Source organism: Erpetoichthys calabaricus, chromosome 4, assembly GCF_900747795.2.
Source record: "Erpetoichthys calabaricus chromosome 4, fErpCal1.3, whole genome shotgun sequence".
NCBI lineage: Eukaryota > Metazoa > Chordata > Cladistia > Polypteriformes > Polypteridae > Erpetoichthys > Erpetoichthys calabaricus.
Genome location: NC_041397.2, coordinates 54,406,019 through 54,466,966, shown reverse-complemented (window position 1 = coordinate 54,466,966; position 60,948 = coordinate 54,406,019). Strand labels below are relative to the sequence as shown.

Here is a 60,948-nt window from a genome sequence, read left to right as displayed (position 1 = left end):
CATTTTAAAAAGATGTACAGATCTAAAAAAAGTGCACACAATTGAAAAGGACACAGAGGCTGAACTTTTAATTGGTGCAGTAGAGGCCAGAAATAAAAAGGATGAATGGAAAGTCAATGTTACAATCTCAGATGATCATCTGGGGCCTCATGCATAACGTCGTGCATAGAATTCACACTATAACATGGCATAAGGAGAAAAGCGGAAATGTGCTTACGCACAAAAAAATCCAGATGCATAAATCTGTGCGAACGCCAGCTTCCACGTTCTTCCACTATATAAATCCCGGTCAGTGTGAAACGTAACGCATGTGCATGCGCCTGCTGTCCCGCTCGGTCTCCTCCCAGAATTATGCCTCTTTCAATATGCAAATCAATATAAATAGCCCTTAAGCTCAGTGTTCTGTGAAAAGACAATGGCAAAAGCACAAAGGGAAATAGAAGAATTTCAGTGAAGATTTCTGTTCATGCGGGCTGCGTGTTTGACATGCCTGCTTTAAATAATGGAGTGGGAGCTGTATTTTTACAGGATGATGCACCAGTAGCTTATGCATCAAAGGTAAGATGAAAATAAAACAATATGCACAAACTGAAAAAGAAATGTTGGCAGCTGTTTTTGGTCTAGAGCGCTTTCACCAATTTGTGTATGGAAAAGATGCTGAGGTTGAAACTGATCATAAACTGTTGGCCTCTCAGTACTGCACCACCTACAATCCAACGTTTGCTTTTGTATCTGCAGAAATACCAAGTGAAAGTCAGATATACACCTGGAAATGAAAGACACAATGCAGATACCTTGTCAAAAGCATTCTTGCCAGTTAGGAAAACAAAGCAAACCAGAGAACCTGAAGATGTTGTTAGGAAATTTACTAGTAGCATCTAACAATCTTAATGCAATTAAACAAGCAACACAAAAAGACACACACGTACTTGAGAAAAGTACAGCAAATTATACAGAGTGGATGGCCAACAAAATAAAATGCAGTTCCATTTGAAATATGGCAGTGCAGTGGTGCCTCGTATTTTGCATGATTCTAAGTTAGAAAATTCCAGAGTTCGAATGCTAAATTCGAGAGAAATTTGATCTGGAGTTCGAACGATGCTTCTATGTTTGAACTGTGCATGCAGTGAAAAAACACAGCAACAGATAGAGCTTATGCAGCAAACTTAAATGTCATCTATTGTGCGCCCAAGGCGTCTCTCACTCTTACTGTGAAAGCATCTCTTACATTACACTTTTGTGTTTTCAGTGCTTTTTCACTTTATCTTTGGTGTGTTAGGTATTAGGTATTATATATATATATCTGTTAACCATTGCATCCACACAGTACAACGCCACTCATCACTAAGGTACAGTAAATTTCACTTTATTATACAGTATTTATGTATTTTATTTATTGTTTTCATGTTTAAATTAATTATTTGGGGCATTTAATTGTGTTATTTTTTATCTTACATTATGTGTATTTGCTGTTTAAGTTTATTGAAAATTGTTTAGGGTCTGGGAAAAGATTCATTCACTTTTCATTATTTCTAGTCGGGAAAGTTGATTTGGATTCCAAACAAATCAGATTTCAAATGACCTCCTCAAACGAATTAAGTTTCAAATTTCAGGCACCACTGTATTGGAACTTTCATTAAGAGATCCATGAAAGTTAAGAATTCTCTTTAAAGGAGAGAAAATAATTATTCTAGCAGTTCTTAAAGATGAAATTCTAAAATGCATACATGAGCATCATTTGGTTATTGAGCAGGTGAGGTTATGTCCTGGCCGCTCCAGCCACATGGGGTCCAAGAGAGGCCATGGAAAACAATAGGAGTTGACTTCTTTAATTTTAACAATAATGACTATCTAGTAATGATACAGTAGATTACTTCTCAGAAAACTCTGAAACTGTTCTCTTAAGCCGCGATACAAGAAGTACTATAATCACAAAACACCTGAAATCAAACTTTGCTGACCATGGCATTCCTGAAAAGATAATAATGGAGAATTGTCCACAGTTCTCAAGTATAGAGTTTAAGAAGTTTGCACAAGATTTGAAATTTAAGCATACTACCTCCAGTCCACTTTATCCGTAGTCCAACAGAATGGTGGAACACACAATACAAACTTTGAAGCTGCTAATGAAAAAAGCCAAAGCAAACAATAAAGAGACATACATGGCACAATTAGATTTGTGGAACATGCCCCTAGATTGCATTGGATTGTCACCAGCAGAACTCCTGATGGGAAGAATGTTGAGGACAAAACTTCCCAGTTACTGATTCCATAAGCTGTCTGTCAGCAATGGTGTACAAGATGAGCTAAAAAAGAAACAAGAGAAACAAAAAAAAATAAAGTACTTTGACCGTAGTGCATGTTCCTTGCTCGGTTTGGAGCCAGTAGAGATGGTGCGCATGCAGCAAGAAGAAGGATGGAATCCTGCCATTGATAAAGAGGTTGCAGAACAGTCCAGATCATACATTTTGGAAACACCAAGTGGTCAACAGTACAGAAGAAATAGAAAACGTATTAGGAAGAAAAATTAACAATTTAGTCCAGCAACAGAAACAATTGAAAACCGTCAAGCAATAAACAATAACCCTGAGTCATCTAATGCTCTAAAAGAAACTAACGACACAGAGATTCTACCACCTATAACTCATAAATCACAAAATAAAACTTCAAGTGGAAGAAAAAACATCAAGATCCAGGGATGAGTGAAAGAATGAAAAAAAAAATCCTGTATACGTAAACTGTGGGGACGATAAATATTTTTTTTATGTTCATAGGTAAACATAAACTTGTTTTTATGATAATTGTTATAAAAAAAAACTGGGATGTCATAATTGAACTAGAAAGCATTGTCAGTGTTACAAGGAACAATAAAGTTGATTCATAGGCAACAGCTGTGTGGTTCACTAGATAAACAAGACAAAGAGCACTTCCAAAGAGAGGCTGTGCCAGACACAGGAGAAGAACTATAGTATGGGAGAAGAAATATATAAAAACTGGAATATGAAGACTGAGTCACTGTACTGTGTAACACATCTATCTTTTAAAACATGAAAAAAACCTTTTCACGTACCCTCTGGACCTCATCAGTCCTTTATAATAGCATTATAAGCCATGTGTCACTATACAGGTACATTCTAGCTGGTGGTATATAGCTAGACCAACTAGTTTATTTTTCCAAATGACATTAGCTTTCTTACTCTGAAGTATGCTCTTCAGCCAATGAACACTTTTCATAAGAACAAATGCCTAGGTTTTCTGATCCCTGTTACATTCATTCTGAAAAGTTACATCAACCAGGGATGACTCACCCAAATATGAGCTGGCATTACAATCACCAGTGACAGGGGCACCTGTATAAATGGCAAGCCTGCAAAGTCGCATGCTTTTCCAACTAGTGCGGCAAAAGGCAAGAAGTCCTTTTAAGGATAGCGAGCAACATCAAAGAGCCATGTAAAGAGCTGGGGATCCATTGTGGCACTCAGCACCGACACTACAATACATTTACAAACAAACTATAACAACTAATCAAGAAAGAGAAAATTCAGCTTCAGGTGTACTTGCCGAGCTGTGCTGTAAAGCAGCAGTTCACAGTGACCTCTCATACTGGGTGTCTGTGCAAAGGCTAATATGGCCAATCCCCTGTCACTTTATTAGTCTTTAGCTCTTCGGCTCCTCTACCCACTCCCAGAGAAAAGAAAAAAAAAAAGGACCACGATGAGCTACTATAAAGTGGCATCACTCAGGAATCTCACGCACCTTCTGTTGCAAATAAGACTGCTTGACAGCTTTTTTGTGGGGAGTGGAAGATTAAAAATAAAATGTTATGGATGCAGTTTGTCACTTTGAGGAAATTTCTGCGAATGTTTGGAGCCAGTCATCGATTTTTGTTTGTCGATGTTGTGGCCAGGCAACCACTGATGGATGATATCATCAACCATCACCTCAGCCCCCTACTGTGAACAGAAAAGAATTAATGAAAATGTAATACTTGGGTTCTCAGAGAAGAAATACAGCAGAAATGTGGATTGAAAGGAAGTGATTATGGAGTTTAACAAATAAAAAGCAATGTCTAGCTTTGTGTCCACATTTCATAAACAACAACATCATCACTGTCTCTCACCATTCTTTTCTGTGTCCTATTATCAATGGCATTTCTTTTTTTTTTTTCAGTGTAGTTGGGCATCTGACTTATTACAGCACTACGAGTACTTTTTTGATTTAATTCATACTTTTGTTTGCATTTTTGTTTTCATCTTCCACCATTTTGTACTCAGCCATATAGTTTTTGGTTGCCATGCTGGTTACTATCACATGATCTGCATTGCACTACATTGGATGTCACTACTAGCTGCCTTTATTATCTTAGTCAAGTCAGAAAGAATACAGTATATAGCTTGTTTTACGTTGATTTATGTGAGAAACTATTGCTTTGTGTGTGTTTCAGAAAGCAGCCAGCAGCCGCTCGCTGCTACTGCAGTAGAGCACAGGGCAATGCACGCGGCAACAGACGTATGAAAGTTGGAGCATTTAGCATTTTTTATTTGCTTCATCTAAGAATCGGTTATTACATTTTTTTTATTAAATAATTTTGTAACAATGAGTCACATTCAAAAGTAATAGCAATAACAGAATGCAATTACATGTGTCAGTTGAGGACATTAAATACGTGCAATGTAGTTAACGGAGCACAAAGAGGCTTGTGGTGGCTCAGTAGCTTTCATACACAGCAAATAGCATTGACTGGTGTGTATTAGTGGAGGAGGGTCTCTGACTAACTGTTTATCAATTTTCTTAAACATAACAGTTTTGAAAGTATTCAATATAGTAGTATCCAAAAATTAGCAACAGAAAAATATCTATTCATATAAAATGACCAATACTAGTATAAAATCAAAATTAATATTACCCTGTGAAATGAGAAAAGGAACTGAAATAAAGTTCTTCAACTATTAGTTAAAACACAGTAATGAATTACAATTACATAAGTAAGAACTTGGAAAAGAACCAATTCATTGTGTTACAGGAATATGAATGGTACATGATAGGCAAACAGATCGGGGCTTGCTGTGATTGTTCTTGTATATGTGGGACTGAAAGATCAGAGCTATGCACCAGAGATCAGGGGCTTACGCCACTGAAGCCTCCCACTTCCTGATGCCGCTGTCCATTGTCACACTCTTCTTATGTTTGTATCAGTTCAGGCAGCTGCCCTGTTCCTGTGTTAATTAGTTCAAACAACATTTAGCTGCAGCTTGATAATGTTGGTCCTTTACAATAATAATCTGCAGATAATACTGCTCAATCATTTCAGTCTTATATATGCCTACATAATTTCTCTCCCCTTCTATTCATTTTCAGAGAAGTGACTTTTTTTCGTACTTTTATTAGTTAACTTACCTATGCAGTACAAGAAGGTGCTTCTCTGTGAGCTGTTTGCACGTGTGTGCCATGCCCGCAGCATTTAACTCACTTGTATTGGGCATCCAAGCAGCTGACAGACAAGTAAAAGAGGAAAATATACAAAATATACAAGTTCAAGCAACTGCTCTCAAGGTGAGATTGGAACAGAAAACCCATTCCTAGTTAAAGTCGCACAGAATGTTTCTCCATTTTATGATGGACGCCAATGCTTTTCAATAGGAAATATTGAACTTTTTAAACTTAATACGGTGGCATCTATTTAAGATTCAACTGTCTTGATAGATTTCTTTAAAAATTACGGTTACTCCATTGGTCATGCTCTCTTTCTCTGGGGTGGGGGTTGATTTGTTTTCAATCCTATTTTTTGTAAAAATGTATCTATTTGTATGGAATGAGTACAATAAAATCAATAAAATTAAAAAAAAAAAAATGAAGCTTGCCTTTAAAAAAATTGGTCTACGGAGTGTGGAGGGGGGGGGTGAGTTGTTTCATGCAGACAGACAGACATGGCTTTTCACAATAGCTGATTTGCACATTATATGTTTGATACTGATATCCTCTTTAATAAAACCACTGTGTGCGTCCAGTGTCCGTGTGTGTATCTTCTGGTGAAGTGCGCATGCGCGGGGCATGGTGCGATATTTCAAAGCAGATGTTTCAAAGGCCGCCTGATGCATCACACAAGACAGAGAGGGCAGGACCTATAAAATATCGCGCGGCCGATCCAATCGGATTTCGGTAAATGAGGTAAGACCTAAAACATAAAACACGAAAAATCCAATCGGGTACTGAGACGCAGAGACCAGCTTCCCCGTTGTTGTGCAAGAGTGTAAAATATGAAAAATCCAATCGGGTACTGAGACGCGGAGACCAGGTTCCCCATTATTGTGCGAGTGTTCACTCTGAGGATGTCAGATTTGCGATTAAGAAGCTTGGCCCGGGAAAGTGTAAAGTGTCAGTCGTTGAAGGGTTTTTCCTAAATACAGTATACAAATTTTCATGATATTACAATACAATGACTTTTAAAAGTAGATTTATTTTCGCGTACATTAAATCAGTTGCTGGGGAGAATCTGCTGATTGCCCACTGTTGTGACGGAAAATTAAACGCATATTACGGACAGCAAAGCCAGTATTACTGTCAGAGAAAATTACAGGCATTTTACGGAAAAAATTTAATGAGGTAAAAGGTCCCTTGCCATTTAATATACAGTAGACTGTTCCTACTAATGTTTATGGACTACTTTTCTAGAGCCCGTTATTGTAACGGGCTTAATGTCTAGTTAATAAATATAAGAACATTAATAATCATCATTTGTGCAAGTCTAACAGACTTTGCTGCTTTCTACTGGATAAAAGTAAATAATGCATTCTAACCCACTGTGTTCAGTGTTTAGCCTTCTACCCCTTGATAATCAACTTTTGTCAATATTTGCTGTCTATTCTTTATTCCGATTTCTGTCGACGCCTGTCTTGAAAGAGTTCATTTGTTACCTCTAGATAATCTGCTCCAGAGACATCCCTTTTCCCCCAAACATTAACAATTGTCATATGATGACACCAGTTTATCCACCCTAGTTTGTCAGTCACCATTGTGAGTGACATCTTCCTCCACTCTGTGCTTTCCTGCTGCCTGTTTTCAATTTGGACTCTTTGCATTTCACTCTACTCTTGCTTCACACCTTTTTTTACTTACATTCACGTCTAGCTTTACATTTATCCTCCAGTGCTTTTTGCCTTATATTGTGGTAGCTTAATGGAGTGCACCAATGTGCAAAAACACTTGATTAGCAAAAATTAGGTTACAATGGCTGATACTTTCAGGCTCAAGCCTCAGCAATGATTCCTATAAGACAGAATTCCCTTGAAATGTAGTAATTATACTGTACAGATGCCCTTCTGGAAAGTTGTCTTTTGGGGATAAATTGTAACACTGTCAAAATGGTGTGCAATATGTTTTAGCACTTTGTGTATCATCTGACCTCTGTCCTTATCAAAAGTCATGCTTATTATTTCATCATACATCTGTCTTTTAATAAGATTAGTCTGCTTTTAAACAGTAAGTACAATGTCCAGTTAAAGAAAAAACCTGAAGAAAATACAGACATAAATTGAACTGCTTCCTATTTTTTTGTAAGAGCTGTTGCCACTCCAACGTCAACAGCTAAAAGAGAAAGAAAAGCTGCATATCAGGTCTTGATCGTCTTGCCACAAAGCTAACCAAAGGTCTCTCTGACAGACCAGCTGATTTCAGCAATTTCCTGTACACAAGCAAACATATTAATAGCTTAAAGGGCAGAACTAGTATACCGTCCTAGAACGGCTCAAAGCAAAAGTCAAACTACAGCCAGTCAAGTAGATAGATAGATAGATAGATAGATAGATAGATAGATAGATAGATAGATAGATAGATAGATAGATAGATAGATATGGATAATCCTTGTTACCATGGAAGCATTTCCAAAAAGGCATGTGAAGATTTACTTTCAAAAAAAGGGAAGGATGGCTGCTATCTTATACGTGACAGTGAAACAATTGCTGGAGCACTTTGTCTTTGTGTATTGTGAGTATGAATAATTGATTTTGTAAGCATTGCTAAACCCTAAAAAGAAATATTTCACAGAAAACTACAGAGAAAAAAGAATAGGTATATCATTGATTAATAAATTAAAAAGTAATTTAATGGAGTTACTTTTTAATGTTTGTTCCTTTAATGTATTTCATGTATTTATTTAGTTTTTGTTCCATTTGATATTTATATTACATGCAAAAAGGATTTTTCAGATATCAACCATGAATTAAAACAATATTCCATAACATGCTGTATATGTGATCATTTATTTTATTTACATTATTTATTGTTTAAATGTGATGTCTTTAAGAAAAAGAAATGAATGCAAAAATGACAACACATTTTACACATACTATCTATTCATCAGTTGGTCAGTTTTCATTTTGTATATTGTCTATTGTAATGAGTTACCCACCAGGCACTTTGCAAATCATACAAAATCATAATACAAAAAAACAAAAAAGGTAACACTATATAATAAAGATTACTTAAAATGAAAGAGGAAGACAGTGAAACTTTAAGACACTTTTGATTTTAAAGGATTTGGCCCTTTAATTCTTTTTGGATATTACTTCTAAGACCTGAAAGCGCACTTTTACTTAGCTTAGTGTGCAATAAAAATCACACAATCCTGTAGTATCTGGTTCAAGGGAAGAGCAAACCCCAGACAAGGTATTGTTCTATCATGGGGTCACAAGCCCACATTGACATACTGCGTTCTTAAAAATAAAAGGTGCCAGAGTGGTTCTTCGGAGTGATGCCATAGACGAACTATTCTTGGTTCCCAAAACATCTATCCACATGAACGTTCCAGAAAGAACCTTTACTTATATCCATACCAGGTTCCATACAGTAAATAGAGGGTAACAGATTTGGGAAATCTGATGATTTGAAAGGACTCTGCATACAATGACACAAGCTATGTCCAGGTTTTCTTAACCTGTTAGTATCTTGCTAGGCAGCCTACTGTACATTAAAGATTTCAAGTTTCTTCTACATACTAGCAATTTTTTCAAAGCACAAAGAACCAACTTCATATGCAAAGAACCCTTCCTACAATGAAACGGTGCTTTGTCAAGCAATGGTACTATGAGAAACCACATAACCCAGTAAAGAATCATTAGAGAACCAGTATTTTTAAGAGTGGGAGACACTTTTGGGTTACAAATTTGCATAGCACACATCTCCATCGTGTTATGAGAACATTAAAGAACCTAATGGTCACACACACAGAGGAAGAGCCACGTTCACATAGATAGTGACTGGACTCAGATCCAAACCCAGTTCCCGGGGCCTGTGGCGCAGTAGCATTTCAACTCCCAACTCTGTCACTCTGTGTGTCCATTTTGCATATCCTTTGTCTTTCATGGTTTTTCTCCAGGTCCTCCAGTTTCCTCTTGGATGTACAGGTTAGGCATATTTTTCACTCTAAACATACTGAATATAGGCAAGTGTGGTTATGTCCTGTGAGGGAGATGTATTGTACAGTATATACTGCATATATATATTTACATTTACTTATCTGGCTGATGCCTTTATCCAAGGCAATTTACATCATTTATGATACAATTGGTTACATTTCTTTTTGGTTTTCCAATTGGAGCAAAGGCAGGTCAAGTAACTTGCTCAGGGTCACACAGTGTCAGTAGCGGGATCTGAACCCACAACCTCAGGGTTTGAAGACCCAAGCCTTAACAACTATGCCACACTGCCTGCTCTATAGTCATATAAACATAACTTTTATGTGTAACTTCTATAACTACATTTTCTATTTCTTTAATGTCAAAACATGCCTTTATCTCCTATTCTACAATTGTTAGACTATTCCATTTTATTTTTGATAAAACCGCTAATTATTACCCTTATATTATAATTCAACCTCAATAAAACCAATTGAGTTTTACGTAAACGGACCACTTAACAAACAATAATTTCCGATTGTGTTTTAAGAAGTCAAGCAACCTACACTCATAATGGCTAACACTCTAGTACTACATGATAGTGTTTTATAATCTCAGTCATCAATCCATGTCCTGTTATTGTAATGGGAGTCAAATTCAGCACTGAGTTTTATGACGTAGGACACTTCATGTGCCACGTTCTGACCACAATGCAGTTATATGACTCTCTTGGAATCATTTCCTTATAAAACAGAAAGATCCTGGCTTCTTTATCATAAGAACCTGAAGTATAAAGCATTATCTTTGTAATTTGTGTGTTAGAGAGTTCTCAACATATTTTTCTTAATATTCATTATGACAAGCCAAGACATTTAAAACATTTTTTCAAAATATATTCTATACCGTGTTGTAAATATCGCAGCCACTTTTGTCTGTCTGTGCAAACCTGAATTTGCTTTGACCAATTCAGGTGAAAACAAAATCAGAGCCTACCCTGGCAGAAGAACAGGCCTTGCATGGCATGTCAGACTATCTCAACACACACTGTTTAACACAATGGGGCTGTTTAGAGACACCACCTACTCACACAAACACACATCTTTGGGAGGACACATGGAAATTCCATAATGGCAGTAACCGGACTGGCAACAGAATTCAGGCCCCTGTAGCAGCAACTTATAAACGGCAACACTTTGTCATACACAAAAATCAAATAATGGAAAAAATGAATAAGTAATTTAATAGAATCAGTATAACAAAAATAAACTGTAATCATTAATGGTTAATGGACTTGTATGGGTAAAACATCATTCTTTCACTTACCATTTGCCTCAAAGATCATGTTATTGCTTTTATCTGAATGTATTTAGAATTATATATAAAAATAAGGGCGGCATGGTGGTGCAGTTGGTAGTGCTGCTACCTCGCAGTTAGGAGACCCAGGTTCGCTTCCCGGTCCTCCCTGCGTGGATTTTGCATGTCCTTCCCGTGTCTGCGTGGGTTTCCTCCGGGTACTCCAGTTTCCTCCCACAGTCCAAAGATATTCAGGTTAGGTGCATTGGTGAGTCTAAATTGTCCCTAGTGTGTGCTTGGTGTGTGTGTGTGCGCACCCTGCCTGGGGTTTGTTTTCTGCCTTGTGCCCCTGTGTTGGCTGGGATTGGCTCCAGCAGACCCCCGTGACCCTGTAGTTAGGATATAGTGGGTTGGATAATGGATATAGACATAATTTGTGTGAATAATCATTTCCTTATAACATAAAAACAGAGAAATGTGTGTGTGTTTGTGCACCATGCCTAACATTGAATCTAATCTTTCATAGACAGTAACACTAGACAATAAGCTCTGTGGCTGACTGGCATTCTGGAAGAGTAACAAGCAGTCATTTGTGTTTCTGTGAACTTTGGTCATAAAGATAATGTTTCACAGACTATGATAAAAAGTGATTTAAAAAAAGCAGAGATAAAAGTGCATTTTCTTTATCAAAAAGACAGCATGTTGCACACAAGTTTGAATAGTTGCTGTATTATAGTTGCCTGACATCACACATTTTGGAAGTCTTAGAGAACTACATCTCTACAGGTGATATTTATGTTTTTTAGTTAAATAATATAAAATATTCCATATTTGTGAATAACTTTTATTGTATTTGTTTTTTCAGCATGCACAGAGTTGTATATACTTACCGTATTCTCCAGAACCACTCTGGATATTATACTTTGCAAGTAAGTTTCTGTTTTTTTGCTTTCTCGTATTAATTTGGGAGTGGAGAAGTCAGCTTTACATCACTTGATGACCTGACTTGGACACAACACATCTTACAAGATTGAAGAATGTCTTCACTTGCTCAGATATGAGGTGAAAGGCCTGCTGTCTCCATCTGTGCTCACCAACTTCTATAGGTGAAGCTGAATATGTCCACACTGACTGCATTGCATCTTCATATGGCATCTGCTCAGTCCAGGACTGCAAAGCACTAGAGGATGGTGAAGTCAATAAATAACGGCACTGGCATACGGCTCCCATCTTGTTCATGACTAGCAGTCTTATTAAAGACCTCAGCCATTCTGCACGGCTACCTTCACCCTCCACCAGTCTAGTAAATGGCACAGGACCACTAACCCTCATATCAATAGAGTCAGGAACAGTTTTTATCTGCAGGTCACAAAGTTACTCAGCAGCCACTCACACTGACAGCTTTATAAGTGTTTGATGGACATATTGATACGTCTAAGAAAACTCCTACACTGCAGACATTTGTGTGTGTTGTGTTGCTGTTGTCTACTGTCACTGTTCTGAGGGGACACACAAGTAAGAATTCCAATGTACTACGTACACATGCTGATAAACTTGAACTTGACCTTAAAGGTGCATTATTAATGAATGCTCATTTTTATGTGTAGTAATAAATACATTGTTTGCATCATAATGTAAGGCATGCTCTAGCAGCCTAATTTTGAAGGGTTTTACATTTGAAACTGCAGAACATAACACTATGTTTTCCTTACTTTACTAGTGTTTAATTTCAAATAAATATTTTATCAATATTATCATAACATTTATTATACCTTATTTTTACAGATTCCGAGTTTCACATTTTACTTACATGACAGTATAACAAATGTACTCATTTCTGAAAAACAGTGAAATAATACATTTACATAAGTATATTATAATGTTAAAGACTTATGGTAACCTCACAATTTTACTTTGAGTCATTTGCATTGTTTGCTAAATATCACACATTGCAACTTCCAATATCGCTGTCATCCTGCTCTCATACAGCACCATGACACAATAAAATAATGATTTTGCCTAAACTGTAGATTATTTATAATATATTGTAGGTAAATTTTGAAATTAGTGTGCCATCTCTTCAAACCTACAGTTTCACACAGCAGCCCTTGCAACCTATTCCATGTGAAAAGAGGGGCTGTTGTGTGGCAGAAGTAGATGGTGGTCACTTTTCCCTTATTAACATCCACAAATGGCAAAGTAAATCAGTGAAACATTGAAAAGATATGTTACAGTATTCGAGGCAGGTGCTCAATATGGACTACTCTTCAACATGAAGAAAAAACTGCACGCTTTATTTCGCTGGTACTGGCTTAAACCTTGAATCCCTTTGCTGTTAGATAATCACCGTGCTTCCATTGTTTGGACTCTGGATCATATCCAAGATTCATTTCCAGTTATGAAAACACCTCTTTGTTTTCACCCAGCCTGAATTCATTAGCTTAAGATTCCCTTTGAAACATTGATTTGGTGACACTTCATTTCTAGATTCAACATTCTGAGCATCCACCTTGCACAGATAGAACGGTGGATTCAGCTGATTCAAAACTTGCCTTGTCTAATTTAATGTCACTTTCAGTTTTCCATTACGATTCCACAGTGGCAACATTCTGTTGTCAACGTTTGATGCTTACCTGACCCTGAATTGTCTTCAAGAGACGTCCTGCCTCAACAGAAGTCTGCACCCCATCTTTAAAATACTACATATGAAGGATAGTAGTCCTGCAACATACTTAATGTTTGTGTTGGCTTCCGTGTTGACCAAACTAAACACTATTAACCACAAATAACAGAAACTTGAAATTCATGTTTTAGCACACGTACATGGCCACTTGCCGCGGCCACAAAAATACATACAAGACAGCTTGCAAAATTAGCACCATAGAATACCCCTTTCAGGTTCAGGCTCAAGATTTTTTGATCATCTTTTATATGTGTATGTATAGTGCTGGATGGCTTGTAAATGTTATAGTCGGTGGTACAGTAAGTTGATCACTGCATGTTACAGAACTCTGACCAAGAAAAGCTGTGAGAGTACAGAGGAAGAATTAAAAATAGAACAGTTTAATGTGAGATAAAAGGTCTTTATACTCTATTAGAAGTGTACATTTAAATAATTACACTTTATATGCTACAGAACATGTCATTTCACTTTAAGTGACATACTGTATGTTATTTTTTTGTCAAAACCATAACTGTTCTCTGAGTGTTTTTAACTTTGTATAAAGTAAACTAAATGAATAAATAAAGTAAGACATGGGAGTGCATTGATGAGATTCAGACATATCACATTTTATTTAATTCCCTACTATGTTATTTCTGATTTTCATTTTACCATCTACTGTTTAACACTTCTTAAAGCAAAACAATCAAGTGTTTAAAAAACTGAATTTCATTGATCTCTACCTTTAACTAATGCAAAAATAAAGAGACTTTTTGGGGGGAAATCAAATATTCTCTTCTTCATTGATATTTCCATTGCTGTTAGCAAAACACACATTACACCAAATGCAATAAGCAGTACTGTTCATTATAAACATTACTTATTTTTGTTTTACTTTATAGTACTGAAATGCATTTTTGTTAGTATAAAACTCACTTTTGAGAAGTAGCAATGTTGTCCATTATTAAACGTTTGTGGATGTGGTGAGAGAGGACATGCAGACGATGGGTGTAAGAAAGCAAGATGTAAAGGACAGGAAGATATGGAACAAGATGATCCACTGTGGCAACCCCTAACGGCAGAGGCTGAAAGAAGAAGAAGAATTAAAATGTTTCCTGCATCAGCTAAACATTGAACACATTTTTTAAAGTGTGTTTAATTTAAGAAATACTTCATGGCCTGAGATTCCAAGAGTTTTAATGCTAAATGTTTACCAAAAGCAAAGCAAGACAAAAATGAGAACATCTTTTAAAACTGCTAACTCAGACCGTATACTGTGCTAAAAATACACCAGTTGTCTGCACAAGCTGTGTTTGGTCAAAAATGTGATCTGAAAAGACAGAAGTTGCATATTAAAAACAAATCATTTAAACATTCTTATATTTTTTTCCCTAGACATGTTCTGGTTTGGAGGAGAAATTCTTTAAAAATCTGAAAGAAATGATTTCTTATTATGAAAAACCCCACAGAGGTCTTGTCATTCACCTGCGCTATCCCATAAAAAGAAAGAAAACAAAATTAATTAAACCTGAACCCGAGAAGGAGCCTGAATATGGTAAGGAGGGAAAATAAATACTTCTTGTTAATTAGAATTTCAAAGCTGGTTGTTTCTTGCAAATTTGAAGGCTGTGGCCTCAGCACCTCTGCTTGTTATACAGTATACAGAATATCTTGGTCTCAATTGTCTCTACAGTGAGAAAATGTAACGACAAAGCTTTAAGTACTTGGTTAAAGAAAAGATTAAAAAGTAAAAGAAAACCCAAAGAAAAGACTTTTTATTTTGCTTTTTATATATGAAGCATTCTGGTAGTAGAACAATAATTCATAGTGCTTAGTCATAGATCTCACTAAAAGATACTTTTATCTAAAGGCAAAAGCTTATGCATTATTTTTTTATCAAGAACTTATCTTTTTGCAAATGAATTGCACAATATTTCAGTAAACTTGTGCAAGTTCACAAATTATGTCTATGATCTGTGTGAAACGGCAAGTAGGGATTTAATACTTTCACTACATCTCAGCTCTGTATTCCAGTCTTTTAGGTCGTTTGGTGTGTCTGAAGAAAATAGCTAATTATAAAATATGAGATTAGATGAGATATACATATTTTAAAACACGTTTCCTGCAACCTTGAGATGTATTAAGATGAACTGCAAAGTTCAGAGTCACTCTTGTATGTCTACCACAGGCAGCAATAAAATAACAACAGCACACAATAAATGAAAGATCAGCTGATATAGTAGTATTGTCATGTGTATGGATGGCTTGCATGTCTTTGGCACCACGATAAGCAAGAATGTATTAAAATAAAGAACACTTTTTTATTAATAGAAGATGCAAATAATATTGTGCAAAATTATTCTGTATGTGGGAAAGAGGACTGAAGTGAAGCTTAAAGAATGAAACTAAACAGAATAATGATGGCTTAGTGATATCTTTAAACACTGGCACAGCCTAGATTATTATATATAAGATAGATAGATAGATAGATAGATAGATAGATAGATAGATAGATAGATAGATAGATAGATAGATAGATAGAAAATTATCTGCCCCCAAGGAGATATTAAAATTTTACAGAGGTTCAAGAAAAGCACATAAATAATAAATACTCAACAGATGCACAGATAAAATTGTCATTATGATTATGGTATTATGGTGTTAGTGAATGCATAATAATACAGTATATCATGAATAATATTATCAATAAAAAAAATATTCAACATCCCTGGATTGAGTTAAGCAGCTTTAATAATAATAATAATAATAATATATGGATTTAAATGTCAATTGTCATCTCTCACTTCTGCTGCATTTCGTATTAATCATTAAAACACCAACATTTACTTTATAGTCTAAGAATATTATAGTCCAGGGGTACTCAAACTCAGTCTTGGGGACCCCCTGTGGCTGCAGGTTTTTGTTCCAACCAGATTCATAATCAGCGACAACACCAGAAAAGCCCAGCAGCATGATTTTTACATTTATAAGACATTTAGAAACATTTCTGCTTTTGCTATAGATTTAAATGCTGAACTGTCTTTTGTTGATTTCATTATATTTTGCCCTTTCTCTGTGCAGTTTTCTGCCTTCATTGTATCTTATTAATGACAATTAAAAACGAGCAGAGCAAACAACACTGAATAATCAAAGGCTGTAAGTACTTTAGCATCAGACCCACTAATTAGGAAATAAAAGATTAATTTAACAATTAGAACACTTAGAAAAGTAGAATGAAAATCAAGATAAAAATGTTGTTAAAAAGACAAAAAATACATTATTCCCATATAACTGCTTGGTAAATTTGAATATATATATACTGTATATATATATATATTTTTTTTTTTTACCAAACTTACTTTTCTAATTTCTATATTGTTCCCAAAACACACACCTTGGGAAATAACAGTACACTCAATTAGCCCAGGAGTCCAATTAAAAACAGAAGCTGCTTGGAACAAAAACCTGCAGCCACAGGGGGTCCTCAGGACTGAATTTGAGAAGCACTGGTGTAGTCCGTTCATCCATCCATTCTTAAACTCATTTAATCCAGGTCAGGTCAGTTTATTAATGAATATGTTTACAAATATATACATTTTTGCACATGTTTTGAGGTGTGTCTCCTGTAAAACTGTTTTAATACTTGGTACCTTATTTGATCAGGACTCTTGCAAAAGAAAAAAAAAATTGAAATTTTGACTAATATTAAATAGAGAACAGTGTGTTAAGTCACTCATTTTCAAACCTGCTTAGTCCTTCAGTAGACACAAGACAAGAAACCGTGCACTCTTTGATAGACTCTCTCACATAAACGCCTACACAGGCCAATTTAGAGTTGCTAGTTAATATGCGCAGTGGGTAGCGCTGCTGCCTCGCAGTTGGGAGACCTGGGGACCTGGGTTCGCTTCCCGGGTCCTCCCTGCATGGAGTTTGCATGTTCTCCCCGTGTCTGCGTGGGTTTCCTCCAGGTGCTCCGGTTTCCTCCCACAGTCCAAAGACATGCTGGTTAGGTGGATTGGCGATTCTACATTGGCCCTAGTGTGTGCTTGGTGTGTGGGTGTGTTTGTGTGTGTCCTGCAGTGGGTTGGCACCCTGCCTGGGATTGTTTCCTGCCTTGTGCCCTGTGTTGGCTGGGATTGGCTCCAGCAGACCCCCGTGACCCTGTGTTCGGATTCAGCGGGTTGGAAAATGGATGGATGGATGGATAGTTAATATGCACCTCTTTGGGTCTTTGCAAGGAAAACTGGAGTACCTGATGGAAAACCAATGCTAACACAGAGAGAATACGCAAGACTTAAACATAATGCAACCCAGGGCACTGGATCTGTGAAACAATAGCGCTAACCACAGACCTACTCTGTCACCCTGCGCGTTCCTGTGTGTGTATGTGTATATACAGTGTACCGTATATATACACACACGCACACACTACATTGGCTCCATTATACCAGCAGCAATACGCCTCTATAATGCCTCACTGTGATTGCCAGTCAGAAGTTTTCATTCTTTTTAACTTTCTTCCCTTTTAGTCATTCTGGTGTGTGTGGATTTATTTATCTATCTATTTAATAAGCTCTTTTGTAAAAAGTCAAATTTCCCCGAGGACAAATAAAGTTCTATCTAACCATAGAAAGTAGCAAATATCAGCATGTTTAAGTAGGCAATAAATCCTATCTATCCATCCATCCACAGTCAGTGTGTGTGTGTGTTTTTCTGTTTAAATTGCATGGTTTCCTAGATTCAAGTTGCACTTCTGGTCGTAGCTGGTGTGCAGTTTTCATGTACTCTCTATGCCCGTGTGGGGTTTTCCAGGTACTCCAGTGTTCTTCTCACATTCCAGACAGGGGCCAGTTCCTGGCTGACCCATGTGGGTGTGAAGTAGATGGGCACTTGAGGGAACAGACATCTCATGTAGAGCCGCTTCTTGCCTCAGGCTTAGCACTACAGTGAATTAGACTAAACAGGCCTGAAAATGTTACATTGTTGCATGGTGTTTTTCTGTTCCTGTTTAACTAATATAATGTGTGTTTTAGTTTTATGTCGGTTTGTTTTATTTTCTAACTATATTTTAATTTGTAATTAGTGAATAGTGTGCTTAATTGAAACTGAAAGAAAAAACAAACTATTAGGAGACAAACTAAGTAAATGATATTTAAGTAAATTTTATCACTTAGAGTAGTGGATTTGAAACTCAGTCCTGGGGACCTCCATTGGCAGCAAGTTTTTGTTCCACCCAACTTCTCTTTTTGTTTGGACTCGTAGCCTAATTAAGAAAGCTGTTATTTCCCACTTTCTAAGGTTATATAGAACTTTATTTGTCCCTGGGGAAATCTGGCTTTTTGCATAAGCTCTTTAAATAAATACATACATACAAACATAAATAAATAAATAAAACACACACTTTGGTCTGAATACAAACTGGAATGACTAGAAAGCAAGAAAATTAAAAAGGAAGAAAACTTCTGACTTGGCTGTCAAAGTGAGCCATTATGCAGACATATTGCTGTTGATATAAAGGAGTCCCAGTAACGTTTCTTGACACACTTCTGCTTAATACTTTGTTGTCTGAAAGTCCTCAGTGTTAGTGTGTCAGAGAGAGGATGTGCAACTCTGTTCATAATGGCACTCAGTTTTTTTTTAATTCTTTCCTTTGCTACGACCTTCAGGGTGTGTTTAGTGTGTCCTATAACTGAGCTTGCCCTTTTAATTAGCTTGTCAATTCGGTGGGCCTCTCTTGAAGTGATGTTACCAGCCCAGCACATAGAAAAAGGCACTGGTTATCACAGAGTTGTAGAAGATGTGATGGATGTCACCTCCCTCATTAAAGGAACAGAGCCTCCTAAGGAATAAGAGCCTGCTCTGCCCTTTCTATATAGTTTCTCTGTGTTCCGTGACCAGTCTAATCTACCATTAATGTGGATCCCCAAGTACTTGTAGGAGTGGACCACCACTACATCCACTCCTTGAATAGTGAGCAGATATAGAGGCCCTTTGGTGCCCTGGAGATGACTCTGGGCCTGCCATCTCCAAGATGGCCTGGGAATGCCTTGGGATCCCACAGTATGAGCTGCAAAGTGAGGCTGGGGAAAGGAACACTTCACTGCAAATACTGCAGCTCCTGTGACACAGTCTCAGATAAGTAGTGAAAATTGGGATGAGGAATTGGGATGATTTAGATTTTTAACTTAACTTTAACTCTGTTTGTTGTTAGTTATCATATTTAGGATAAAATAATGGAAAAAATACATACAAACGATTATTCATGGTTGTTTACCCAAGTGTCTGTTCTGCTTGTTGTTAGTTGTCACAATTAAGATACAATAAGGGAGCAAACTACATGGAAAAAATAGGAAAACAACAGGAGATTTAAGCATTTAAAGCAACCAAACAAATACTTCTAAATACCTTATATAATAAATTTAAAATTCTTGACGATGTGTTTTTTTGAATGCAGAATAAGAGGGAAAAAAAGACCAGCTAAAAAATGAGACCAATTACAGGTGGCTCACTGACTGTGAAAGGGGTTGGAACAAAAATTTGAAGCCACAAAGGGTCTCCAGGACCGAGTCTGACCACCCCATGATAGACTATTGCCCTATTCCTGAGGTTAAACTAGAATTTTTAAGGTGGGGGAACTTTTGAATGTGACTATGACACACACCGTACAGCTGAACAGCTACAAGAGTGTTGCATTGGAAGAGTTTTGGACAAAAGCAGCTCCTTTCTCTACATGCCAAATGATGAGCACATTTGTGGTTTCACAGATCTGACCTGTGTGGTTGCTCTGGACGGTTTTACTGCTAGTGCTGCTGCTCTTCTGGACTGTGCTACTGCAATACTGCTGGGACAATTCTTAATCTTAGTTCCTGAGCTGCTCAGTCTAAAAGCAAACTTAAGTTTATATCAGATAGTAATATACAAAATTACATTCTTAATATAATTACAGAAAGTAGTAAAAAATGTACAAAATGTAGATGGTGACTTTTTGTTATTCTTTGTTTATATTCATTTTAGAAAGGTGTAACATACAAAATCAATCCATAAATACCTCTGAAAATAACCACTCAGTAATTTCTTCTTTGTACCTACTCCACTATCCATCTCTGTAAAACACAACGAGTTGGAATGATCAGTGCTGGTGTGAATCAATTTAACAGACAAAAAGATTGCTCAATTACCACACCACAGTACTCATAACAAACAAGCTCTGGGGCTAACAAGGTCTAAATGCACGTATTTTTATATACGGACTGGAACAAAAGGACAAGACACATGACGTTTTCTTCAGGTTAGTGGTGAGGGCCGAGCTAGCGCTGTCTGATTTTATCGCAAGCCTTTTTTTTCTGTCGTGGCTAAAATGTGTGTGATTCAGGTATCGTTTAACCCACTTACCCATTTTACAAATAAAATCCATAACACTGCCATATTAACTTTCCCAGCAATGCTAACAGAATAGTAGTCTTCAATTTAGAAATGCAGCGTGAGCCGTTTTCAAATGACTCACCTTCCTTGCTCATTTGGCAAACTGTTAGCCATAAGTTCCGCTTTTTGTTTCATACACAACTGAAACTTAACTAAGTACACTATGTTCTACTACTACTACGGAAAACTATTGTGTGTTCTGACGAAGCTGAAACATGATTGGCTCTTTTTCTCTGGCTCGGCACGCAGCCAGTACGTGGAAGTAGCCAATAAGATTGTGGCTACTGAAAACAGATGGTCAAATCCATAGACATGCTGTATATAGATAGACGCCGCATTCACTACGTTGCCCAGTAGTGATGGGAACTCCGGCTCTTTTGGATCGGCTCCCTTTAAAGAGCCGGCTCTTACGGCTCCCGAATGGCTCTTCGTTTAGTATCACTTGAATGCTTATATTTTAGCCTAATTAAGCAATTATGAATGGTTTGTGTATAAGCAATTTCTTATTCATTGTTTTCAGACATTACGTATTTTATGCATTTTTTCATTACAATAAATACACAGTTACTTTTGTTTAACATTTTAATAAAAGCTTTAAATGAACAACTTAACACAAAATCACAGCAAACACCACAGCAATGGCCAAACTCAACAACAACACAACACTATGACTCTTTGAATAAAAGTTTTTAGGCCAGGTTGGCATTCAGAAATGCCAGATTCCACAGCTTAGATGGGCTGATGCGATTTCTCCTCTCCGTGATTATTTGTCCTGTTTTTGAGAAGACTCTTTCTGAGGGGACCGATGTAGCGACAATGCAAATTATTCCTACCATTGCCTTAACCAGGCGTGGGTAGACTGCAGCCTTGGCCTCCCACCAGCTCAGTGGGTCTTCAGCTCTTTGGATGAGGGGCTCCTCAATATAGGACCTCAACTCCAGCATAGCATCAGCTGTGGGATTTCACCTTGCAGTGTCTCCTGTTGCTCTTTCGTCAAAGAGCCTCCACACAGCAGAAGCTTGTGGTTCCTGTGAACATGCCCCTGCTCCAATTTCTTCCTCTTGGCCCTCTGATGGAGGAGCTGACAGGCTGCTGGGGTTGCATCTTGCTGCTGCTGCACTTATTCTTTGAAATGCCTCATCCACAGCTCTTGTTATTAAATGCTACTTTTTTTTCCAGAGCAGTTGTTTCTGAAAGCACAGTGTTGTACTCCATCCTCAGATATATAGTTATGGAATAACTGTTTGGGACAAAGTTTTTCTGCTAGGGAGAACATACATGAGGTTTGAGGCCTGTACAAAAGTTGTAAATCCTCTGTCCTCCACAATGGAAAATGGTTAAAAGTCGCTAGCTATCATTTTAGCCAGCTACTCATCTACACTTGTTTGTTTGGCGTCATTTGTTTTGCAATACATGTGCTTATTTTGGTTTGAACTGAAGACCGTGTTATACCTGCAGTTTTCGGTAAGACAGTGGATGCTGCAGCAGAAGTAATTGGCTCTTTCCAGGCTCAGTGGATGGCAGGAGAGAGGGCACGCTCTCCTCCAGTTGCACGGATGGGTGGGTGGTTCTTATATGTCTGTGCAGGTTTGTTGTTGATCCTGCTCTAACGGATATTTTCATATTACAAATTCTGCACTTAGCTTTGCAGTCTCCAATATCACTGAAATGCAGCCAGATGCTGCTTCTTTTTCGGCTTTCACTCAATTCTTCACTCTTCTTTTTTTCTTCACGATGCGCTTGCATTTAAATCTGGCTCCTCGTCTGTCGCAGCGACAGCCAGGTACACAGACCGTACCTGGCCTGTACCAACACTCGCTTTCTTCGCTGCCCCCCTTTCTTCTTTCACATAATGGTACGATCCTAGTCCGATGTGTAGTTCGTGAACGAGCCGGCATTATGAGCCAATGTTCTGTGTGACCATATAAATAAAGTCCCGCCCCTGCCGAATGGATTTTCAGCAGAGCTGAGCAGGAGCCGCTGAGGCTTCGGCTCTGCTCGACGGGCATCGGCTCCTCTCGGTCGCTTCAAAGCATCGAGCCGGCTCGTTCGCGAACGACACATCACTATTGCCCAGTCGACATGATACATCAGTGCGTCCGCCATATTGCCAGTGACAAAAGAGCCGTTTACATTAATACAGGTAGACGTGGAAACCGGTTTTTCTGATGAAAAAACAATAACATTTAAAACAGTATCGTTTACATACAACAGATGTTGGCGAATCGTTTAAATGCATTTTTTCTGATGAAAAAACAATAACATTTAAAACAGTATCGTTTACATACAACAGATGTTGGCGAATCGTTTAAATGCAATTATTTATATCAATTTATACACCAATAATGGCAATTATTAAATATAATAATAATACTAATAAATATAATAATTTATTAATAATAATAAATAATTCCTCCCATATAAGTAACATTTTTCGGACTGCCTTCTTCCATCTCCAAAACATTTCTAGCCTTCGTCCTTTTCTTACGCAACACAGTAGTGAAATATTGGTTAATGCCCGAGTCACCTCACGTATAGATTACTTTAATGCTATTCAATCTGGCATCCCACAAAAACGTATCCATCGCTTACAACTTCTTCAAAATTCTGCTGCCAGAATAATAACCTGCTGTTCTAAATCCACTGAACACATTACACCTATTCTCTCTCAACTTCACCGGTTCCCTGTTAACTACCGAATAAAATACAAAATACTGCTCTGAACATTTAAAGCTCTCCACAACCTCACTGATCTCCTACAGACTTGCACTCCTCTCGCTCACTCAGATCCTCATCTGCAGCTCGACTTTCTGTACCGCACATCAGACTCAGTTCTATGGGAGCTCGAGCGTCTCTCATAGTGCTCCTCAACTCTGGAATTCTCTTCCCTCTCATATACGTCAGCTCGATTCAATAACACATTTTAAAACTACCCTCAAAACTTATCTTTTCAAACTGGCATACCAATTGTGGATTTTGCACTGTTACTGCCAGTTATCTTTGTTTGTTTGCTAATTATTGCTTTTTGATTTATCATTCTCATGTTTTAATTTTACTAATGTTGTTTAATTTTATTGTAAGGTGACCTTGAGTGTATAAAATGTATTATTATTATTATTATTATTAATTACTGAGACGAAAACTTGACCAATGTCTGAAAGTCAAAATAGTAAGACTGCAACTGGCAGTCTGGTCTTTCTTTTAGCAGTGAAATAATACACTCAACGACAAAAATAAACAATTTTATTTTATACAAATTGGCTTAATAATTTCTGAAAACATTTCACTCATTCCTCTCTCTCTCTCTCACACACACACACGCACACACACAATGTGGTTACTTAAATATATACAGGATAGGATCTAAAATCCATTAAACAGAACTGTCTTACATAGCTTTTTGCGTGTGTTGCCACTCTGTAATTTGAGAGTATTCAGTCTGGCAATATGGTGCAGCCTTAGTTTGTGGAAGACAGACACAACTAAAGACATGAGCATAAAATGATGGTTGTCAATTTCAAACTGTGTTTCCTAAATGTGCTCCTTGAGAAAAAACACATCATCTGAACCAATCTCAGCCCTAACAAACTGATTGATCAAAGATACACTGACAGCTTGCCCTAATGTCGACTGTCGGATAACATGCTCAGCTACTTTGACCACCTTGACTGTACCCTCAGAAGGAATCATCAAACCTCTTTTGTTTTTTAATGTGAGCAAGTGGTAGCTTTGATCATATGATGCCAGTACAGCATCTGTTACCAAACTAGCACGGCACACATCACAGGACAGCTTTCTCAAACTCCCGTCTAAGGGCTACCTCCCACTGCTTCCTGAGGAGGATTTCTTTGGGAAGCCTTCAAAATTTGACAAATGTTAACAGCTAGCAACAATCTACATAGTTAGTGACTAAATACGTTTAGCCAAAACATTGCTTGGAGGCTCACCTGAGCACATAAATGCATAGCTTTGCAAGCTTAGCCTGGCGTAGCTAAAGTTAAGATTCTAATGGCCAAATATAACCAAAACAATTGTTCAGCCTTACCTATGAAATGTAATCCCCCGGGATCTGGTTTGGAGCGTACAGCGGTTTGTACAAGCCCAAGCAGCACATGCGTGAGGCATCTTTATCCATTACTTCACTCCACAGCAGTGCCACTTGCAATATGGTGGCGACGTTGACGTATGATGCTGCTGGTCATGCGGCGTCTAGTAATTCTATGTCTGTGGTCAAATCAATCACTTTTTCCTGTGGAACCATTTGGGTGACGGAATGCCATTCCAGAATATTCCGGACCAGTTTAACTCTGTTCTTTCTAGGGAGTGTCCTTGGCTTGTGTTCAATGATGGCTGGATTAGGCTTCTGATTTCTTGTAATCTCACTCTGGAAAAGTGACTTTGAAAAATGAGTGGATGAAAGCATGATTTATTCCATACATGTCAGACATTAAATTCATGTTGTGTTGCTGTTTCATGAAACGGTAAAGACTACTTGAAGCTTTTCTGGAAAGGCTAGAATATCTTATAACAGAGGCAACTTTGATTGTGATCCATATGTGTCTGTTTCATGATGTTTGTGAGTTTAAAAAACAACACATGTGCAGCATGGGCATTGGAGGTTTTGCTTCCCCAGCATGTCTTCTCATGTCTTTAATTTCTTTCCTTTTTTCTTTCAGCAAACCAACTAGGAGCCTCCATGCACGCTGATCCCACATATGAAGGTGAGGAAAAAATGAATTGTACAATTAAACACAGGGTACTTCCAACATGCCATTTATATAACATCAATGAAAACAACTGGGCATGACTAAAACATCACCCTGCCTCTTCAGTCTTTACCATTCTAATTATTTTCCAGGGTGTATGTTGTAGTTTTATACACTTGTCGGCTTCACTTTTTTTCTTTTTAGCAATAAGTAGCACTTTGTTGTTTTTGTGGATCTCAGATTGTGAGAAGTGACAATCATCAATCAGGGGTTCAATTTGTGGGCAATTGTGGATTCCTTTATCCCTTAATACATTGATTTTTGACACCTGTAATGGAAGGAGAGCTAGCAGTGTAGTAGTCAGACTTGCAGATACAGATTCATTAGTTATGTGCATAGCATTATTTTTATTATACCTTTAGCTTTGTGAGGTGTATTACTCACATTTTCTTTGTTTTCATCAGTGCATTAAATTGTTGAACTGTTATCCTGCACTTTTGTTTGCTGGCACTCCTTTCTTGTTTTGGTCTTTATGTTCTCCTGTTATCTTCCATTAAATTCTATTTTGTCAGGATGCTACAATTGTAGTGTAATGAACTTCTCTATTGCTAACAAAAATGTCCCATTGCTGCCCCTAACAGTTAGAAGTCATGCCATGTGATGTCATTACTGCAACTCTATTTAAACCAGTGCAGCGCTGGTACTGGTGTCCAAGATTGTGGAGATTTATTCAGTCATTACAAGTTGTAGTTAAAGATGATTTTTTTAAAGGAATCAGGACTTTATGTATTTATTGAGTACAATTTTTGGGTTTGATTTTGAGCTCAGGTATTTTTCAAAGTCAAAGTCAAAGTGAACTTTATTGTCATCTCAACCATATACAAGTATACAGATAGATGAAATTGCGAAGCTCAGGGTCCACAGTGTAACAACATGCAATAAATAAATTAAAATTTAAAATTTAAAAATTTAAAAATTAAATATTAAAACACAAACAAGACAAGACATTGTGCAAAGATAGGATCGTTATTAATATGGATAAGTTATAAGGAGGATCGCACTCACTGTTAATATGGAGCCTTTTGTGTGGTTGTACGGTTAATAGTGCATCATTGTAATGAGATTCACCTATGGTGTGTAGTTTGAAGGTGTGCAGATGACGTATGTTTAATAGGGACATTTCGTTTCTTCGTGTTATTACCCATCAGGTGTCGTGCCTGTATATGTATTGTAGTCCGGTCTCTTGTTGTCTGTGTATGACATCGTTTGTTGTCGTGTGTTTTTTTTGAGGGGCGCGTTGCCTCATTTTTTATTTCTGTTAGTGGAGGGGGGCTTTGTGAGTCGTGGGTGTGAATCCTCATTTTTGTGTGCGTACCGTTTCGTGTGCTATGTGGCGCTTGCGTCTGACTCCTTTGTTTTTGGTGTGCTTGGGGCGCGTCGCCTCATTTCTTATTTTTGTTAGTGGAGGGGTGCTTTGTGTGTCGTGGGTCTGAATCCTCTTTTTTGTGTGTGTCCTGTTTCGTGTGGTATGGGCTTCGTGTGGCGCTTTGTTGCATGGGTCTGTTGCTATGGGCGCGGCGTATCATTTCTCAGTTTCCGGTGCTTGGAGGAGGGCTTGGTGTGGCACCTGCGCAGTACGTCTTTTGCGTCCACGGCCCATGTCCCTGCGTCCATCCGGTTTACCATTCTCGTTTAGTAATATGGATAATAATAGATATAGATAATACAGAAATTATCAGTGTATGATAATAGTTGTTTAAGACGTGTAAACAATGACAGGTCAGAATGTTTCACAGCAGAAGGATAACAAGAGTGTCAAAATACTTAAAGGTCTGTATGAGACTTTCAGTTCTTTTCTACCTGCACACTCGTCTTTGCAGGACAGTGACTCACATGTATAAAAGTTCTGTTTTTAGAGGTGGTTGAGGCCGTGTGGAAGGTCCCAGGGGGCAGCCTGGTTTTAAGGAGTCTAACAGCTTGGGGGTAAAAACTCTCCTGCATCCTGGAAGATCTGGCTTTGATGCTGCAGTATCTTCTCTTGGATGGCAGAAGTGTGAAAAGTCCATGTGAGGGGAGTAAGGGGTCCTGCACAATGCTGCAGGTCTTGCGGACACTGTGTTTGTAAAATATGTCCTGTAGTGAAGGGAGAGGCACCCCAATAATGTTCTCTGCTGTCTTCACTATCCTTTGCAGGTGCTTGCGGTCGGATATGTTGCAGTTGCCATACCAGACAGTGATGCAGCTGGTCAGAACACTTTTGATATTTCTTTCTTTTATTTATTTGATTATTCATTTATTTTGATCTTAGAGTTTTTCCAGCTTGATTTTGTCACTCCTCATTCCCCAGTCCCACTTTTTTGCAGTGTTTCAGCTTGTCTGAACATTAGAATAATACCATTCCCATTATAAATGTTATGATTCCCAGGCCATTGCAGAACTTGACAAACGTGAAAGTCCATCCATGAATATTGCAGTCCTGCTAAGAGTTAGAGCCAGTCCCAAGGCACATCCCTTGACTGGACAACAGTCTATCCCAGAATATATTCACACTCACTCAGATGGGTAAAATTTACACACCAGAGTTACATTAACAATATGTTTCTTGGAGATGTATGAGGAAATGAAAGCAAGTGAGCACAAGCAAAATGTGCCAACTACACAAAGACAGGGCAGGGCTAACCACTGGACCACTGTGCTGCACATTATTATCTGTAGAAATTGCCAGATTTTACTGGTCAGCAGAAAATATCAATTACAAATTGTTCCAATTACTCTCTTCAAATCTCTCTCAATGCCTGTTTATGCAACTCCATCTACATTAACGTTTAGATCATCATATGCAGAGCCACGCTTGACAAGATTCAGTTTATTCTTAAATAGCAACTTTCTTAGGGTATGACCCAGAATACTGAAATGTTCTGAAAGTCCGACTAAACCCCATTTCTTCTCTGCCAAGGTGCAGGCAGTCAATACTGTACAGTCTGACAAAGTCAGAATTCAGGAGGAAGGCCTTGCCCACTGCCGTCCCTGTGGTCTCTTTATTTTTCACTTAAATATGTGTAATGTAACTGAAGTGTGGGACAGTCAGTCCTTCTGCATGCTCTCACTTCTTCCACGGGATCTATCAAAACTTTTGGATGATAAATTGAGGTTAAAGGGTGTAGACATGATGGGTCTTCATGATGCCTGTTTCGCAACTCTTCACTACTTGGTCTGTTCTTTGCTCACTTCCTTAATCATATTCAAAAATAGATGAAGATGGAAAGTAATTACATGTATTAGTAGAGTGCATAAAATAGATGTTTTGTAATAGCATTTTACAATATTGTGTAGTTAAAAGCCATGGCTTGTGGTACCTGAAATAGTCATCATGCCAGAATCTGAATCCAGGACTTTGGAGATATGGGGCTGCAGTGCTGACCACAGCACAACTGGGTCACTCTGCACAAAAATGTCATATTAGATTAGCCTATTAAGGCTAGTGGAAACTATGAGCAAACATTTATGCTGTAAGAGGAAATAACTGACACAGAAAAAGGTTTGGGGCACATCCATGAACCCGTATAATATAAAACAAAACAACTGGTTAAACTTTTTCCCAAGAGATTGAGACATCTTTTCAGTCACAAATCCAACAGAGAACTAATAAAATATGGCCAAACCTCCAGCCATAAGGGTCCTGGAGGGCGGACAATGGAAGTGACGTCAGCAGTGGAATGGCTGTCAGTCTTACATTCTGCAAGGAGGGAGGAAAGAAAGGTATTAGAACAAACCACAACCCCTCGTCTGGTGGGTGACCTCCTTAGCTGCCTCCCAAGCGCACATGAGTGACAGCGTGTTTAAATGCACTTCAAAAACCCAATTATTCACAGAAACCTGATTTCTAAAATGCCATGTAAACCCTTCTTCCAAATAGACAGAGCTGGATTACTGTTAAGGATTTTGTAGTCCATGTATGTCCGTTGCACTTTGTCAGCCTGCGCATGTATTTGCTTTCCACTGCTTTTAGCAGTAATGAGTAGAAGCCTCCACAAAATACATTTCCAGAGGCAAATGTTCAAATGATCACATTTTTCCTTCTCCTGGCTGAAATAATCGGTCTCAGTATTTCAGAAATCACTAAACTTGTGTTGATGAGCTGAACAAACAGTGCTAAACTCAACAGCACAGCAATTATGTTTCAGAGAGAATGAAGATGTGCTCCATGCTAACATTATGCAAGCAGCATCAGTGAAGTTTGTTGAATTTGTGTATCATGACATTCATCCCTATAAGTATAAGCTGGTAAAGGCTTTGCAGGACAGGGAGGGCCTTATGCTTGCTAGGATAGACCCCTGCCCATCGTGACCCTGCTCAAGACTAAGCAGGATTTGAAAATTATATGGTATGGTAAAACACTATTATGAATGCATGTTGGTAGTTGCAGAAAAAGCAAATGTGAATTAAACAAGGTGACCAAGAGCAGAAATATCAAGAAACCAACTAAATAATTCACATTCAAAAAATCTATTGGATCCTTTACCAAACACAGAAACAGCACCCAATGTCATTATGCTAGAAACCTAAAGCCTTAATATCAAAGAAACAGACCTGGAATGGTAATTAAATGCACAAAGAGGATTTTAATTACACACAAACTCAGATATTAGGAAGTGAATTGCACCAACTAAACTTTTGCCCAGGTGAGTCCTTAGTCATGAACCAGAAACCAGAGATGTAGTCACAAAATGGCTATGTCCAAGGAAAACAAAGATGCAAAACATTTGTGGCTTATTTCAACAAGATCCTAACTAAAAAAATTATGTAAGAAACAATTGTACTACCCAATAAACAGAAACATTCACAAAATGAACTCAGAAAAACGTCTATAAAAACGTAAGCAATTCAGATTATAATACTTTGGTTAAAAATAACTGAGCCAAATGTGTAAATTGTGTAAATTAAAGACAAAACCAGTTCAGAAAGAAAGCCTTGCCCAGAAATCATACTCAAAGTATATCTGAAAGCAAATGATCCTCATACTTGCTTAATGTTCCTTTTCCTAATTAATTTTTGTGGTGAATTTTGTCTTCAGTTTTCACTTTTGAGCTTTGTTTTTTTAAATTGTGTCTTCAATCCACACATTCATAGATGTATTCTGCTGGCTGCCGCTCACTTATATTGGTAAAGGATGGTGACAAGGCATGTCATGCGATCCAACAGACACAGCAGTCACGAACACCACATGGCTGTGAACATATAGCATGGATACAAAATCACATCACCTACAATCGACAAGGATTTTAAAATGGCAGCAAGATGATGTCACCAGCAGAATTTTTGTTTTTGTGTGGGTGTGTTTTGTTGGGATTGTTTTGTTGTTAACTCTTCAGATGACACGGTCTTTGTAAGCTTCACCTGTGATCCCCAAAAGCAACTCTGCACTGGCAATATAAAGATAAGCCTGATCTCTGTCACCATGATAAAGTCCCCTGGGATCAGAAACATTATCAGTGATTGGAAGACCCAGAATGGACATGAGCTTTTTTTAACATTATCTTCACATACTTTAAACATTTCAGACATTCATATAAACAGATGTTTCAGATGTAACTGGTGCATTTGAGGTCCGTTGGTGCTATTTTGTCGTTATTATAGGCACAATTTCAGACATGTCTGAGGAAAGTTCAAATCATCCGACTTCAGGCATGACATACACAGAAAATGGATCTGTGCACATGTTAGGTGTAGCCCAGTCACTTTAAGAGTCCACTCTGTTTAAGCAGACAGAATCTCAGCAAGGTAAATAAAATATTGTCTGTTAGATTTTTATATAATCATCTGAAGAGAAAATAAGTCTATACTTATAATAATGGTTGCCCTCTGTTCAAAAAAATTTCAACGCTGTCCTCTCCATTAGTTAAACTTGTGGTTTTGTTTGTTCCTCTATCACTTTTAACAATGCTTGCATCCATCAATTTCCACCACAAGTTGTGGGGAGCTGAGCATTTCTCAAAGAAAATAAAATGTAAGGCGTAAAAAAATGTGTACATGGTGACATCCCATTATGGGGTGTGCTCATGGGTCTGTGAGCAAGTGGCCAGATGTAGTAGTACAGACTTGAAAGGACACCTGGAGGAAACTAACAGAGATACAGGGAGAACATGAAAGCTCCACGCAGACAGTGAACGGGCTGTCTCTTAGTTTGAAACATAATTAACTTTTAAATAGCACACTTTGATAGTTTAATGCATTGGCGGTTCTATTTAAAGAGACATCACAAAACACTTTTAGGCTTTTAGGCTTCAGATTAATCAGCAGCACACCAGTGCAGAGGGAGCCCTTGTACTGCTCTCATGATTTCCTTTGCTTTTTTGCATTGTTTGTTTTATTCATTTGTTGTTTATTTATTATTCAGATTTGTTGCACAACACCACTTTAAATTTTTATTGTCACTGGTTTTGTGGTTTCTTGAGCTCTGTCAGCTTTGAGTAGGCTTGTGTGGTCCTGACCATATAGTACACTAGTCATGCCTCTGGCACGCACAAGTGTGCTGTTTCTAGAGTCATATATTGCAAAGGTTTCAGCTAACTCTGAAGAATTACCCAGGGCAGGGGAAGTGCACGTACACTAGTGGAGGGGGTATTTTGGGGAAAAAAAACAAAAAAACTTTTGCTACTTCCAGAATTAATTAATGCAGTATGATGACTACCAAGTGACTGTTGTGAGCTGTGCTCAGTGCTGATGCAGCCAAGTTGATTTAACTTTTCCGTGCTGATATTCACTTACAGTAAATACATTCACTCACACAAAGCTCACTCTACAGGATTGCATACATTGAGACATGATGCAAGATTCAATGCAAATAATGAATTCCATGCAGTAGTAAGCAATCACCTAAAGCATAAGTAGCATGTAACTAATATGGCGGAACCAGATATACATACTTACCAACCCAGTAAAATTGTTGCATAAAACAATAAATGGTCGCTACAACTGTTGCCAGTCACAATATTTGGGGATTACGTTACATTAGTGAGTTATCATTCTCCAACTATAAAAATGGCACTATGGTATAGTATGCATCCTGATGTTGTGATGAAAAGTAAACACTGTGATTTTCATTTTTATTTTCCTCATTTGACTTTTTTGACCGTTTGCCTCCCGCTATTGTTTAGATACTTTACATCATCATTTTGAATTTCTGTTTTTCACTATGCTTTGAACTTTGGCTGTTTTTTTGTGTTACCCCTCATCTCCTGAACAATTTTTTAACTGTACTTTTCAGGACAAACCAGCCTCTTCATGTTAATGACTTGTGCAGGCAGTATGGCGTAGTGGTTAAGGCTTTGGACTTCAAACCCTATGGGTTCGGATCCCACCACTGACAGAGTGTGACCATGAGCAAGTCACTTCACCTGCTTGAGCCCCAATTGGAAAAATAAAAGAAATGTAATTAATCGTATCTCTCGAATGTTGTAAGTCACCTTAGATAAAGATGTCAGCAGAATAAAAAAGGATAAGATTAACTGAAAAGGATGAGAAGTAAGATTGAAATGATTAAAGAAAATCCACAATTCAATGATTGACAGACACCAAGGCCTCAACTAGCTCAGTAGGCATTTATTAATGTGGGAGTCTGGTGGGGAATGATCTGCCACAAAGAGAGTTCAAGAAGTCTAACTTGGACAGGGGGTTTGTTTGTCCCTCTCTTTACTTTTTGGAGCTTTGCCTTTTCAGGATTTGAGAGTGTAGGCCTTAGTCTTTTTTTTTGTACTTTTCTTGGTTTTTTGAAGCTGGAACTATAGTATTATGTTCTATTTATTTGACATCATAATTTCTAAAAGAAGCCTTATATACTTAAATGTAAAATTGTGAATTACATTCAGGTCAGCATGACAGTACAGTGGTTGTCACTGCATGTTCAACATTCAGCTGAGCTGGGTTTGATTTATGGTCCGTTTTCAATTAGTTTACATTTTGCACATTCTCTCTATGGCCAGAGGGACTTTCTGAGGGTATACAACATTAAATAGAGTTTCAGTACAGTAATTTGACTGAATCAGAGTGAGCAAGGTGATGGGCTTCCCGGCTGTAAGCTCTACATGATGTTATAGTGGATTAATAGTGGGTTAAGATGATGAAGAATGGAAAGAGCAGTCTTTGTCATCAAGCGGTTTTATGGAGTTTATCATACATTTTTGTCAAATGTATTATGTAATATCATTAAGAAAACATGGAGTTATCATAGTATTAGCTATATTTTCTGCTTGTTCAAATATTGCATTTAAAGGTCACTGATGTATAAATTATTAAAGTTTGGAATTTATTCTCTGTGTTTAGAGCTTCTGTGTCATAGCTCATTGATCTGGATTCGGAAGAAAGATAGGTTGACTGTATCTAAGCAGCTTTTTAGAACTTCTCTGTTTAACTTCCAGAAGTTAGTTAAGAAATATAAACATGAATACTTCTGAGATATGGTATCCACTGTTTCAAAGACACCCAGGGTCTTTCTTAATGCAATTAATGCAGCTATTTGCCCCCATTCAGAGATGGAATTAAATAATACTGTTCATTCATGTGAGTAGTTTCATTCATTCTTTTTCAGCAAAATCAATACTATCCGCTCTGGTATTGTTACAGTGGATTATGTACTTCCTATTGTTAATCGTGGCATTGTTGTGAAATCCTTTGATGGTGTTTTACTGTCACAGCTAAACAGTACTATTGACACACTTAAACTTACTTTTTGTCCTCTTGATGTTGTTCCACCACGCCACCTACTGGACGCTTTTGATATCTTGGGTCCAGCATTGTTGGCTATTATAAATGGTTCAATTGGTGAGGGGTTTGTGCCCCCAATTTTTAAACATGTGGTGGTGCGACCCTACCTTAAAAAGGCAGAATTAGATACTGGCGTATTAGGTAATTTTCAAGTGATTTCCCAATTGCCATTTTGGCTAAAATATTAGAAAGAATCATTCATAATCAATTAGTTGATCATCTTAACTCCAATAACTTTTTTGAGATCTACTAAAATGGCTTTAGGCATTATCATGGAATTGAAACAGCTGTCCTAAAGTATTTAATGACATCTCTCTTATTACTAGTCAAGTCAAGTCAACTTTATTTATAAAGCACTTTACATACAACAGCCGCTGACCAAAGTGCTGAACATAGGCTAAAATAAATTTTAAACAAAAACAAAATAATAAATAAGTAAAATAAAATACAATAAATGAAACTAATTAAAACATAGTAAACACAACTAAACAGAGTTAAAACAGAGTAAAATCAACTGCTCACACAGGATCAAACGCCAAACCAAAGAGGTAAGTCTTAAGAGCAGACTTAAAAATGGGCAGTGAGGAGGCCTGTCTAATGTGGATCGGCAGTGAATTCCAGAGCCTTGGAGCCACAACGGAAAAAGCCCTATCCCCCCTGAGCTTTCACTGAGTCCTAGGCACATCCAGAAGCAGCTGACCAGCTGATCTGAGTGAGCGGGAAGGAGAGTGCATATGCAGCAGATCAGCGAGGTACGGTGGAACAAGCCCATTTAAGGACTTAAAAACAAATAAAAGAATCTTAAAATGAACTCTAAACTGAACAGGCAGCCAGTGCAGTGAGGATAACACAGGTGTAATGTGCTCATTTTTTCGCGTGCCAGTTAAAAGGCGCGCAGCAACATTTTGCACCAGCTGGAGCCGAGACAGGGTGGACTGGCTAACACCAACATACAACGAATTACAATAGTCCAACCGGGTTGTAATGAAGGCGTGGATTACTGTTGTAAATTGATCTTTGGAAAGAATGTTTTTTATCTTCGCCAAACGTCTTAGCTGAAAAAAACAAGATTTCACCACCGTGCTGATCTGACCGTCCAGTCTAAAATCCTCATCATATTACTGACTCAGATGCAGCAGCAGTCCTTGTCCTCCTAGACCTTTGTGCAGTTTTTGACACTATTAATCATGAGATCTTGCTGTTGTTGCTTGAGCATCTGGTGGGGCTTAAAGGGGCTGCTCTTAACAGGTCATATCTTACTGGTAGGCACTTTTCAGTGATTTTCAGTTACACTTTTTTGTCTACAGCTCCTGTTAAATGTGGCGTTCTTCAGGGATCCATTCTGGGTCCTATTTTATTTGCTATTTATCTTCATCCTATAGGAGCTATTTTTAGGAAGTTTAATGTTTCCTTTCCCTGTTATACTGATGACACACAGATCTATATTCCTGTGTGTAACTGCGATGAATCTGCTGCTCAATTGTAAAACCAATATCCTAGATGGCAGAAGATTTTCTCGATCTTGATCAAAATAAAATGGAAATGCTGAGAGCTGGTCCTGCAGCCAAAGCTCAAATTGATTTTGAACTCCTTGGCTTTTTCGCAGTCTTCTGCAAACCTCATGTTGGAATCTTGGGGTTATTTTTGATGGTAACCTCTCCTTTGAGAAACAGAGAAATTCTGTGGTCAAGAGTTGCTTTTTCCAGTATTATATTTAGCTAAGGTTAAGCCTTTTTTTGTCTCCTAGGGATCTTGAGAAAGTTACTCATGCTTTTATCTTTTCTCGGCTTGATAGCTGCAACTCGTTGTATTCTGGAATCAGCAAATCCCTGATACGCAGATTACGTTTGGTCCAGAAGGCTGCTGCCCGTTTTTTGGTCGGGCAAGAAAGTTTGATTCTGTATCTCCAATTTTAACCTCTTCACACTGGCTTCCTTTTAGTTTCAGTACATGGATATGCTCCCACCTATTTAGATAGATAGATAGATAGATAGATAGATAGATAGATAGATAGATAGATAGATAGATAGATAGATAGATAGATAGATAGATAGATAGATAGATAGATAGATAGATACTTTATTAATCCCCAAGGGGAAATTCACATTCTCCAGCAGCAGCATACCGATAATTTAATTAAAGAGTGATACACTTTGTAATAAGTTTGTAATAACTTTGTATAATGTTAACATTTACCCCGCAAGAGTCACATAGTGTGGGGGAGGAACGATCTCCTCAGTCTATTAGTGGAGCAGGACATTGACAGCAGTCTGTCACTGAAGCTGCTCCTCTGTCTGGAGATGACACTGTTTAGTGGATGCAGTGGATTCTCCATGATTGACAGGAGCCTGCTGAGCGCCCATCGCTCTGCCACGGATGTCAAACTGTCCATCTCCGTGCCTACAATAGAGCCTGCCTTCCTCACCAGTTTGTCCAGGCGTGAGGTGTCCCTCTTCTTTATGCTGCCTCCCCAGCACACCACCATGTAGAAGAGGGCGCTTGCCACAACCGTCTGCTAGAACATCTGCAGCATCTTATTGCAGATGTTGAAGGATGCCAGCCTTTTAAGGAAGTATAGAGTAGGCTCTGTCCTTTCTTGCACAGAGAATCAGAATTATCTGAACTGTTTGTTATACGCCATCCATCCAGAGAGCTTAGGTCAAGTGGTCAGTTGTCTCTTGTTGTCCCTCGCACTAAATGCAAAACTAAGGGGGCCTGGACTTTGGCAGCTGCTGCACTCTGTGAAACTCTTTACCCCATTACATTATGGAGTCACCAATTAAATTAACTGTTTAAAACGAGTTTGAAGATGCATTTCTATTCCCTAGCTTTCTGTGACCTTCAGTGATACTGATGGCTCCTTCCTCACAGTCATTTATTTTGTTTTCAATTTATTGCTGGTTTTTTAATTTATGCTAATTGTATATTTTATCATAAAGCCCTTTTGCTACAGTATTACTGTTGTTCTAAATGTGCTCTATAAATAAATTGACATGACATGACATCATTACCTGTGTAGAAGTTCTGCCAATACTGGTTTGGTGTCCCTTCCAATATTATGTGTTGCCTCTGAACTAACCCATGATGTGGCTCTGATCATAACTGTGCTCAGTGATGAGCTGGAGTCCCATCTAGGGTTCTTCCCAGCTTTTCTTTCTGTGCTGCCTGGATAATCCCAATCATTCTATAATCATACAATCAAATTAGGTGCTTTACAGAATGGATAGATGGATGGTTTAAGGATATTTTGTTTCTGACTTTGATTGCTTTGATTGTTGTAATTCACTTGAAGGTCTCAGCAGATGAGCTGGTGGTGACCTGTGGGTTACCACTGGACCAGTGACTTAATGAAGCTGAGCGCATCAAACTCAAAACTCCTCATGGATACTGTGTGTCCAGTGAATTCCCTAGTATCCATTTAGGTGGAAATACATTTATTTTTTATAATGGACAGTGTTAAGTCAAGAAACTAAACTGTATTTTTCTTTGTTTGTTTTTTCATCAGAAATCACAGATGATGATTATGTAGATGTTTTACCCTAAAAATTGAGCAGAATTTTTCTACTCCGAAGACTTCTTATTAGAATACATTGTGTGTACCTCAAGAATGTTCTCCAGATGGCAAACAGTGTGTGTTTACATGCAGACATATCCTACAATGACATTTGTAAATAGTTGTTGTTTTTATGATTTGAAGAAACGTTCAAGACGGGCACACTGCATAATAAAAAAATGATGGCCTAAGACAAATTGCCTGGGAGTTAAGGATGAAGGAGCACAAAAGACAAGTCAAGATCTTCACTGCTTGGAAAAAGAAAGCATTTTCATAATGGGAGGATAAATGTATTCTAATGAATGCTGTACAGAAGATTCAGAGAAAAGAGAGGAAAGAAACACGAGGATATTTCCTGTGTTCATGTGGCAGTTGTTAAGGCAGAAAATAATTAAGAATCACCTTAGCTATACAATGAAGGTAAATATTTATTCTATACATTGGAGTTTATAGTAAATTCCATCACCATGAATAATAGTATTGCAAAACAAAAGAAAATGAAAGAACTGCAAAGACCCATGAGGTAAAGAGGAGTGTACTGCAGTGAATGCTCTCAAGGAGGTTTTTAAAAGAGCACAGTGAAACAAGGACATCACTTGGATTTGAATACAGTTTTTGTAAAAGCAATAATTAAGAATCATATTTTCTACACTTGGGGGAATTGCTATTTTTATATTGCACCCTTCATAGTGAGCACCATTACCATGGACAGTGATGTTACAGACAAAGAAAAAATGTGCAATATAAGAATCGTTCAGATATTTAAGGAAACAGATTTAAGCTATTGAAACAACAATCTTTATAATTTGAAACTTACTGGTATACTGAATGGGCGGCACGGTGGCGCAGTGGTAGCGCTGCTGCCTCGCAGTTAGGAGACCAGGGTTCACTTCCCAGGTCCACCCTGCGTGGAGTTTGCATGTTCTCCCTGTGTCTGCGTGGGTTTCCTCCGGGCGCTCCAGTTTCCTCACACAGTCCAAAGACATGCAGGTTAGGTGGACTGGCGATTCTAAATTGGCCTTGGTGTGTTTGTGTGTGTCCTGCGGTGGGTTGGCACCCTGCCCGGGATTGTTTCCTGCCTTGTGCCCTGTGTTGGCTGGGATTGGCTCCAGCAGACCCCTGTGTTCAGATTCAGCGGGTTAGAAAATGGATGGATGGATGGTATACTCAAATATTGTTTTTTTTTTATACAACTTAAAAAGTTTTTAAAATCAGTCACCCACTATGGGTGGGTGGGATAGCCAAAAATATATCTAATGGTAAAACACAAATTGATACTTTTCAGACTGAAACATATTTACCAAATATTGTACTAATTACACACACTGGCTACGTAAACAGATTCAATAGCAGGTATTCACCTCTCTCAAATCGATTAAAGTACAGGATTATCTCACTCGTCACCCACTCAGACTGCCGCCTCTGCCTAGCAAACAGCACAAGACACAGTTCCTTCCAGCCCTCCCTTTGTTTTCGCATTGACCCACCAATCAGGTTGAAGTGCACAGTGCTATGTGCAATAGATAGATAGATAGATACTTTATTAATCCCAAGGGGAAATTCACGTACTCCACCAGCAACATACAGATAAAAAACAATATGAAATTAAAGAGTAATAACAATGCAGGTAAAACAGACAATAACTTTGCATAATGTTAACGTTTACTCCCCCGGGTGGAATTGAAGAGTCGCATAGTGTGGGGGAGGAACGATCTCCTCAGTCTGTCAGTGGAGCAGAACAGTGACAGCAGTCTGCTGCTGAAGCTGCTCCTCTGTCTGGAGATGATACTGTTCAGTGGATGCAGTGGATTCTCCATTATTAACAGGAGCCTGCTCAGCGCCCGTCACTCTGCCACAGATGTCAAACTGTCCAGCTCCATGCCTACAATAGAGCCTGCCTTCCTCACCAGTTTGTCCAGGCGTGAGGCGTCTTTCTTCTTAATGCTGCCTCCCCTGCACACCACCACGTAGAAGAGGGCGCTCGCCACAACCGTCTGATAGAACATCTGCAGCATCTTATTGCAGATGTTGAAGGACGCCAGCCTTCTAAGGAAGTATAGTCGGCTCTGTCCTTTCTTACACAGAGCATCAGTATTGGCAGTCCAGTCCAACTTATCATCCAGCTGCACTCCCAGGTATTTATAGGTCTGCACCCTCTGCACAAAGTCACCTCTGATGATCATGGGGTCTATGAGGGGCCTGGTCCTCCTAAAATCCACCACCAGCTCCTTGGTTTTGCTGGTGTTCAGGTGTAGGTGGTTTGAGTCGCACCATTTAACAAAGTCCTTGATTAGGTTCCTATATTCCTCCTCCTGCCCACTCCTGATGCAGCCCACGATAGCAGTGTCGTCAGTGAACTTTTTACGTGGCAGGACTCCGAGTTGTATTGGAAGTCCATTGTATATAGGCTGAACAGGACCGGAGAAAGTACAGTCCCCTGTGGCGCTCCTGTGTTGCTGACCACAATGTCAGACCTACAGTTCCCGAGACGCACATACTGAGGTCTTTCTGTAAGATATTCCATGAGCCATGCCACCACATATGAATCTACTCCCATCTCTGTCAGCTTGTCCCTAAGGAGCAGAGGTTGGATGGTGTTGAAGGCGCTAGAGAAGTCCAGAAACATAATTCTTACTGCACCACTGCCTCTGTCCAAGTGGGAGAGGGATCGTTGTAGCATATACAGTAGATGATGGCATCCTCCGCTCCCACCTTAATACTGTTAACCAGGTCAATTCACTTATTAAACAAACAACAAGTCCATACACAGACAGAAAATCACATTTCCTGTGTACTTTACAATGCATATTTTTTATTTTATGGTTTAATGGTAAACTTATGAACACATTTATTCTTAGCACACAGGTAGAACTTTAAAAAATCAGTACCAGAAGAATTCCGTCTGGTATATCGGATTCATCAGCATGTTGTCCAACGCTAGTGAATATCATCAGCCAGGGCTGCAGTTTAGTTATTTACTGATGTGTTGCGCCGTTTTGCCTCTCTAGCCAGGAAGCTACCAGTGGGAGAATGAAAAGGGGCCATTGGCACTGGCTAAACTGTACAAGACTGTTGTCCAGTAACAGCACACTCCACCACTGAAATACGAGGAAAGACAAGAAGTACACATGGTGCCAACCACAGGCCTTAAAAGTGACCTTTCCAAAAGCATCCTTTCCCTGGGGCTGCTTCTGTTGTATCGTGGGAAATAGTATCTGTTGTCTCTGTCGGGTCACACAGGAAAGAGGGCAGGCCTGCTGCTCCAGGGTGTTTAGGTTTCATGTAGATGACGAGTGTGTGTACACCACACCTTAGCCACTAACCTCACACTAATTTAACTAAACTCTTCAAATGGGCTTTGTGTATCATGTATGTGTGTGTAAAAAGAGATATCACAACCTTAAACTATATCCTCAAAGTAAAAACAATTCAAATGCTGCAGGGACAGTCTGGCTGTGACACAACCTACCCAGCCAAGACTGTAAGGCCAGAACTCAACTGGACATTATTTTTTCAAACTTTTTAAGAAATACAAGTCATGCAAATGAAATTTAAAAAAATAAAAGTGAACGTTGGTAAAATACAGTTTTTTTATATTCCATGTTATTCCATTGTTGTAACAATTTAAGCTAAATTAATCCCATAACTGTCTTTAAGAACGATGGTAGCTGTTGGCCTTTTCTGTAAAAAGAATGAAATCTGAACTGCGTTAGAATGCACAGACTCAAAGACTTGGCTTCAGCTCCTGCCTTGCATGATGCTTGCATGTTCTCCACATGTCACATCCAACACACTTTCACATAAAGTCAATTGACAGCTCTAAATTGGCTCAGTAAGGGTACTGAGTGCTGGGAGGGACTGGTATTCTGGTCCAGATTTGGTCCCTGCCTTGTGCCAGGTATTTCTGGGATAGTTTTCCATTTTACTATGAACCAGTAATGAGGACAGGGTTGCAGAATTTTTAAAATGGATCAATGAGGTGTGTGTATAGATTGCAAACAGTACTAAAAAGAAATAGAATCAGAAGAAGCAAAAGCAATATTAAGAAGTTAAACAGAAATGTGGAGCATGCGTATAGCTATAGGACTTACTTTGAGAAGTGAATAGTAGAAGTACTAATACATTAAAGAGTATTTTTTTAAATGTCAGTATCTTGTATAGATGTCTATTGTATAATTGTTGTTCATATTTATTTAAAAATTGTATGTATTGGACACATTTTAAATTAATTTACTATTAATAAAGAATATATGACACATGCTAAACTGTCTTCTGTTTTCAGCTGTAATCTTCCATTTTGACTGCTGCATGCCATTTTTTTCAGCACATTTTTGGTAAATCTGGTCACTCACTGCTGTCAGGCAAAAGACACAAGTGGTTAAGCTAAGCACGTTGAAGTTCCAGCTGAAATATATTTCTCACATGTGAAGAACACAATAAAATTCTTACTTGGATCTCCAAAAACATCCAATAACCTGCCACCCTCTTGCATCATTCACATCATGTCTTTCCAGTCAAATGTGGACAGAGTTTATAACAGCCCTCCTGCAAAATAACTCTATAGAAAATAAGACATTAATTGATTAAACCCCAATTAACTGGACTGGCATTCAACGTGCGGATTGCTCCTGCCATATGCCCAGTGCTTCATGGATACATTTTGGCTGCCTATGTAAAGATGGATGGCTGTAAATACATGTGATATTTTCTAAAACGTCAAGCTGTTGAAAGAGTTGGGGGGCAGTTTACTTTAGTGTCATATTTTGTTCTGTCTCCTTGCGTTGTTTCGTTATGGAGAATCAACATGACACGGTACAAACGTTCACTCCTGCAAGGAGACAACAAGCTTGGAGAGGGGAGACCAAAGAAAGTGGGAAGAAGGATGAGTAGTAAGAGACAGAAGGAGAGAAGAAATACAAAGAAGGTGAATGGATTGGGAGTTTGGGTAAAAAAAGTACTTGCTGACATCTCGGATTGAAAGGGTAGGCCCAGCAAAGGATGAACAAGCTTGCATTGCACTCCATGCTACCATCAACCACCGTTTTGAGACAATAACCTCAAAACAGCAGTGAAAGGCACATTCAAAAAATTAATATATGCTATTAGTTACAGAAACGCAGTAGGCACAGAACAATATCATAACATCCTTCAACCCACTTCATCTGATATGGGGTTGCTGGGGACTGCAGTCTATCCTAGTAGTTTTAGGTTTAGGGCAGGAAGTAGTCCTGGAGTGGGCTCCTGAACATCACTAGGCCCTCTCATACAAACTCCACACAGACAAGGACAACATTTGAACCCAGCATGCTGGATCAATGCGTGAGCAGTGCTAACCACTAAGCCATTATGCTGTCCCACAGGTACAATATGTTACAGAAGTTGTCGATATATCATTAAACACACCTTATTCATTATATAGTAGTGTTCACATCTATCTATTTATCTGTCTGTCGCAGTGATGGTGATGATAAAGAATGACACAAGAACTCAAATTCAGGTCAGTCAGATATTTAGTTCAATTCATAGTTGAACAAAACAAAGCAGTTCATGACCTACAAGGAGGAAAAGGTATTTCTATAAAAATTCTTACCACAATCAAATGTTGTGATTGGCTCAGTATTTTTATGATTAGTTTGAATCAGTTACCGGGCCAAGGTCTTTGTCTAACAAATAAGAACATTCTACCCCAAAATAACAGGAAATCATTGTAATGTATGTGTGTCAGCAGAAGCTAAGCAAAGGCTTTATCTCATAGCCTTAATCCTCTTACAATCAATATTTCACAGCAAAGTTAAGTTCCTTCTTCATCTCCCTCCTTGCTGATGTGCATCAGTTTCTCAGCACATTCCGAGAAATCTACATAGTGATGTTTAATCAACTGGCAATGCATCACAGTGGTCTCCGTATTAAGTAAGCTTTTCATTCATGCATCGTAAAGGCAGAGAATGGAAGTGACATCAGATGTGGAATGGTTGTCATTCTTCTGTTATGCAGAGTGAAGAAGAGAGAAGGTATCAGCAAACAGTGCCAACCATTGGTTTGGTTGGTAACTACCATCACCAAAGCCTTTAAGCTGTCTTCCAAGCACGCACGTGTGACAACCCATAACCTCCTTATAAAATAAACTAATGCAATATATACACTGCTCAAAAAAATTTAAGCGAATACTTAATCATCACAGTCTAGCACCAAGTCAGTTAAGCTTCAGGGATATAAGTTTGTCCAGTTAGGAAGCACAAGTGATTGTGAATCAACTTCACCTGCTTTGGTACAAATGAAAGTGACAACAGGAGAGCCAACAGCAAGACAACCCCCAAAAGGGAATGGCTTTGCAAGTGGTGGCCACAGGCAATGGTCTCTGCTTATCCTTTCTGACTGATTCTTCTATAGTATTACATTTTGCTAGTGTCCTTGTCACTACTGTTAGTATGAGGCAGTGCCTGCAGCTAATTCAGGTTGCACAGGTAGTCCAGCTCCTCCAGGATGGCACATCCATACGTGTCATTGCAAGAAGGTTTGCTTTGTCTCCCAGCACAATCTCAAGAGCATGGTGGAGATACCAGGTGAGGCACCATTACACAAGGAGAGCTGGACAGGGCATTAGAAGGGCATCAACCCAGCAGCAGGACCGATATCTGCTACTTTGTGTGAGGAGGAACAGGAGGAACATTGCCAGAGCCCTACAAAATGACCTCCGGCTGCCTACTGGTGTGCATGTTTCTGACCACACTGTTAGAAATGGACTCCATAAGGGTGGAATGAGGGCCCGACATCTTCTAGTGGGACCTGTACGCACAGCCCATCACCGTGCAGCTCGATTGGAATTTGCCAGAGAATACACAATTGGCCTCTTCACCACTGAGCACTTGACAGAGCTGAAAGAGTCTGGAGACACTGTGGTGAACGTTATACTACCTGGGACATCATTCAGCAGAACCTGTTTGGCGGTGGGTCAGTGGTGGTCTGGGAAGGCATATCTTTGGAGGGTCTCACAGATCTCCACATGCTGGGCAATGGTACCCTGACTGCTATTAGTTTACCAGGATGAAATCCTCAGAACCATCGTCAGAGTTCATGATGGTGCAGTGGGTACTGAGCTCCTCTTAGTACAGGACAAAGCCCTGCCTCATGTGGCCAGAGTGTGTAGGCAGTTTGTGGATGACGAAGGCATTGATGCCATTGACTGGCCTGCACGTTTCCCAGATCTGAATCCAACTGAGAACCTCTGAGATATTATGTATCGGTGTATCCATGCCAACAAAAAGAATGTCCAGGAGCTCACTGATACCCTGATCCAGGTCTGGGAGGAGAACCTCCAGGACACCATCTGCTGTCTGATCAAGAGCATGCTTAGATGTTGCCGGAAGTGCACACAGGCACGCGGGGGCCATACACACTTTTGAGTCACATTATTATTTTCAGTGTGATGTTGAATGATTGGGTTGATGATTTTAGTTTCCATTGACCTTTGGTACATCATTTTGTTCTCAACAAATTACACAGAATTAGTCAGAAAAGATTTTCCACTTGAATATTTTGTTCTTAGAGATCTGATGTGTAATTTAATTGTTCCCTTAATTTTTTTGAGTAGCGTATTTCATTTCTTCCTTTTCTTATTATTGTTATATTGGAGGGTGGCATGGTGGTGCAGTGGTTGTGTTGCTACCCTGCAACAAGGAGACCAGCATTTGCAACTTGGGTGCTCCTTGCATGAAGTTTGCACGTTCTTCTCTTGTCCATGTGTGTTTACCATTAGTGCTCCAGTTTTCTCATAATTCATAATTTATATGAATTGCCATGGCTAAACTGACCCAAGAGTGTTTATTTGTGTGTGAGTGTGTTCATCCTTAGATGGACTGGCACCCTTTCCAGGTGTTGTTCCTGCCTTGTGTCCAATGATTACACTGCCTCTATAAGCAGGTTGAAAATAAATGGAAGGATGGATATTATATTGCTTGCTGGGCTTTTCCAGGACAAATGCAAAAATGGGGTGAGGGTCCTGGCTCTGCGGTACACAAAACGCCTTTGTTTGTTCACTGTGGCTTCAAAAAAACATTCACCCTGTCACAAGAAACACAGCAACAACTCCACAAGATAGAGAGTGCCCTCATTCAGAGTGCCAATATTCAATAGAATTCAATAATTATTTAAGGAGTGGGTTGCCAGCACACTCAGCAGTGTCCTGTAAAATGGAACACTAGTAGAGTTGATAGTATGAGTTGAGCTTGGGCTGACTCCTTTACAATTCAGCTATGTTCTTCTTAAAGCCTTCATTCATTGTGAAGGCCTGGAGGTGACAGAACCTGGGGGATTACATGTAGCCGCCCAAGCGGAGGTGGCTTTAAGTGTATTTAACGTTTGGTTAGGAGATGCGTACTGTGCTGTACACTCTCTCACCTAAATAAGTTCTCAAAAATACTAGCAGAGCAAGCTAGAGTATTCATAATGTTCATTTATCAACTTCTTGACAACCTACAACAATAGAAATTGAAGCCATTTTAGGTTCTTAATCCCCAAGGTTATGACCGAGTAAATTGTTCTTTCTGAAGCTCTGCCATGTTGCTAAATGACAAACACTGCTTGCACCACTGACTCTGTCTGAAGAAAGATATTAGTTGGAGTCCAGCTCCATAAATATGAAATTGTTAGGAACATTACACTGATCAAGCTACAGCAAAACAGGTTGACTAAAGATAATGCAGAAATTAATGCAAAACAAAAGCAGCATACAGTAAATAAAGAGAATAAATGTTGAAGCGCCTTCCATCCCTCACACTGTTCTCAAAACACGTACAAGGCAGAGCAGAAGGATGTCATTGTTGGCATATAGACAATGACTCAAGGACTTCCAGTACAACACAAACAATAAAGCTATGGATCTTGTCTTTAGAAGTTTTTGTTTCAGACGGACAACATAGCAGGCTCTTTTAAAAATTCAGGTGTCAGAAACTCATTATGGATGATGTTGACCGTTTAGTATTTTCAAACTGATCTCTTTGGTGTTCTGGAGCTGTCTATAGCAGATCACAAGCTCGTCTAAATGAGAATCTGCAGCTGTGTATCTAAGGTCATGGATGTTTCCTAGCTTGATTTCAGCAGATTTACACCACAATTGCATGTTGACTAGTAAAGGTCAAGGTATCATGAGAATGACCATCACATTGGTGCAACAACAGTTCTGCAGGTGTTGAACTAGACAGTGCTAGTTAAGCAGGAGCCAAGTCTTTACTTAATGCGATAAATGTATAGGTCAGTCAAGATTTTCATTCTCAGCTATGGTCATGAGCTGTGAGTAATGGCTAAATTAATGAGGCCACAGGTATACAGTAAAAAAACATCCAGTGTGGCCCAGTGACAAAAAGAAAAGACATTCCAGTGGACTTCAGACCAGTTGCTCTTACTTCATATATCATAAAGACCTCTGAAAGGATGGTCCTAAAACAGCTACAACCCATGGTCTCAGAACATGGATCCTCTGCATTTTGTCTATCAGGCACATATAGGTGTGGAGGATGCTCTCATCTACATGCTCCACAGAGCCTACTCCCACTTGGACAAAGCTGGTACTACAGTCAGGAAAATGATCTTTGACTTTTCTGCTTGAATCCTGATGCTCCAACAACCTCCTGGATCATGGGCTACCTGACAAAAAGACAGCAGTTTGTGAGGCTAGGGTCTGTGTGTTAGAAATAGTGGTGTGTATCATTGGAGCACCTCAGGAAACTATCTTGTCTCCCTTCCTGTTTACCCTCTACACAACAGAATTCAATCACAATACCAACACTTGCCATCTGCAGAAATTGTCAGATGATTCATTCATCATAGACTGCATTCATAATGGAGATGAGTCAGAGTGCAGGAAGGTTGTGGAGGACTTTGTCTTGTGGTGCAGGGACAACAACCTGCAACTCAACATCAGCAAGACAAAAGAGCTGGTGGTGGACATCCAGCGTGCTTCTGAGACCAGTCACCATCCAGGTGGAGGGCATGAAAGTGGAGAAGAGCTACAAGAAACTGAGGGTTCACATAAACAACAAACTGGACTGGTCTGACAACACAGTCTCACTGTCCAAGAAGGGCCAGAGCAGACTGTACTTGCTAAGGAGACTCAGGTCTTTTGATGTGTGCAGCAAGCTGCTGGAAATGTTCTACCAGTCCGTAGTAGACAGCATGATGTTCTATGCTGCAGTCACCCAGGGAATCAACCTGAACATAAAAGCACAATGCCTGAACAAACTTATCAGGAAAGCCAACTCCATCAAAGGGTGAACCCTGGACACACTGATAGCTGTATTGGCAAAATTGAAGGCTATCATGAAAAATCCCCTCCAGGAGGTGCTCTCTTGGAGAACTTTTAGGCGGAGACCCATTCCACCACAATGCATTGATAAGCACCTCTGGGGGTCTTTGCAGCCCACTGCTATTTGACAATTCAGTGCTTCCACCAGTTGAACACATTAAATGTATTTATTTATCAGTTGTCACACACACACAAGTAGGATGAAGCTGAGTGGACAGAAAGAAGGTAATTCCATGTCAGGCCAGGGGGTGGCGGGGCGCACTAAACCTTTCTCTATTTTCTCTGCTGACCAAACACAGGAAAACCTGCATGATTTCTCATACAAGGCATCACTTCTGTTTCCGGCGCCAAGAGTGATGTCACTTTCGGTTACGACTCCCAGTAAGACGCCACTTCCGGTTCCAGGTACCAGAAAGATGTCACTTCCGGTTCCGACCCTGACAGTGACGTCACTTCCGCTTCCGACATAGATGACATCACTTCCTTTGATGGCCTTTAAAGCCGCCATGTTTGCCAATACTCAACAGTTCATGTTGAAAACTCGTCCTGAGCACATCTGTGCAATTTCAATTAACCTTTGCAGCTAGGTACAATATATGGGTGGCTGCCCCAAATCTTTTTGTGTGCCCGGGGGTGACTTCTTTCACACAGTTGATTGACTGGCTGTATTATCTGTCCTGTGAGTCTGTATTCTTGTTTTGTATGTTTCTGCTGCTGTACACATTTGAATTTCCCCATGAGGTTAATAACGTTTATCTTATCTAAAATAAGTTTTTAGGATCACTCTGCTTGATATGGTGAGTTGCTTATCCTCAATAGTTTTCCTGAACTCAATAGTTTTCCAGATGAAAAAAAGCCAGCTAGTGTATTTACCAATTATGCATGCTCAGGGTTTCTACTGGGAGGATATTCAATGGATCCCGGAACGATTATATTTCTCCTGGCCAATTGACATAATATTCTCAAAACCACAAAATCAAATTCAGGGTCATAAGGTGTTGAATCTTATCCTGGTAGCAGTGGCACAGGACAAGAGACAGCACTTGTCAGAGATGAGACACAGGGCCTATTCTTGTACACTTAAACTCAGTTTACTGTAGAATCACCAATTAATCTAACATGTTAATCTTTTCAGCATATGGGAGGAAACTGGAGTCCCCAAGGGAAAGTTCTTATAGCCAAAGTGAGAACATGCAAACTCCATGAGAGTGCTGGATCCATAAAGCAAGAGTATTAAGTACTGCACCTCGATGCCACTCTGTCCAGTTGTTCATACAGAACTGGACACTAACTTGGCACTGGACTAGGGGCGCATAGCCCCCCCTCCCCCCAATTCAACTGAGATAAAGAAAGGAGATTATTAATGGTTCTTCAGACAAAATTGTAGAAAATTAATTGGAAAAGTCATTTAGGACCAGAGTTACCTCTCAGGGTCTTGTTAGCCAAACTCTGCTTCATGCACTTATCATGAAAATTTTAATTAGTGTTAGCAACTTCTCAACACATCGCCCCCCACTCCAGGACAGAACCTGAATTTAAATTAGCTTCTTACAGTCTCAATACATTTGTAAACAACAATTGTCCAATATACTTAGGAGGTGAATGTGAGACTGACCAATGAACATTGTGATGGTTCATGGTTATGAATTGAGAGCCAAGTTGACAAACTAAGTTGTCTGCTTGCTAGATAGTCTGCATTGCCTTGATCATTAACTCTAGGAAGCTCGTACTAGTTTGTGAGTGGGTACTACAAGGGTGGTGACTGAAACAGAGACTGTAATTACAAGCAAACAACATGAGGTTCTCACCCAGGGTTGCTAGACTCACTAACCCAGTGAAAGGCTGAGGAATTTGGCAGTGTGAGAGGTCTTCAGAACAGAACCTTTTGGCTTAAAGGTAAATCATGTACTCTATGACATTAGTGGAAGTTAAGGGGTTAGTGCTTTTAACACTGCAGCTAGGAAGCACTTCTTTACACAAAGAGTTGTGGGAGTTTGGAATAAATTACAGAGACATGTATGTTGAAGCAGAAAACGTGACAACCTTTAAGAAGAATCTGGATGAGACTTTGGGACAGATTAGCTATTAGCTAAACAAACGGGATTAATGGACTGAATGGTCTCCTCTTGTTTGTCAAATTTCTGATGTTCTTAACTGGAGCTTCTCTGGATTGAGTGGAGCGTAGCTGAGGTGGCTTGGTCATGTAGTTAAGGTGCCCCATGGATTTCTCCCTCAGGAGATGTACAAAGCATACACCACTTGGAAAAGGCAAAAGCATCGACTCGGGACATGCTGGAGGGTTTATAGGTCTCAGCTGCAAAGGATGATTGCTGGAGATAAGGAGACTGGTTGACTGAGCTCAGTGTGCTGCTACCACATCTGTGAAAAAAATGATGATGAAGATAATAAGAAAAAATGTTATATTCATCCATTTCCACATGTTAATATACAGTGTTGCAGCCTGTCTTGTAGCAACAGGCAAGTCACCAGTTTACAAAACCACATGTCTATGGAGTATGGCCTGTAAGAGGAAAAAAACAGACAAAGGCCATGTGAACACAGGTGGAGAAAGCAAAACTAGCTGAAGCAGAGCTCATGCACTTTTAGGTGGCTACACTGCCTGCAGAGTACACATTGTAATGGTCTTCAGCTCTAGTGGGCCACACTGAGACAGATAAATGGGCTGCAAAACCACAAAGGCTGAAGGTAATAGTCATAAAGCTAACAGTCACAGCAAACTGTTCACAAGCACCAGGAAATGTGTACAGACACATACATCTAGCTCACCAAAACCCTATTTTTATTTTTAAAGCATTACCTTTGGTATCATTGGTATATTCCTACCTCTATAAAGAAGTGCAGCTGAGAAAATGGCTAAAAATAACATACAGCTGGGTTCATAAGTATTTGAACAGTGACACAATTTTCATAATTTTGGTTCTTTACACCACCAAAATGAATTTAAAACAGAGCAATCAAGATGTGATTGAAGTAGAGACTTTTAGTTTTAATTCAAGGAGTTTAACAGAAATACGGTATGAGCTCTTTGGAAAAGACAGACATTTTTATGCTTTGTCCCCCTATTTTCAGGGGCTCAATACTTATGGACCTGACTGTATACAATAGGCCAGGAGTGGTCGTTCTGTAGAAACCACATGATGTCAGATCAGCCATTGTTTTATGCATTGGATAAGTATGTGTGTGCACTCGTGTCTATACACACATACATAATTCACAACTAATTATTAGATCATAACATTCTCAAATCCACACAATCCAATTTAATGTTGGCCAGAGCCCATCCTGGCAGCACTGTGCTGTAAGCAACTGTGAACAGGGCAGTGAGGGCACCAAGCTAAGCTAGAATCACCAGTTAACCTCAGCATGGACCAAGAAGGAAATCAGACTACCTGCAAAATGAAAAACACACACAAACACAGAGCCAGGGGAAACATGCCAGGCCATGATCTGACCTCAGCCCCATTACTAATTGTTAATGAAATAAGATTTTTTACTGATATAAAGAAAAGCCTTTGCACACTGATATCTTCTTAATTTCTAAACTATGGCAGACAATTCAAAATGAACATATCTATACAGCATTAAGTTTACCTGCTTTGGGAAGTCTATTATCTGTTTGAATACATCAGTACACATAATCATATTTTCTATAGCTATAGAAATCATAAAGGAGGAAGTTGAATAATTAGTAACTTATGTATGCACTAGAAGAAAATATAAATAATCAAGACTAATGCGAAATAATAATTCCCTCAGAGGTGTATTGAAGTTACCCTTTGGTAAAGTTGCAAATCGTGTGAGTAAACACATAGTTTTAAACTTAAGTAGCCATGATGATACTTCCTGTTGTTGCTTTTTCTATGTTCTCCATTTGGTTATGTTCATTTATCTTCCTGTTCATGTTGACAAAATCTAATTTTCTGTATGAGAGAGTTCTTGCATAATTTAAATTGTCTATGCATACCACACAGGCATATTGTGCCATTTGTAGTTAATATCACGCCTCTATATTACGCCTCTTTGAATATGCAAATCAATATAAATAGCCTTTAAGCTCAGCGTTCTGTGGAAAGGCAATGGCAAAAGCATGGGGGGAAATAGAAGAATTTCAGCAAATACCAAGCGGAGGCAAGGAAAAACATACTATTTATTGGTTTAAACAGTGGTATAAACAACAAGTGATAAAAATAATAAAAAAGAAGTTGTCAGATATCAAAGTCGCCGTGAAAAGGCGAGTTGTAGCCCACCGTCTGAGTGTCATATGAAGTTTATTAGGGTACAGGGAAAAGAAAAAAAAATAGGGACACACCACCCCACCACCACAGTGGGAAAAAAGCTCAAAATGTCAACTTTAATCTCAAAACTTCCACTTTAATCATGTAGTTTATTTTGTCATTAAAGTAGAACATCATAAACTTCATCTTAAAATCGTTTAATTCACTAGTTTCTAAAATCCCATCGTAACTAAAGTAGCACATTAAATGCTTTGTTTTGTTTGTGTTCTTCTATGTGCTCTGTGTGTGAATCACTATGTGCTTCTTAAACGGACTTTCTCTTCCTCTGACAGGACACAGAATCCATTACATTCATGATATTACAGCACTCTGAATAATTTAAATACTGAGATGTATACTTGATATAATTTTCATGATGATAGGAATTAAAGCATGCATTAAACATGGGAACACTGTGGCGCAGTGATAGTGACGAACTGCTGCCCCATCCAGAGATTGTTCCTGTTCCCCTGCAAGAAGCTTGCTGCACCGTATGTGACCTTCGATGAAATACTTTATTGTAGCTGTACTGTCTCTTTCAAACGTACTAACCCCCAATTCCTGTCCTTCCTTCTCTTTCTCCAAATACCCAATAACCACACAATCAGCTCTGTAATAGATGTTAAGCCATCTGTAAGCTGAGAATTCCGACGCTTCAAAACTTTTAAGGAACATTGAAATATCTTCATAGTACATGTTTAATTATTCCATCCATCTAGCCTTCCAGTGTCGCGCCAGTACCAGCAAGAATACAGTGTGAGGCAGGAACAATCGCTGAACGTGGCAACAGCTCCTTTCTAGTGCTGCAACACCGTGTCCTCACATATTTAATTATTAACAATATAGATTATTTAAATGATGTTAACATTTTATCTGTATAATGTAATAAACATATTTTGCTGCATTTCATCTTAAAAATGATATTGTCATCATATGTAAATACATGCTTTATAAAGTGGCTCAGGTTGTGCAATATTATAACTGTATTGCAAGTTTACAGTGAGGTGATTGTACTTATAAGTGCAAATAGTTCTACAAGGAGCACTTGATGGACATGATTGATTGCGTTTATAGTTCTTGGGATGAAACTGTTTCTGAACCGCGAGGTCCGTACAGGAAAGGCTCTGAAGCGTTTGTCGCATGAGAGCAGTTCAAATAGACAGCATGGCTGAGGCAGCGTGTGCTTGATGCTGTATACTGATAATTCTCTTTCCGATCAGCTGCTGTAAAGCTGTGAGTCCATGGATACAGTGATATAAATACTCCGAGTGGTGCAGTGAGAGTAATATGGAAAAAGATGATCCGCTGTGGCAACACCTAACGGGAGCAGCTGAAAGAAGAAGAAGGTGCAGTGAGAGTAACAACACTAAAACAATTATGGTGTTTGAAATAGTTTGGCCATTCCGTGGACCATTATATTGTTAAAGGTTAATTACAATCAGATGCCTTAAACTAATAAACAATATGCAGTTAATTTCAGTGTATTTGATAAAGCCGTGTCAGGATCTAAAAAAGAAAGGGAAACCACACTGGAACAAAAGCACTGCTTTGACGCTGGGTGCCGCCAGTTTGCAAAACCGAGCAGAGAACTTGCGTACGCCAGGGTATGAGCTACCGTGATAATGTGCATGGATTTACGCCAAGTTTAGGTTTTATACATTGAGATTTGAGCGTAGAAACGGGAGTACGCAACATTTTGTCTTTTTCTACTGATCTGTGTCAGAAAAGCAAGATTAAATCTGCATTGATTCAATGTTGTATAACAATGAAATGTGAAAACGTCCAAGAGGTTGAATGCTTTTTATAGGCAGTGGATTTCTCCCAGCTATACTATGCACTTTAAACGTTGATTCTCTTTGTATTTGCCAGTCTTATGTTCCGTTATGAATTAACTGATAATTTAAGAAACAGAATGGCAGGCATTTATTAATGATTTATAAAAAAAGGCACAAGTGAAATATGTCTACGGGATCATTATTGTGAACTGTACGGAGAACGATGGAATTTTTACTTGGATGTGCAAATGAACATGCAACACGCTGCCACTTTCCGGTGTCACAGTGCTTCCCGTTTGTGTTATAATCTTACATATGCAAAATATGTTGCAAAATGGGACTTGAAATGTGTGTCAAAGAGCTACATAAATACACCATTTGTCATGTTCTTCAACCACGAGCAGGTAGCTATAGAATATATAGAGTATAATTGTGCTATCTTTGTAGTATTTTTTGAATTACTAACTAAGTTATCTGTTGAGGACAGGTAATAGAATAATTAAAAATACTTGCTATCTTTTGTTTGACACGTACCTTCAGCACCTTTCCTTTGTATTTGCATGTGTGTGAATATCTCTTCACTGGCACTCCATCTCGAGCGCATTCCCGTAAAGCTTACTTCTCAGACACTGTCATTTTTGAGGCGCCTTTCTTGTCTCCTATCTGGTTTTATACTTTCAGTCTTTGAAGATGACTCTGTCAGCATGCTTCTTATGCCTTTACTAACATCTCTTTACTGGCTGTCCTCCTCTTGAGTACATCTCCATGAAGCCTGCTTCTCAGACATTGTCATTATTTTCAAGGTGCCTTTCTCACCTCCTGTCCGGTTCTTTGAAGGTGATGCTATCAGAGTGCCACGAACACCGCTTTGTTCATCTCACACTCACACTTACTCTATCATTGTGTCATCAAAACCAAAATGATCAATCACACCAAAGCCAAACTGACCAATGAGATTGCTCGGAAGGACAGGACACATAGACTTTAGTGTTTTATTATATAGTAGATCCATTTATGTGTAGAAGTGAGTGTACACACAATCATCCTGTACACAAAACTGCTGACCTGATATTGTCTGGTCATCTGGTTTCTATAGAATAACAGCTTGTGGACTCCTCACCGGTCTCCTCATGCTGTAACCAGTAGTGGGCACCCCAGACAAGTGCACAGATACAGTCAAGGTTTTAAATGACGGGTATTTTTATTTTTCAAAAGTACCTTTCGCAGTTTATTCTTCCAAATATGTTATCACAAGCACAATTCCAAAACACAAATCCATGTACCTCCGCTCACACATCAACAAGCAAGCCTTGTGCCCTATACCCTGATTGCAACTCCCAGAGTGCGGCTTTAATGCTTGGGTCATTTCCAGAGCTGCGGCATTGCATGATGGAAGCACTTCCAGGCCACGTGGAAGATGCCCATAACAAAGAGGTCCATTCCCGGGAAGCGCCCCCTGGCAGCATCTAAGGATCTGGACTGGGTTACCCAACCATACTACAAGAGGGGGGGAAAATGCCACCACTCATTCTGGAAGATGAATTGCCCATCCATTAATCGCCCCACTCAACTGGGATAGAAATGTAGCATCTTCCTGGCCTGATTGTACCTCCATTCTTACACACCCTTCCATTATGGCCTGTCAGCTGGGTAGAGAATTGTCCTCAACCCTAGTTGGGATGCCACCCACCCACTCCTCGACAGAACATGATGATGGATGGGATGGGTCACATTGGTTACTACTACTGGTTTACAGATCAGGGGGTCTCATTTGTAAATCTTTGTGTGGATTCTAGCATGAAAGTGTGCACACACCAAAAAACAGGAAAATACACATGTCAAACAAAAATAAAATTAGATTTATAAAATTTTGTATATGCACAATTCTATGCAATTTACCATTTATAAATCACAATGGCCTTGCAAATATGTGTACGTGATTATGCCTTGAACACTGCCCTGAAACATTCATATATGGAGCATGCCAATCAGCCTCTTATATATGCAATCACAATGCTGCAGAACTTCATTAGCTAGTAGAGCAGCTTCCCAAATGACGCGTTGAGACCCACCGCCTACATTCAAGAGTATCTGACTATGCTCTGCAACTGAGAGCACAAGATGATAAGATGATGTGTGGAATTGTGGCATTTCTCCTCTGTGCTCTGGAGATCAAGGAAAGGTGTAAGGCACCATCATCTGAGTGGGTAGCTGCCATCACCTGACACAGGTAAAGATGTGATTGCTGTTACAGTGTATAGTACAGGGCATATGAAGACTGAGGGATCAGCCAGTTACCTTTCCAATTAGCCAGCTACCATATACAGCATTATCACGTCTGTCAAGGCTACTTTGTCTCCAAGAAAAAGAATCATGAGTTGACCCAGGCCACTGAGACACAATGTTTGTCAGTCCCATCTTGGATGACTTGTACATTAATGGAATACCACTGCTTACAATTAACAAAATCAGCTTGGTTCTCACTGCTGGTACCCATATTGCAAAACAAGTATGGTAAACTGCACCGATTATGTTAGGAGAACTGGACACTTCTGCAAATTGCCCTTTTATGTTAGCAAAAACATGTTTTGTGTGTGTGCATCCACACCATACAAAAACTGGATGTAGCGCATCCTAACTCAGCTAATGGCTTTCAGCACAGCAGGTATTATAGAGGAAAGCTTGGCCGATATATTTGTGATTTGTCAGCCATATCTCTGTGGATCACATTCATTACTTTGAGGTGCAATACATTTGTCATGGTAACGCACATTATTATAACAGCTCAGTGATATGAATTATCATGTGTGTACATCGTCATTTAGCTGGTTTGACCACATTTCCCTGCTTGATTAAGGGTGTCTTCATTTCCCCATTTCTCTGAAATGTTGTGTGAAAATGAGTCAGAGTTGCTGTAAATATACTCATGTTCCCCTGTCAAGTTTTCTAACATAAATCCCAATGTTTGTATGTGTTGTGTATGCACATTTCAAACCTCTTTTTGTACACGCACAGGTTCTATAAATGAGGCCCATGGAGATGGGGTTCAAATGGTGTTGGCACATTTCACATGCGCGTTTGTTGGTTTCCTGCTGTTAGTCAGATTTCCTCTGACATGACAAAGACATGCATGTTAAATGAATTTTCAACTCGTAATTTGCTTTGAGAGTATACAGGAGTGTGTCTTGTCCATGGTTGGCTCCTCTATTGCGAACAAAGCCATCACAATACTTACAGAATTTATCTCAGTTGTTTGTGCACATTGTTGCCCCTATGACTTTCTCAGACCAGTGCAATGCTTTTGGTGTGAATATCAGTATTCTCCATATCTGTGGTTGTAGCCATCTATGAGAACAGAGTGGTTTGGTCATTGGTGACTAAGGGGGCCAGTAACTCAAGGAAGAGAAGAAATTCAAGATGATCATGAAACTGAAAAACAAGTCAGTTGAGCAACTACATGTTTGCAAGCAGTGTGAATGAATTATGGATTGTAAAACATAGTCAAAGTCTTTAGAGAAAACTTTTAAGTTTAACACTCAATCTACACAACTCTGGAAAGAAGCTATGAGCTGTGGCAGAAAAATGAAATGCAAGCTGTTGAAATACAGTAAGTAAGGTTCCTGAATTTCTGAGATACATTAGAACACATCTTTAGCTCACCAGTTCAATTTACCTAGGCCTTATGGCACCTTTGGTTCTAGAGGAGATCTAGCTGTACTTTGTGGCACCCGGCCGGGATGCCCAGGAGGACAGGAGGAGGGCTTGTGCCACCTCCAGAACACGAGGGGGCGACCGCCCTGGTTGCTTTGGGGGCCAGAGCATGGAAACATGGTACAGAGCATGGAAGCTCTACCCTGTAGGGGCCCGTGGCCACTGCCAGGGGGCACCCCAATGCCTTGGGAGCCCTGGACCTCAGCAATTCCGCCACACCTGGAAGTGCTGGGGGGAAGAGGAGCAGGGACACCCAAAGTCCTTCCGGTTGCGCAACCAGCACTTCCGCCACACAGGGGAGTGTCGATGGAAGAGTGTCGGGAAGCACCTGGAGCCCATCCGGGGTGTATAAAAGGGGCCACCTCCCTCCAGTCAATGGCAAGAGTCGGGTGGAAGTAGGACAGAGCTCAGAGGAGAGGAGTGGAGGCGGACCAGAGACTGAAGGCATTGTGTTGTGTGGCCAAGGACTTAAGGGGTGATTGGTGCTGTGGCACCGGGTTAGTGCTCACTATTGTAAATAATATTGTAAATAAACGTGTGTGTGGTGAAACCATCATGTCTACCTGTCTGTGTCCGGGCTGTTCCCCACAACTTATTTAGACATGCAAGGAAGACGCCATAATCTACCACTAATACTGCAATCCTGAGAGTCTAAGCGGCTCTGTTTCACCTATGGAGCAATTCATTATTTTATATCTTATGAAGCCTGTGCTTCCGAGTAAAAGTGACTAGAAGGCCTGACATTAATGTTAAGAGAGAAGCATTCCAAGCATTTCATTTTGGTATACTTCTCATTTTTAGAATTCGTAAGCGTTTTTGATTTCTGTCCATCGGCAAGGTAAGTTTGTTCTTGTTTTCCAGACAGACTTTATTTGTATTGTAAGTTAGAATAGGCTCTTTATCAAGTGTACAGCTTTGCAGCCTTGTCTGCATCATTTGCTGCTATTGCTTTGTGTGATGCTTTGTGAGAACTGCTGTCATTAGACTACACGTTTTGTATTTTTCTGCACTCTACATATATTTTATACCTGTTTTGCTTTCCATAATAAACAGTGTATCAATCTGCTGAGTGGAACACGAGCCTGTGGGGTCCGGGATAATGGACTATCTGCTTGGCAGACAGCAGTTTGTGAGGCTCAAGGACTGTCTCTCTGGTGTGGATATGAACAACACTGGGGTAGTTTAGTTTTGTTTATTTACCAGCTGTCCCCCGCGGCTCCACCTGTGTAGTAGTGAAACAGAACAAACTTTAAAAATCAATTAAAAAAATGTAATAATTTGTATTGAGAAGAATTTATATTGATAGTTTTCATACCCGAGGGCCTCTTGATATACATTATTTTTGGTTTTGTTATCAGGGCGAGAATGCAGCTGCGATCTCTTTGGCCAAACAGAAGGTATGTATGCTCCAACATCAAACATTGGCACTGTATCTGGTCGTGTTCAAATCTGACGGGAGAGCGTCCCCAACATGGGGAGAAGAGCATGTGGCCATGATATCTCTGCTAATCCGCAGCTACCCTCTAAAACACATGTAGTTCTGATCTCCCTCTCAAAAACGTCAAACGTTACTCCTTAACAATGTCTTCATGATGATAATGTCTGCTGAACAAACAGGCATCATTAGCTAAGCGGAGGCAAGGTACGCTCCAACACGTGGCGAGAGGTAGAGCGACTCGAACAGAGGCTGGCACGTGAGTGAGGATGACCCCGCCCGGCTCCCTACTCCTGAGGTTCCGCCTCCCCTTACCCTCAGCCTGCAGCCTGTCTCTCAGATTTGCGTGAATAGATCAGTACCACAACCGAACTATAATGCAATGCGATGACAGAAGTTGCAAAATCAACCAGAATGTTCAAGCAAATTATAGAAAAAACCCGATCTAAATCTGTTAAGTAATCCTCTTGTGAAAAGTGGACTGACATACAAACAGACAGACAGACATTGGATTTTATATATATATAGACATATAGCACTTTTAAAATGACTAGAACTTGACCAAAATGCTTTACACAGAATAAAAGGTAACAGTAAGAAATAAAAGGCAGAAAAAGAATTATAAAAAAGAAAAAGAAAACATTATACATATTGTGACAGTTGATAGCGCTATACCAGCACTTAACCCGACACAGACAGATGCAGGAGGCACACTAATAAAACACGTGCTTTTTATTTTATTTTCTTCCCTCTTGGAGAATGTCTTCCCCATTCCCATGAGTTCATAACATAGTCCCAAAGCACAAAACACCTCTAAACAAAACCTTTTCTTTCTTTCTCCTCCACTCCTCCTCGGCAAGCTTTGCCTGCCTCCTCCCGACTCCGGCTCTTCGAGTAATGACTGCTGGTTCCTTTTATAATGCCCCCGGAAGTGCTTCAGGTGCTCATTGACCTACTTCCGGCAGCACTTCTGGGTGTGGCGGAAAACCCGCCCAAGAGGGTCCAGCAGCTGTTGCAGCAGCCCCTGGATCCCAACAGGGCTGTAGATAACTCCAACTACCATGAAGCCCTGCCGGAATCCAAGGCACCACTGCAACTCATGGGGCCTGCCATCTAGCATCCCGGGGGAGGCACTGTTCTGCCCACGCTTGCTACCCCAGTCCTCTCTGTGACGCCAGCTATCTGTGACAATACATGAATACACATATACCAACACACAAAATTAAATAGCTTATATAAAATTATGTAAAATAAAATACATACATAAGGTGAATACAGTATAAACAGTACAAATAGAAAGATTTAAACACTCAAACTCTAGCTAAAAAGCAAGTGAGTAAAAGTGCTTTTTTAACAGAAGCGTAAAACTATGAAGTGTGGGGGCCGATTTTATTACGAGGGGCAATTTAGGATCAGCCACCTCAAAGGCACAATCGCCCCTCAGCTTCAACTGTGTGCAAGGGACAGTAAGCAATAGCTGATCTGAAGACCTCAGCTGCTTGGCTAACAAATATGGAACAAGAAGATCAGCTAAGTACGGTGGAGCTGACCCATGTAGGGCTTTAAAAACGAATACTAAAATTTTAAAATTCACCTTGTAATTAACAGGGAGCCAATGAAGAAAGGCCATCACTGGAGCGA

The 60,948-nt window shown here is 39.3% G+C and overlaps 1 protein-coding gene across 1 annotated transcript; it reads left to right on the top strand.

Annotated features, from left to right (window-relative positions):
• Positions 1–7,602: 7,602 nt before the first annotated feature.
• Positions 7,603–42,046, top strand: si:ch73-264p11.1 (uncharacterized protein LOC100000923 homolog). The gene is made up of 6 exons (XM_051926521.1): positions 7,603–7,775; positions 7,848–7,983; positions 11,551–11,614; positions 14,743–14,902; positions 25,446–25,490; positions 37,744–42,046. The coding sequence occupies exons 2-6, from the start codon at positions 7,850–7,852 to the stop codon at positions 37,779–37,781; spliced, it is 441 nt and encodes a 146-aa protein (XP_051782481.1). The 5' UTR covers positions 7,603–7,775; positions 7,848–7,849; the 3' UTR covers positions 37,782–42,046.
• Positions 42,047–60,948: the final 18,902 nt, after the last annotated feature.

Excerpts from the sequence above, each read along its gene's own strand:
- si:ch73-264p11.1 (XM_051926521.1), top strand. The coding sequence starts at position 7,850 with ATGGATAATCCTTGTTACCATGGAAGCATTTCCAAAAAGGCATGTGAA. Across the intron at positions 11,615-14,742 it reads CTGGATATTATACTTTGCAA|ACATGTTCTGGTTTGGAGGA; the intron begins GTAAGTTTCTGT and ends TTTTTTCCCTAG. Across the intron at positions 25,491-37,743 it reads CGCTGATCCCACATATGAAG|AAATCACAGATGATGATTAT; the intron begins GTGAGGAAAAAA and ends TTTTTTCATCAG.